The sequence below is a fragment of the Cibotium barometz genome, chromosome 19, assembly GCF_041138505.1.
Source record: "Cibotium barometz isolate CiBa-2024 chromosome 19, ASM4113850v1, whole genome shotgun sequence".
Lineage (NCBI taxonomy): Eukaryota > Viridiplantae > Streptophyta > Polypodiopsida > Cyatheales > Cibotiaceae > Cibotium > Cibotium barometz.
Genome location: NC_141064.1, coordinates 30,333,729 through 30,405,817, shown reverse-complemented (window position 1 = coordinate 30,405,817; position 72,089 = coordinate 30,333,729). Strand labels below are relative to the sequence as shown.

At 38.9% G+C, this 72,089-nt stretch overlaps 2 protein-coding genes across 5 annotated transcripts; one reads left to right on the top strand and one right to left on the bottom strand.

Moving 5' to 3' along the window:
- The first annotated feature begins 17,585 nt into the window (after positions 1–17,585).
- Positions 17,586–23,051, top strand: FSD1 (Fe superoxide dismutase 1). Of its 4 annotated transcripts, XM_086813582.1 has the most exons (8): positions 17,586–17,740; positions 17,808–17,879; positions 18,372–18,560; positions 20,957–21,128; positions 21,240–21,334; positions 22,229–22,255; positions 22,362–22,385; positions 22,632–23,051. In XM_086813582.1, the coding sequence occupies exons 1-8, from the start codon at positions 17,657–17,659 to the stop codon at positions 22,755–22,757; spliced, it is 789 nt and encodes a 262-aa protein (XP_086669708.1). In that variant the 5' UTR covers positions 17,586–17,656; the 3' UTR covers positions 22,758–23,051. The 4 variants fall into 4 exon arrangements, with proteins under 4 accessions (XP_086669708.1, XP_086669710.1, XP_086669709.1 ...); XM_086813584.1 differs by lacking the exon at positions 17,808–17,879; XM_086813583.1 differs by lacking the exon at positions 22,362–22,385 and having other exon boundaries at positions 22,229–22,305.
- A 5,097-nt stretch (positions 23,052–28,148) lies between these two features.
- LOC147628436 (uncharacterized protein At4g15545-like) lies at positions 28,149–52,916 on the bottom strand. Its single transcript, XM_086813050.1, has 8 exons — positions 52,635–52,916; positions 52,344–52,412; positions 46,809–46,868; positions 44,411–44,474; positions 32,420–32,560; positions 32,078–32,261; positions 31,394–31,472; positions 28,149–28,282 (listed from the first exon to the last, which is right to left on the bottom strand). Exons 1-8 carry the CDS (start codon positions 52,914–52,916, stop codon positions 28,190–28,192), a joined length of 972 nt encoding a protein of 323 aa, XP_086669176.1. The 3' UTR covers positions 28,149–28,189.
- Between the last annotated feature and the right edge of the window lie 19,173 nt (positions 52,917–72,089).

The following is a 72,089-nucleotide window of genomic DNA, read 5'->3' as shown; positions in this document are numbered from 1 at the left end:
GTAGAGAAGCTATTTGACTTTCTACAAGCAGCAGGTGCACATGATATGTCTGTGTCCTATAGAGAATGCTTCAATATAGGTTTTGACTTGTGTTCAGTCATTGATCATTTCAAGGAGTACTATGAAGAAGAAATGGAAGCTTTCCTTGGCTTGATAGATGATGATGCTTTAGATATTGAAGGTATAAATTTGATCATCTCAGTAGTTTGGTAAAGACTTCTTTAGAAAAGGGCAGGTTGCAAAAGAAGTATGATGTTCAAGTTCCATATTAAAACATATGGAGTCTACCTCTTGTATAGCTTTAACCATATGGAGTCTACCTCTTGTATAGCTTTAACCATATAAGCATAATGATGGGCTATATACACATCATCTCTCAACTTGTTCATTGGATATCTACCTATAATAGTAGACATGCCAAATATTAATGTCTGTAATTAGACATACCATGTACAAACACTGCAGCCTTCACTTTATGTATTTTTACATCTAATATAAACATTCTACCAACATTTTGCCAACTCTATTTCCCTTTGAGACATTGATTATTGAAATCTTTCACATAACATCCATGAAGGTCAAGACTCACTTGTAGACACTACTCAACCATTTTTTCCATCAGAAACTAGGTTCTTGGTTATGTCATCACATGAAGCACATTAGGTAAGATACTTCATTTTTCCATCCTGCATAGACAAAGGGAATTTTTCCAACATTTGTAATAGGGTGCATTTTGTATTATCACATGTTTTTACATAACCTAGCTTTTTGAAATTCATTAGTTTTATGAACCACTCATCATGGCTCGTCATGTGGCTAGAGGCACCCGAATCAACATATCATACATCTCCCGAATTGAGTCTATGAGTTGTGGAACTAAGCATATGCTACATCACAAAAAGTTTCTCACTTCTATCTTCAGCCTGCTTACTTGATGATGCATAGTTTAGCAAAATGGTATTTTCTTTTTTCCCAACACAAGATGTGTACTCCACTACACCTTAATCTAGGGTCACTGATGACCACTCTAGTACCACTTGTGAGGCTCCCAATAACTAAACTAAGAATATTGTGAGACTCTCAGTAACTAGACTAAGAATATAACATACTTAACATAGTGAAACTAGAATACACCCATAAAAGTTCATTCAACGCATTAAAAAATTATATTATCATTCTTAAAGCCTCATTACATCAGTTTATGCTTATGTGCAACATTCATATATAAGATAAAACATAATGCTTCAAAATTCCATATAAGATAAAATAATTAATCTCGCAAAGACGTTCCCAAACCATAATCACTTTATTTACATCATGTAAGTTTAAAAAATACACTCTTATGCCACCCAACCACCTCCAAGCTCCAGTAGGATCCATAGGCTCCTACCTGTCTCTTACCATAGTGATAACCTATCTCATGATCTTACAAGATTTTGTTGTTACACCAACCCCCCTTTAGGACCTTGAAAGTTGAGTTAGTCAAGGGCCTAATTAGCGGATTACTTTTCCCACATACTTTTACAGGATGCTTATAAGTTTTTTTATACCAGGATTTAGTTGACATCAAGCAAGATTCCTGTCAATACCAAAGAAGAGAATGCAAATACTCAGGTTCTTGATAACCTTGTTAAACATCTAACACTGTTCCCACCTGACCTAAGGGTAAAACCATGGTTTTTCCTACCCAACCTAAAGTAAGGCTGCTTTGCCATCTTACTCGCACCTACCTTTTATTATGGAATTAGAGCAACCTTACCATGTTAAATAGGAAAAGTCTACTGACTTAGTGTATATAGTTGCCTTGATTGGTAATAAATTCCGGACCATTTTAAGTTTGGTCTTCCTAGTGTGAAAACTAGACATTTATATATGTCATTTTTGATAGTAAGTAATGGAGAATCGATCCGTTGCAAAATAGTTTGCTTGTGACCTCTCCTCTTCACTCTTCTTGGTTGTTTGTATACCATTGAATCTTACTTGCATGATGGATGGCATGTTAGATAGGTTTGATTGGAGGTTTTCTTCTTATATTAGCTTCTTTTTCTTTCCTTGCCTTTTATGAGAGAGAACCACCATGAAGATAGATCTATTATTACTGCCTCCATCAAGGCATAGAGAGCTCTCCCTTCACCCCATTAGCACAAAGGAGCATTCAAGTGTGACAACAGAGTGAGATCGTGATGGATGAGCTAGCACACCTACACAAGGAAGTTGTATTTGTAACTCTAAGATAAGCTCTTGATTTGAACACATTTGGTGCCACTGTGGAGGATTGCTTCTACCAACTACCTAATTTTGAAGGGTTCACACCACTTCCACAACCAAATGAGACATGGCATGAAGAACCTTTACATTTCTTTATGATTGTTTATACCTCCTTGATTAGTTACCTCCCATCAAGGCTACCCAAAGTATCCGGTTGCAGATTAGTCTTGAGCTATATCACTTCACCTCGGCCACTAACTCGTATCTTGGACCATACACACCTTTCTACCCTGCTAGCTAATGTATCACACTTGTGACATGAAGACATGGTTATTATTAGGAAGGGGATATGTTAACCACTTTGTTGGTTAACATGGTTTCACCTGTGACCTACATAAGGCACTTTGCCATCTTACTCGCATGAACAGGTACTTAAATTTTGTATTTAATAGAGTTGGAAGATATAAAGTAGCCTTACCTATAAGATTCCTCCCTCCAACTTTTGAGGTGTAAAGGTGTAAGAACCTTTCCTTCTGTTCTTGTAGTTATCCCCCTCTCTGAAGTAGAAGAAAGATCTTGTTTTACCCTGTTTTGGCCTAGAGAGAGAAAATATCTAGAGAGAGATAATCCAAAATTGAAATATCTTTGGATATAAAAATCCTCATAGTATCTAAAATGGATTCCCCTAAAACAAAAGTTCAAAATGAACTTTCCAATGTGCATTAGGAATTAATTGAAAATGGTATAAAGGACCTTAGCCTAAGGGTCTACATTTTCAAAAAAAATTAGATTATTGTCCAATTAAGGTTCCAATGGGCCAATTGGATTAATCCAAGTGTTGGGATGAGATAAATCCAAGAGAATAAAAGAAAATACCCAAAAATGAGTAAATGCTCACATAAGATGAAGAGTTGATTGAGTAGAAGGTTTATTAGTTAAAAATTATGAGATAATATTACTAAAAAAATGAGATATTTTAGAATAATGATGCATTTTTGACACCTTGGTAAGGAAAGGGGGACTCTTGAGGTAGGTGCCTCTTTCACATGTGTGGAAGGGTTTTTAATTCAAAAAAAATATGATATTTTTATCTCTCCTCTCTTTTGGATCAAACCAAATAAAAAAGGGAGCTAAATTGGTCCAAATCTTGTCCAAATTGAGTCAAACTGAACTTGGAAAATTCTAAAGCCTAGTTGGACTTGGTTAGTGGCCTCCTCACCTATAAATAGACCCTCAATCATTTGTAATAAAATATTGGAGCTATACCATGCCAGTATTATATTAAAATAAGCATATTTTTTATTATCCTTTAAATTTTCCTCTCTTTTGGGAGCTTGGAGCTCTCTCTCTCTACAACAACTCTTGGAGTTTCTCTTCTCTTCTTGGTGGACCAATTGATTGGTCGGGGGCTTTATTGCAATTAGAGAATCAAGCCAAACTTGGAGGTAAAATCAAATTTTATTATTTTTTCTAATTTTCTCAATAACTTTCTTCTTCTCAATCTCTCTCAAGCTTGAGAAGCTTTCTAAATGATTGTTTTAATTCAAATCAAGCTTTTCCTTAAAGTCTTAATGCTTAATTAAGAGAAAGTTAATCTTTATGCTTATTTGTAATGCTTTTTTGATTAAATCTCTCTCTAAAAGAATAGCCATCTTTATGGCTAAATCCCTTGAAAAAGAATGCTTCTCAATGATAGTCTCTTAATTCAAAGCTAAACTCTAGGCTTGATAAGCTAGAGATTAAGAAAATAACATTTGCATGATTTTGTGCTATTAAAATAATGGTAAATTCTTTTAGATTATTTATGAGTAGTTAAAAACTACTCTAATTCATTCTAAATGAGAAATGGATTATCCTAACAAATTGGAAAAAAAGGAATGTTAAAATTTGATCAATCTAGTGGGATAATCATAGTTATGTTTAATTTTATGGTTGAAATTAGATCAATCTAGTGGAATAATCATAGTTATGTTTAATTTTATGGTTAAAATTATGATTTAAATTCATAGTTTGATTTTAAGCATAAAAGAGAAACTACTATCATATTTTCATTACAAGCTTTTATTCTTTTAGAAAAAAATTGAGAATTATCAATAATAGCAGTGAAGCTATGGTAAAATTTTCAAAAAATAATACATATCTTATTTTTATGCATAATGCTAAAAGAGGACTTCCTACCATATTCTAGGATTGGACATCCTATGCAAAAAGAATGATTTTCATCATATTCATGAGAAATAATTTTTTATAATTATGCATAATTAATTGATTATGGTAAAAGAGAAATTTTTGGTAAATTTATTTTTATGCAAAAAGAGGAATTTTCATGATATTTTAGATCCAAGTAATTAAATGGTAAAAGAGAAATTTTTGGCATAATTCAAATTATGAGTATTTATCAAAAGTAAAATTTTGAGCATTATTTATTTTATTGAAAAATATGGGTAGAATTGATTTTTGTAAACCCCATGAATCTTTTACTCGAAAAGAAGAATATTGAATATATTTTACTTGAGAAATTTGAGAAAGAATATGAAAATTTGGATAATTCTTATTTAGAAAAGAGAATCTGGGAGGATCGAAGATCCAGTGAGTAAACGAAAGTTTAGAATTAATTCTCATTAATGAAGCTTAAGGAATGAAAATACAATACTTAAATGATCTTTCTGAATTTTTACTATTCAAATTTGATAAGGTTTATTTTTCCTTTTTAAACCTTCAACAACACTCTGATACGTAGATTCAATGGAATCGAGAAAAAGTACCTTTAACTAGGCCAAGCAATTGACAGAAACTTAGAAAAGTCCTATCAGTATATCGAAAGTAGAAAACGATACTAAAAGTGGATGTGATAAGATGTGATGTGGATCTGAATGAATGTAAATGAATGTGATGGGATGTAAATGGATGTGATGGGATGTAAATGGATGCGATGTGATTAGATGAGATGTGAATGTGATAAGAGGAGATGTGAATGTGATGTGATAAGATGTGAATATGATGTGATGAGATGTGAGTGGATGTGATGAGATGTGGATGAGATGTAAATGGATGTGGATGTGAATGTGAGGAGATGTGGATGTGATATAAATGGATGTGGATGTGAATGTGAGGAGAGGTGGATGAGATGTGAAAGGATGTGATGTGATGAAAATGGATGAGAATGAGATATAATGTGATAAATGTGCATGTGAATGAATGAATGGATGTGGATGAATGTGATGAGCTGTGAATGGATATGGTGTGATATGGATAGATGTGGATGTGATGTAATGTGGATGGAATGAATGTGATGTGATGTGGATGGATGTGAACGAGATGTGATAAGATGAGAATGGATGTAATGAGATGTGGGATGTGAATGGGTGTGATGGATGTGAATGGATGCGATGAGATGTGAATGGATGCGATGAGATGTGAGTTGATGTGGAGAGATGTGAATGTGATGTAATGAGATGTGATGTGGATCTGGTTAGATATGAATTGATGAGATATGATGTGAATAGATGAGATGTGATGTGGATAGATGAGATGTGATGTGGATAGATGAGATGTGATGTGATGTGGACTTGGGTAGATGTAAATGGATGTGAAGTGATGTAAATAGATGTGAACATGATGTGATGATATGTGGATGTGATATGGATTTGAATGAATGTAGATGGATGTGATATGATATGAATGGATGAGATGTGATGTGGATATGTTGTGACGTGATGTGATGAGGATAGATATGATGAGATGTAATATGATGTGATTGGATGAGAATGGATGAAGAACGATGGGAATACATATGACTGGATGTGGAATAAGCAATGTGAATTGATGTAGAAGAATGTGGAATAATGAGAAATGATGTGGAATAATGAGAAAAAATGAGAGTTCGTTTAGAAACTGTATTTATGACCTGTTTTTAAATGACTGTTTTATGTCAAGAATACTGGGGAAGCATTTTGACCATCTTGTGAATGAGGTCGTAGAGACCTCATTCACAAGCATTTTGACCATCTTGTGAATGAGGTCGTGGAGACCTAAGTGATAAAGTTGCAACACCTAACGGAGAGTCAACGGAGGACGTCTCGCGTAGCAAGGGCAATGGAGAGTCATTTTCTTGTAATATTTTACTTGTGAGATCTCCTCTTCCCTCTTCTTGAGATCTCCTCTTCCCTCTTCTTACTTATTTGTATGCCATTGAATCTTGCTTGCTGAATGCTAGATAGGTTTGATTGTAGGTTTTCTTCTTCAATTAGCTTCTTCTTATCCCCCCAATTAGCTTCTTCTTATCCCCCCCCCATCTTTTCTGAGAGAGAACCACCATGAAGATGGATCTCTTATTGCCTCAATCAAGGCATAGAGAGCTCTCCCTTCACCCCATTACCAAAGGAGAATTTCGATATGACAACATAGTGAGGACGTAACGGACAAGCTAGTGAGGATGCGTGATTGAATGAGCTAGTGTACCCACATAGGGAAGTTGCATCTCTAAGACAAGACCAAAAGACACATGCTTTGGCAAAGCTAAGGTGAGCTCTTGACTTAAACAAACACACTTCTCAAGCATTTAGTTCCCTTTCCACTTAAAACGAGGCTCTCCAGTTAGGTTCATGAACCCAACTAATCTAATCAAGATTAACAAAACGAATACTTATCCACATCTAAGAGAGGGTCCTTGTGCCTGATTTCTTTTTGGCCATAGCATATTCATTTGGAGACCACGACACCAATTGAGAAGTTGTTTAGATTAAATGGATGCTCGTATACATAGGCACATTACTCAAAAAGAAGAAGAAGAAGCCAAATTTCATTTGCATAAGCTACTTTATTCTTCTAGCCATGGGTATTTATTATGTATGTCAATTATTTGGTACCTTACATATAACTAACGCAAATATTATAGTAAAGATCAATGTAAGGCTTTTAAAAACTCTTATATTTTCCCCCCTCTTAGATTATAGATGCCCAAAAAAATAAATCTAGGGAAATACTCTCAACATAAGATAGTAATTATATAAAAATATCAAATATAAAACAATTTTAGATTGTTTTATATTTAATATAACTAAAGCTCAACAAGTACAAGTTTGAGATCAATAAGGAGACTATATGAATGCTATATGGGTCTCAATAGTGAAGTGGAAAGTTAATATAACTAAAGCTCAACAAGTACAAGTTTGAGATCAATTAGGAGACTATATGAATGCTATATGGGGTCTCAATAGTGAAGTGGAAAGTTACCTTTATAGCCTTCTGGAAAGCTCCAAGATCCAAGGTTCTACATTGTGGGTATGGCTCGCTATGTAAAGCCATGCAAAAAACAAGCTCATAGATTCAATTCCAAGAATTGTGGTATGCCTCACTATGTTAAGCCATGAAAAAAACAAGCCCATAGATTGTTTTTTTTTTCCATTAATAAGTAGTGTGATGACTCGCTATGTAAAGCTATGCAAAAAACATAGCTTTACATAGCTCATACCCATAATGCTTAATGTAAAGCCTTGTATCTCGGGGCTAATATGTGTTGTCCATAAAGCTATAAGGTAACTTTCCACTTCACTATTGAGACTCCATATAACATTCATAAAGTTTCCTAATTGGTTCCGTAACTTCTACTTGTTGAGCTTTAGGTTCTGTTTGGCGACAAAATGCACTTATACTTACCTCCCATTACATGTATAAGATACATTTACCAATGGATCATAACAATTTTGTAAGGGACACATTGTACATATTCACTTCTAATCATATTACATCCTTAAGAAACTTAAGTTGGTTCGTTGTCTTTTTAAAGACATTATATACTCATATGTGCTATTGAACATCTAATGCCATTCCTTGACTAGATTTTAACACAATGTACGTATACAAATGCGAGCATCATACAATGATTGAAGTTGGTGAGATGATTTGTAGCTAAATTCAATTATTAAGAAGGATTTTGCTTCATCTAGTTGGAAAAATTCATACCAATAGAGCTTTGGGTACATCATATGTTCATATGTGTGTGGATGTGGGGTAAGGTTGTGTACGTGTTCTTTCTCTCTCTCTCTCTCTCTCTCTCGTGCGTGCATGCGTGTACACACACACACACACACACACACACACACACACACACACACAAACAAACACGCCCTACTGCTGCTAAGTTAATTTAGTTGTGAGGGTTGAAACAAAGGGCTCAAGTATGAGCACCCTATAATTGTTGTTGAGGACATGTTCATAAGCTTCCAATTAGAAACTTATACCTATGCCACATTGGACCCATTAGCTTTCAAGCAAGAAAGCCCTAAATACATGACTAGTGCTAAAGCTCAACAAGTAGAAGTTTGAGATTGATTTGATATGAATGCTATATGGGGTCTCAGTAAGCGAAGTGGAAAGTTACCTTTATAGCCTTATGGAAAGCTCCAAGATCCAAGGTTCTACATTGTGGGTATGACTCGCTATGTAAAGCTATGCAAAAAACAAGCCCATAGATTCAATTCCAAGAATTGTGGTATGCCTCGCTATGTTAAGCCATGCAAAAAACAAGCCCATAGATTGTTTTTTTTGCTTAATGTAAACCCTTGTATCTTGGGGCTAATATGAGCTATCCATAAGGCTATAAAGGTAACTTTCCACTTCACTATTGAGACTCCATATAACATTTATAAAGACTCCTAATTGGTTCCGTAACTTCTACTTGATGAGCTTTAGGTTCTATTTGGCGACAAAATGCACTTATACTTACCTCCCATTACATGTATAAGATACATTTACCAATGGATCATAACAATTTTGTAAGGGACACATTGTACACATTCACTTATGATCATATTACATCCTTAAGATACTTAAGTTGGTTCATTGTCTTTTTTGTAAGATTCCTCCCCCAGCCCCTCAAGATGTCCAGTTTCTCCCCCTGTAATCAATCCCCTTTTCAGAATAATAATAGATCTTGTTTCTATCTGTTTTGGTCTAGAGAGAGAAAATTTTCTAGAGAGAGATAATTCATTTTCTAGATATCTTTGGATGGAAAAATATCCCTTCTTATTAAAATGATTTTCCCTGAAATAGAAATTCAAAAAAAAACTTTCCAGTGTGCAATTGGAATAAATTGAAAATAGGTAAAAAGAACCTTAGCCTGAGGGTCCAGATTTTCTAAAAAGTTTGGATTAAGGTTCCTATGGACCAATAAGATTAATCCAAATGTAGAGAGGAGATAAATTGAAGAATAAAAGAAAATCCCCCAAAAATGAGTAAATACTCACATAAGATGAAGAGTTGACTAAGGAGGGTTTATTAGTTAAAAAAGAAGAGATATTAGAGGAAATGATACATTTTTCACACCTCAGTGTGGGGAATTCCCCTCATGAAGGAGGCGCCTATTTCACATGTGTGGATGAGTTTTAAACTCACAAATAATGAGATATTTTCATCTCTCCTCTCTCCTGTTTCAACTAGATCTAGAAAGTAAGCTAAACTGACCTAAAAATGGTCAAAAAGTGACCAAACTGATCTTGAAAATTCTAGAATCAGTTTGCTTGGTTAGAGGCTCACTTTTTTCTGTAAATAAAAGCCTCCCCCCTTGTAAAAGGTTAATAGTGTTTATGCACTGTTACTCTACTCCTCCCCAGAGTTAAATACATTGAATTCACTTGATAATTCAATTGTTTTTGACTAAATCCTCTCCAAAAGAACTGGTGGCCACTCTTGCTGCAAACAAGAGTAGAACCCTCAATCCCTCAAGCCAAAGGAAAGCTTACAAACTCCATGTAAGCTTAATTCTTACTTATTGTGAATTTTAAATCTATGGTTTTCTTAAAATTTATGCTTTGTAAATGTTTGAATTAAAATCTGATGCTATGCCTTGATGGAAAGGCCACCCCCTTCTCTTCTTTACAATTCAGTCCTTCTTAATCCTTGAAAGTTTAATTAAAAGATTGATTAAACTCTTTTCATTGTTTACTCTCTTGATTTTTAGAAAATGGAGTAGATTAGAGATATTAGAATTCAAATTGGATTAATTCAAGTCATAAATTGAATGTTAAAATTGAGAAATGGTCAGCCATACAAAGGAGGTTATGGTAAAATTTTCTAGAATTTTGTGAAAAATAAAGTTTATTTTTATGCATAGAAATATGCATAAAGAAATTTATTTTTAATTCAAAAGAGTTATTCTCATTAATTTTGATTTATGCATAGAAAGATGCATAAAGGAATTTATTTTTATTTCAAAAGAGTTATTCTCATTAATTTTGATTTTATGCATAGAAAGATGTATAAAGGAATTTATTTTTATTTCAAAAGAGTTATTCTAATTTAAATTGAATTTATGCATAGAAAGATGCATAAAGGATTTAATTTTATTTCAAAAGTGTTATTTTTCTTAAATCTGAATTATGCATAAATAGATGTGTAAAGAATCTTTATATCAAAAATTAGGATCCTCTTAAATTCTATGTTTAAATTCTGTGAATAGAGGTGATGAGATGTGAGATGAATAGATATGATGAGATAAGATGTGAATCAGATAGATGATTGGATAGATGTGATGTGAATAGAAGTGATGAGAATATGAGATGAATAGATGTGATGAGATGTGATGCGAATCAGATAGATGATTGGATAGATGTGATGTGAATAGAAGTGATGAGAATATGAGATGAATAGATGTGATGCGAATTAGATAAATGTGAATGAATGGATGAGATGTGATGTCATGTGAATCAGAATGTAAATGAATGATATGAGATGTGAGTGAATGTATGTGATGATAATGGATGTGAATGTGTATGCGAAGAATGGATGTGAATGTGTATGTGAAGAATGGATGTGAATGAGTATGTGAAAGAATAGATTAGGATGTGTATGTGAAGAATGGATGTGAATGCGTATGCGAAGAATGGATGTGAATGAGTATGTGAAAGAATGGATGTGGATGTATGTGAAAGAATGTGATGTGGATGTGGATGTATGTGAAAGAATGTGATGTGGATGTGGATGTATGTGAAAGAATGGATATAGATGTGTATGTGAAAGAATGTGATGTGATGTAAAGAGATGAGATGTGACATAAATATATGTGGATGTGAAGTGATAGATATGAATGTATGGATAGATGCGAGTAGTCGTACATGTGAACGATTGGATGGATGTGGATGAATGAGATGAGATGTGTATGAATGAGATATGATGTGGATAGAAGTGATGTGATATAATGGTGATGAGAATGAATGTGATGGATATGAATGAATGTGAATGTGATGGATATGAATGAATGTGATGTGATGGGATGTGAATCGGGATAGATGTGAATGAATGAGATGTGAGGTAAAATGAATGAGATGTGATATGGTCTGAATGGATGAGATGTGAGTGAATGTGATGTGGTCTGAATGGGTGAGATTTGAATGAATGTGATGTGATGTGGTCTGAATGGATGAGATTTGAATGAATGTGATGTGATGAGATGTGGATATGGGTAGATGCGAGTGGATGAGATCTGATGAGGATAAATGGAGGAAAGGTGTGGATATGGGTGATGAGATCTGATGAGGATAAATTAAGGAAAGATGTGATGAGATGAAAAATGATGTGATTGAATGAGAATAGGAATACTTATGAAATGGTTGTGGAATTAAATAATGTGGGTTGATGTGGACCAATGTGGAAAGACGAGAGTTCATTATAGAAACTGTATTTTTGAACTGTTTTTAAATGAGAATAGGAATACTTATGAAATGGTTGTGGAATTAAATAATGTGGGTTGATGTGGAGCAATGTGGAAAGACGAGAGTTCGTTATAGAAACTGTATTTTTAAACTATTTTTAAATGACTATTTTATGTCAAGGATGCTAGAGAAGCATTTTGACCGTCTTGTGAACGAGGTCGTGGAGACCTAATCTGATAAAGTTGCAACAGGTGATGGAGAGTCAATGGAGGACGTCTCGCGTAGCAAGGTCGGCTGAGGTCTTGACTAACCTCGATTCGATTAAAATGGTGAGCTTCCGGTACGGTGGATGAGGGACCAAGGAAGCGGCCTATGAAAGCGCTAGGTCACTTGTGAAGGATCCCAGAGGGTGCTGACCATACGGTGCTCAGGCTGTGGGTCGCTGACGATACCCACACATGCATCGTGGAAGATATTGGAACAAGGAGTAAGAGTTGTTTTTTGAATTCGGGCATGGATATGGTTGATTGACCTTGTTGGTCCTCAAAAACGGATGAGTTCATGGCCCTTTTATATGGATCCGTTGGTTGATCTTGCTGATCTTCAACGGAGATTCCATTTTGATATGTGAATATATTACCGGTTACTATGAGCTAGGAACTATCGAAAAGGCCCTTGAGTGGATAGGTGGTGAGCGTTCTGCTGGCCAATGATGCCATAGGTACACCGATGAAGGAATGATTGGAAATAAGGATTTAACTAGAGATTTTGAGGATTATGATCAGTGACACAATGGTTTCATTAAATGATTGTTTTTAAAGATAGCTGATTCTGTGAAAAAGGCAATTTCATATTGGGTGTGTAAGTGGTGTGACTAGTTTTAAGTTTGCATGAATATCCGGCTAAGGGGCCTAGGAACTCTTTTCCCTAGTACCCGGGACAAAACCTAACCAAATTCCTAATTGGATCCCATCACTACAGTGGTTGGGCAGTTGGCTAACCCATGGGACTGGATGGGGTTGGGCTGGACTGATGGATCCCTAAAATGAGACTCAATTCTGTTATGGTACGATAGATGAAGTAAATCCCGGATAAAAATTGTTATATGGAAAAGAATCAACGGCTGTGCCTCTCAATGAGGAAAAAAGCGTTGGTCTCTATGATCTAAGTGTAATCTTTTCCTTGATCTGACTTTGATACTACGAGTTCGGTCAGATCAGTTCAGTTAGTTAAGGCTTTTGACTACGTTAGAGAAAAAATTATCCTGGAGGAATCGCTCGTGCTTTCTAGGAGCAAGGGAAGTTTTTTCCGGGATCGGATTTGGAAGAACCAATGGATTAGTCTCTTATCCGGATATCCATGGTGGGCGAGGCCCCGAGTGTGGGACCCTGGCCCACGCAAGAAGTGCTATTCTTGCTGCTAGCACCCCTGAATTCGTTGCGCGGTGGGGACATGGATCTCACATTTTTAAAGACATTATATACTCATATGTGTTATTGAACATCTAATGCCATTCCTTGACTAGATTTTAACACAATGTAAGTATACAAATGCGAGCATTATAGGATGATTGAAGCTGGTGAAATGATCTTGTAGCTAAATTCAATTATTACGAAGGATTTTGCTTCATCTAGTTGGAAAAATTCATACCAATATTGGCTATAGAGCCTTGGGTACATCATATGTTCATTTGTGTGTGGATGTAGGGTAAGGTTATGCACGTGCTCTCTCTCTCTCTCTCTCTCTCTCTCTCGTGCGTGCACACACACACACACACACACACACACACACAAACAAACATGCCCCTCTACTGATGCTAAGTCCACAAGTGTATAATCTAGTTGTTGTGAGGGTTGAAACAAAGGCTCAAGTATGAGCACCCTATAATTGTTGTTGAGGACATGTTCATAAGCTTCCAATTAGAAACTTATACCTATGCCACATTGAACCCATTAGCTTTCAAGAAAGAAAGGTTTTAGACTTCCTAGATTAGACATGTGCACACACCACACAAAAGCCCAAGAAAAAAAATGTATGTTAGGAAAAAATTGAAGGCTTGCACGGCTAGAAAAGGTGCCAACATAGCACTATGCCGCTCATGCTTGCAAGGCTAGAAAAGGTGCCGATGTACCTCTATGCCACTTGTTTGTTCAAGTAGAATGTCATAGCTTATTATATCCAAATTTTAACTTTGGGGGTGGAAGTTTGGTGCTACTTGTAAATATTGCGGTGGATGACCGGTGCAATACTACATGATATCAACGGGTCTAAGAAACTAGGATATGTGAAAGACATAGTGCTGGGCTGTCCATTTAAATAGCATTAGCTTTCATCTCCTTTATGAGCTTAAGCTTTGGGAATAAAGCCTTCTTTGTGCACTGGAATGCCATATTGCACCTTTAGCATAATCTTAATCTTTGAGCTCTTTCAAAAGATCTCCAAATTTGCTCATCTTTTCCTTGACTCTACCTCTTTCTTGGAACATGGCCTTCCTTTCCATATAGATCATGCCATAAACTAATTTTGGGAATAAAGCATTCTTTGTGCACTGAATGTCATATTACGCATTTAGCATAATCTTAATCTTTGAGCTCTTTCAAAAGAACTATGAATCTGCCCATATTTTTTCCTTGACTCTATCTCTTTCTTGGAACCTTCCCTTCCTTTCCATACAGATCATTCCATAAACTAATTTTTGTGTTTCCTCACTATTGCTTTAATGGGCTTTCCCCAATGTGACACTAAAGGTCTACCTCCTTTCGTGTGTCCTTCGTCTCTCCTCCATAAGAATAATTAGCCATATTCATAGCAACCTCTCAAATAATGGGGCATCTATATAACCACTAGCTTTGCCCTACTCCTTTCGTGTGTCCTTCGCCTCTCCTCCATAAGAATAATTAGCCAGATTCATAGCAACCTCTCAAATAATGGGGCATCTACATAACCACTAGCTTTGCCCTACTTCATGCCCCCTCAATTGTTGATTACGGCTATAAAAATTGCCTTGTCTATTCCCCTGTGTCTAATCCAACTCTTGTTCTTACTCACACCCCCAGTTGATTCTTTTTCCTAATTTTTTTGTTGCACCTTGTGCATCTTTTCAAAATTTATGGCCTTCCTTAACACATCATGGAAATGGTGCTTCCTATCACACATAGAATAAAATATATTCTTCAAGTCAACAAAATTACAAAATTATATTATCATTCTTCAAGAAACATTGCATCACTTCATCCTTATGTGCAACATCCATATTCAAGATAAAACGTAATGCTTCAAAATTCCACATAGGATAGAACAACACAATCTTGCAAAGACAAGTGCCCAAAAATCACAATCAATTTATTTACATCATGTGGGTTTCGGAAATACACCTCCCATGCCATTCGATCACCCCCACCCAAGCTCCAGTAGGATCCACATATTCCTACCCATGTCTCCCACCATAGTGATAACCTGTCTCATGATCCCACATGATCTTGTTTTTACATCAACCCCACTTTGGGGCCTTAAAAGGTGAGTTAGTCAAGGGGTTGGTTAGCTAGTTACTACTCCAACACACTTTTGCAGAAAGTTCACTAATTTTTATAACATGATTTCCTTGACATCAACCAAGATTCCTCCCGATTTCCAAAGAAGAGAACCCAAATACTCAGGTTCTTGTTGACCTTGTTAGACATCCAACACACTCGCCAAGCATTTAGTTCCCTCACCACTTCAAATGGAGGCTCTTCAATTAGATTCATGCACCTAACTAATCCCTTTCTAATCAAGATTAATTAGAGCAATGCTTATCCACATATAAGAGAGGGTTATCATGCCTAATTTCTTTTTTTGCCATAGCTTATTCATCTAGATGACAACACCACTTGAGGGGCTGATTGGATTGAATGGATGCTAGCATACATGAGCACATTTCCAAGACATAAATACTCAAAAAAGGAAGAAGCCAAATTTCATTTACATAAGCTATTTTTTTTCTTCGAGCCTTGAGGTTTGACAAGGAAATGCACTTATACTTACCTCGCATTGCATGTATAAGATACATTTACTAATGGATCATAAGAATTTATGCAAAGGGAACATTGTAAACATTCATTATGATTATATTCGATCCTTAAGATACTTAAGTTGCTTCTTTGTCTTTCAAAGCATTTGAGTTAAAACTATGTATACTCATATATGTTATGGAACATCAACCTTTTGCTTGACTAGATTTTAATACAATGTGAGCATACGAATGTGAGCATCATACGTCGATTGAAGTTGGTGAAATGCTCTTATAGCTAAATTCAGTTATTAAGAAGGTTTTTGCTTCATCTAATTAGGAATCTTGATAATACCAATATTGGATGTAGAGCCTTGGGTATATAAGGTGTTTATATGTGTGTGGATGTGGGGGGAGGTTGTGCACGTGTTCTCTCTCTCTCTCTCTCACACGTGCACATGTATGCACACGCGTGCGCGCAGACACACACACACACACACACACACACACACACACACACACACACACAGACACCCCTCTGATGCTGAGTCCACATGTGCATAACCTAACTATGAGGGTTGAAACAAAGGGCTCAAGTATGAGCACCCTATAATCACTAAGGACATGTTCATAAGCTTCCAATTAGAAACTTATACCTGTGCCACATTGGACCCACTAGCTTTCAAGCAAGAAATGTTTCAGACTTCTTAGATTAGATATGTGCACAAACCACACAAAGCCCAAGAAAACAAATAATGATTGTTAGAAAAAACCAGGTGCCAAAATACCTCTATGCCATCGCTTGTTTGTTCAAGTATGAGCACCTTGTAATAGCTAAGGACATGTTCATAAGCTTCCAATTAGAAACTTATACCTGTGCACATTGGATCCACTAGCTTTCAAGCAAGAAAGGTTTCAGACTTCATTGATTAGACATGTGCACACACCACACAAAAGCCCAAGAAAACAAATATTAGAAAAAGCCAAGGTTTGCGGCTAGAAAAGGTGCCAACATACCATTTATTGCCTTTTTGTCTCTTCCTTCTACCCAATAGTCAATGACTACCATTTATTGCCTTTTTGTCTCTTCCTTCTACCATTTATTGCCTTTTTGTCTCTTCCTTCTACCCAATAGTCAATGACTATTCCAACTTACTGCCCAGCCGCTCTCCACGGGTGTGACTGTTACTATGCCATCGCTCGTTTGTTCAAGAAAAATGTGGTAGCTTATTATATTATATCCAAATTCTAACTTTGGGAGTGGATGTTTGGTGCTACTTGTAAATATGGCGGTGGATGACTGGTGCAATACTACTAGATTTCGACCTAAAATATCTGAACTAATCTAAGAAACTAGGCTATGTGAAGGACATATAGTGCATCATGTACTATTAACTAGTGTAAGCCTAATGGGCACTAGCCTGGACCTAGCACTCATGCCTTCGAAGTGGAGGTGTTGGGGTTAGAATCTACCGAAAGGGCAGGTGTTGGGGTTAGAATCTACCGAAAGGGCATGTGTTGTGAGCCAGTATATATATATATATCTTCTTGCAGACACAGAATCTACCAAAAGGGCATCTGTCACATTCACATCAAAAAAATAAAAACAAATATTTAACTTGTGTAATACATGCATAAATAAGGCCATCTAGCACACTCTCACATCAAAAAATAAAAACAAATATTTAACCTGTGTAATACATGCATAAATAAGGTTACTTCTTAAAAATTTAATCATTTTAAGCTGAACATTGGGAAGAAGAAAAACCTCTCTAAAGTCTCTGGGCTTTACACAACAGGAACTCACAACATGGCTTTGGCTCAGTGCATGCCTGCATTTCGAACGTTGGCAACTCCATGGCCCTCTCCTTCCTTCTCGTCATCTTCATCTCGTGTAAGAATTCTGTTGCCCCCCGCAAACTGTGCCATTCTTTACATAATTATCTTATTCTTCTCTGCAGAGAAGGAAGGCCGTCTCATCACAAAGAAATATTGTCATGGAATTCCAACTGAAACCATTGCCTTTTGACATGGTGAGCTCTCTCTTCTGTATTGTTAACCTTTTATCACAATGGTGTTGTGATTTTGAAAGGCAATCTGGCTATGCATAGAGTGCGCTCACTTCTGCTTTCTTTCTGCAAATTATGGCAGTAATTGAACCAGTTGTCCATGGCTATGTCTAAGCCTATGTCTTTGGCAACATGGTTAGCCATGGCTATGTGTATGCATGGCCTTGGAAGTCATGGATTCATGGCTATGGCTATGCCTTCATGGCTATGGCCTTGTCCATGTCTATGTCTATGTTTATGACCATATGGCTTTGGCAACATGGCTTTAGACACATGGCCGTGGCTTCATGACAATGGCGACAGTGTGAAAAATTTCCTCTCTTTTAAACCTCGTCTCGCCCGACCTCCCACCCACCCTTTCTTCCCCCTTCCTCTGTTTTTTTTTTTTTTTTTTGGCAGAATTGGATAATTTTAATCTTGTGAGGTAATGTGGCTATTGCTGTGGCTTGCTCACAGGATGCCCTGGAACCTCACATGAGTAAACAAACCTTGGAGTTCCACTGGGGGAAGCACCATCGTGCCTATGTGGACAACCTGAACAAACAAGTTGCAGGCACGGATCTAGAGGGAATGCTGCTTGATGAAGTGGTGAAGTTTGGCTACAACAATGGAAACCCTACTGCCTATTTTAACAATGCAGGCCAGGTGATAAACCCCAATGTTTCACCTTGGCTTCAGTGGTAGAAAATTAAACTACAACTTGATTGAATGAATGTGCATGAAAACGAAACCTTTGACATGTTTTTGACATAATAGCATATTGATTTTGATTATGTTGTACCGATTTGACCACCTTTTTTTTTTCAAAGAAACGCATGTTTTTATTTTTTGGAGCACTTGATTATATAGATACTTCTTGGAATAGGCTTGGCCTTATGGAGACTGTATTAGTCTTATGAATTCGCTCAAGGAAAGAGAACTGAAACACACCTCTTGCGCAGCCCAAGGTGTTGGCATATGCTCTCTGCATAGCCTGTGTGGTAGTCCTTGAATGTCATAATGGGATCACATGTGCGTACAAACAATCATGAACTTTCAACCCCTCCCCTTGATTAGCCCTCCTTGCTGACGTGGTGTTTCCATTTCTGTTTGCTCTCCTCAAAATTTTCATATCCGTATCCGGATCCGTTTCCGTTTCCGTTTCCATTTCCGTTTCCCTGTTTCCCTCAACTATGGAAAATAGATTTGCTCCAGCCACATAACCTCTTCCAGCTCTTCCATTCTAGGAGAATGCTTAATAGTTCTTGTTGCTTAGGTTCCAAGAACTTTCTAAATGGGACTTACAGAAGTATTGTAAATATTCCAATGCGATGGTGGCTCCAACTAGAAAGCTACCACATTATTGCTTTATATTGAAAAATGTGAGAGTTAACCCTACCCTTAGATCCGGCCTCCAATCTCACAAATGTAGATAAGAAGAAGATAAAGATTGCTTCTAAAAAGCATGAAACCTAGCATGATATAGTTTGATTAACCACCCATACATATATACCATTAACCTCCGAGTGCCCAATGTGCACTTGACCAGCCACACCTGACTCGGGTGCTCTTTGTGTTTGTTTGGTCCCCTATGCTACACAGCACTCAGTCCCTAGGCATAAAGGTCGTCACTCAAGAACCTTGTCATAATGGACAAGTGTGTACACTTAACACGCTAAGCGGTGATGTGTTGTCCTATGTTGCCATCATGGGTTCCACACTTTTCAACGCTCCGGGTGTTGGGGTTGTAACATTCTCATCCCCTTTTAGGAATCATCATCCTTGATGACAAACATTGGACATACCAAGCTTTCCAAGTTGCATCTCTGAAGGATAAATGTCACAAAACAAGCATGAACCTTACAGAGTATGATATAAGGATCATTTTACTCTTCGTTCCAAAAGCAAACACAATTGATTAGCTCCATCCAATCGATTTCATGCTCCAATTGTTATCAATTATGTTCAATCACTTCCATGTCTTGAGGGTTTTCTCTGAGCCTCTAAATCATTTGTTTGCTTGCAATGTTTAGAAAAAGCGACCATACTACTCGTGCCTACACCTTATTGTTTGGTGCCCATGAATGAGCCTTATCCTTCCTTACATAGATTACAGGTGAGGTGTTCTTAACTTTAAGGGTCGCTGTACACCAGCTTATTGGTTAACAACTTACATGTACACGAGCTTATTGCCCATCATTTCCGGAGAGTGATAGAAACTCAATTCGCTGGTTTTATAAAGCATGTTCTTTTGGACTAACCTTATACAAACTTGCCTCTACTCTTGGGCACTGATGACGTGAGTAGGGATGTCATAGCTTATTATCCACGCTATGCATGATAGAGTTGATGAACCTACACTTCATGTTCGGACAAACATTGGAGTTAACGGTTGCACTTTTGAGTCGAAGTCTTTTTTAAAGTTTAGCTTAATGTTTGGTTCTAGCTCTTAGTGCTTTAGGTCTAGAGTTTACAGTTTTGTGTTTTGCTTTTTTGTGTTTTGTTTTTTGTTTTTTTTGTTTTGTTTTGTTTGTTTGTTTTTGTTTGTGTTTTTTTTTTTGGGTTTTTTTTTTGGTTAATGTCTTAATTAAAAGTCTTCGTTTGATATTATCTTTTGATTTCCTCTCCTTAGTAGCTAGGTTTGTTAGTTTATTTATTTTTGATCTTTCAAATGCTTTGTTTTTGTCTTTGTCCTTTTTCACTATTATTTCTTTCTCAAATCTCTCAATTCGTAAGTTCAGATTTTTCTGACCTTATGAAGGTATATATTACATGTAATCCATTAGTACCAAGTGCTCCGTACTCAAGCTGCTAATTAACTTTAGTCGAATCTCATTTGTAATGCCTTTTTATTTATTTTTAACTAGGTTGTAATGTGACATGAACCCAAAGATTTACATAATTTATAGTTCTAGGCGCATAATGCTATTAATAATATTTGTGCTATACACCCTGCAGATTTTCAAATGAAAACCCCAGAAGTTGGATTTCAGCAAATACATAATACACTGACAGAGACAAGGACAACCTTTATGAAACTCTTTTGGGACTTTGCCTTGCAGGTCTGGAATCACGATTTCTTCTGGCAATCCATTAAACCGGGAGGTGGCAAGAAACCAGAAGGAGAACTGCTTCAGTTGATTGAAAGAGATTTGGGATCATTCGAAGCCTTTGCAGACGAGTTCAAACAGGCTGCTGCCACACAGTTTGGTTCTGGCTGGGTGTGGCTTGTGGGCAAGTGTCTTTACAAACTTTGATCATTTGTTGGGAAATATGCAAAAACTTTTTATTTGATGGACCTTAGATATTCTTGTTGTGTCCTCATAGTGCCCTTTTTGTTTGCAGCCAAGGCCACGGATCCCCTTGTTGAAAACAAATTTGCCAAACTTGTGATTGAGAAGACTCCCAATGCATTAAACCCTCTCATCTTAGGCCACATTGTAAGCATTTTCTACACTCATAGCTCATTATGTAGTGTTTGCTACGAGCCATTAGGCAACTAATGGACATTCAAAGTTTGTAACTATTGGTTACCACTATAATAGCATAGAACTCTTGGGCCTTCACACCACATGCTTCGTGTGTCCCTGTGACCTGTGTGCCACCATCCGTCAGGTGTTCTTGGTAGTCCGCATAGGTCTGTAGTAATGGACCCGGCCCTCAAATTCTGATAGTTTGTTAAATAATCGAATAAAGCATGTTCATTTATTTGCACCTTGTGTATGTTACATACCATGCATATCCCGACTTGTCTGCACTCCCTTGTCAAATTCACACCTGTCTGTCTCTACATGCAGCCTCTGTGAGTAGATGTGTAGAATGGGTTGAGAGGGGCTTATAGATTCTAGCAAGTAAGCCAATTTGCATCTATCTGTGTTTTATGTGCAGCATGATCTGCATCATGCACACTTGTGCTAGTTGGCTAGGCAGCCTAGTATTTGCTCATTATGGGCACTTCGCTTCATTCTAATAGTCTTTCTCTTGAGATAAGGGCTTTCAGCATGGATTGATTCCTTTACTAAACCCTTATACCTTATCCATATACCTAAACCTGCAGTTGCTCTTGGGTGCAGGCAATGGGAATAGGAATGCCTTCGCATAAAGTCTATACTAGGCATAAACTAGCTGAAGCTTTGTGAATAGAGTCTCATGAGTCAAGGTTGCACTCTCCTTATTGAAATATACTTGCTAGTGGATGTTTATGCTTGCAACTTGACCTTCAAAGTGGAAGCGTTATTGCTGTACGCGTGTTTTCTCGCAGCTGATTGGAATGTGTTACAAGTGTGGTTGAGTTTCAACTTCTTCTGATACTTTCATGGTGTTGTTGTGTACAGCCACTTCTTACCATCGATGTCTGGGAGGTAATGGCGGGATCAATCCTATGCTTTTTTTACAAGCACATCAAGCCTGTGTAATTGTTATTTGCCTAACTTTGTCACTACTGAGTTTATTGTTTGTCACTTGCAGCATGCATACTACCTTGATTTCCAAGTAAGTAGATCCCAAACACCACACAACCACAACACACCCCACACAACACCAACACCCTCCCCCCCCCCCCCCCCCCCCCCCCCACACACACACACACACACACGCACACCCTCAAAAAAATGTTCTTCCCTTCTTCTCTGCTTGCATCCTTGTCCTCCTTTTGCTTTTAAACAGCTAAACAAAAAGTATGTACTCCATGGTTGTAATGTCTTTATATGTGGAGCTTAATTACTATGTCCCCTGCAGAACCGACGGCCCGATTACATCTCAACTTTCGTCAACGAGCTCATATCATGGGAGATGGTTGCTGCAAGGCTTGAGCGGGCTAAAGCATTTTTGAATTTCTATGACCCTGTTATTCCTGAGGCCTAACTAACTAGATTGCGATCCTTTAAGGCTCTGTCTCAAAAGTTGTGCAGAAAACTTAAAGGGCTTAGTTTGAGTGGTTTAAGCAATGGCAGATGAGTGAATGATAAAGCAACTAAATGTTGCAAGGCCCGACAATGGCAGGAATGGCTCAGTTTTGAAGGGTTCAATTTTGTGTAAATCTTTAGTTGTTGGTGGTCCAGCTGTAAAGACTGATCTCTTGATAGCAGGATGTACAAATGCAAAGATGAATGTTATAGCCCAATGCAAGTAACAACTTACAAGGACTATCATTAACAATTCAATTTGTAGATTGTGTGATGTATAATATGCATGTAATGACAAAAGTGCATACTGCATGAAATTTAATGCCTAGTGTGGCAGTAGTGCCTGTGCACACTCACAAGGTGTGCTTGGATTCATCTGTGCATGTGCGTGGTTGTCAGATGCATAATATCCATAAGCATGAACGTATTTGATGGTTCATCACACCGAAATCTCCTGCACTTGCCAACAGGTCTGTGAGTGTTAGATGCATAATATCCATGGTATGAATGTATTTAATGCTTCATTACACCAAAATTTACTGCATATGCCAAGAAGTCTGTGGGGCCAACAAGTGCTTGTGGTTTCAGATGCATGATATCCATAAGCATGAATGTATTCGATGCTTCATCACACCAAACTTTACTGCACATGCCAATAAGTGTGTATGGCCAGCAAGTGTGTGGGTTTCAGATGCATAATAAGCATAAGCATGAATGTATTTGATGCTTAATCACACAAATTTACTGCACATGTCAATCTACATGGGAAAATGCTTAGGAGTGTGCAAGGAGTTTGGTAATGTATGAGTTGCAATGATACTTTCTAGTGAGATTGATGTTTTGGATTTCCAAGTAAATTGAAGGGTTGGCAGGGCTATGTTATTCTAAAGTAGATGCACGGTGACCTAAATCCTTTTGTTGTTCGGGTTCCAAATAAGTGGAAGGGTGGGGGATGGCCATATTGTGAAAGAAAGAGTTTATGCATAGTGATGATACTGTGCATGTGATATCAGAAACGAGGTGAGCAGAGGACAATGAAGAATCATCACATTGCTTGTTTGATCTGTGGCAGCCACTCTGCATGTAATTTGTTGGTCTTGCATTGACCTATTCGCACCCACATTGAGGGGTATTAAGGCCTTTGCCCAACAATATGGCTACTTTTTGATTGGGTTTAATGGTATTGAAACCCAAGGAAAGCAACATGACCTCCATGTGTAAAAACATTTAATAAAGTAGATGGTAATGAATTGAATTTTTTGAAAGACAGTTGCATTTGCACTTTGTTATAGCTCCTCACGCCATTGAGAATCTGAATAAAAATGATGAATATTGTCATTCAGAATTCAAAATGAAGAAATCAATAACTTGAAATGAGTTATTTTGTGCATAAAATAAAAAATTAAGAAACACTATAATTTCTCACCTTGTAGTGTTATCAAAGAGATGTTTACTTGCTTTGGCTTCACGTTTTGGCATATCAATAGTCCCTCGGAAATTGAATTCACTTAATCTCGGCCCTTCAATTGATATTAAAATTAGAGAATCAATGTTTCTTGCATTCAATTGATTTTGCAACTTGTTTTTTATTAGGTAGTGTCTTAGACAAGAGATCTACTAGTGGCTTTACATTCTCTCTTTTTTAGGAGCATTGTTTATGATCTAGAGAATCAAGAAGCAACCAATGGTTGCATTGTTGAGTATAGAGGCCAAGTTCAAGGGTGTTGTTATAGTGACATGTTAGGTAGCTTGGTTGTACAAGCTACTTATAGATATGGATGAGCCATGAGGGAGAAGGTTATAGCATGTGATGTGGATTTGGTTTATGTCAACAAAGAGGATTAGGTGGCTGCCATCTTCACGAAGGCATTGGATACATAAAAGTTTCACGAGTTTAGAAGACTGCTTAGAGTGCAAGGTATAGAGTTGACTTCAAGGAGAGGTGTTGAGATATCAAGCTCAACTAGCATATGTATGGATGGCACACCGGGATGACACCTTTGCACTTATCATGGTCGGTGAGATTATGTAAAATGTCACTAGTGGTTTACAGGATGATACCTTCTCACTTATGCCACTATCATGGTTGGTGAGATTATTGGTGAAATGTCGCGTGAAATGTAGCTAGTGGTTTACATGCTTATGATAACCACTTTGGCGTACTTATAGCGCTAGTTCATATAGTCAAGTTTACACTATGGACTATGTATGACATAGTTCTAGCGTTAGCTCATATAGTCGGATTCACACTGGATCGTGTATGTTTGAGTAGTTGAGGACTTTCCCATATAGTATGCACTGTTATCTTTTATGTTATGGTTATAGAGAAGTAAAGAAGAAAGAAGAAAATTCAGCCATTTATCTCTCGTGTGCTTGTCTACTCTTATGTGTGTGTGTGAAGAAGATTGCTTTGTAAAAGGAGCTCAAGCTCACTCTCTTTCTCGAATTCTTCTCAATAAGATAGTTCCTCATCTTGATGGAGTTTTACTTTTTTATGATCAAAGTGCAAAAGGGAACCCTTGTGGATCTTATGTCAAGAATTCTAAATAGGGAGCCAACCACATGCATTGATGATGGTCTTTCGAATGCTTTCCTGATAGCTGTTGCGCCAGAATGGAGTGATGAGATTTCATAGTATCTTGTATATGTTTTTCTTGAGGATCATCCATTGTGAAAAGATAAGACATGTCAATTTATTAAGTTTGCAACACCCTATACAAGCTTGTAAAGGATGGTGTTCTAAGCAGATGTGTGCAAGAAGATGAGTTTCTAAAAGAATCTCACTCATTGGAATTGCAAGAAGATACTTTGCAAGCAAAGCTAGTGCAATGTTCTTCAAGCAAGTTTATTGTGACCCCCTATGTTTAATGATGTCATTAAATTTGTCAATGATCGTCGATGTGGCATAAGCTACATGTACTTATTGATGAATTCTCTCACCTTCCTATTTACTTGTTTGAGATTCCACCAGTCATCCCACACATGAAACACTTCACTTTTTTGGAAAGATATTCCATTTATTTCAACAAACATTCATTTGTATTACCCTTCGAGCAAGCTTGTGCTTGGCAGATATATGCAGTCAAGAAATCACGTGGCCAAGAAATTGATGATTGCATGAACTCTATAGTATCACTCTACTCAAAGAGAGTCATTAGAAAGATCCATGCTAGAAATCCTATAAGAGGAATTATGTGCAATATTGCACGTGTGCCACATTCATAAGGTGAGTTATATAAGTAGACAAATGTTTAATAAAAAGTTGTAAAAAAGTGGAAGAAAGTCTTCATAGTACAAAGAGGATTTTGGTTGTGCAATACTGCACGAGCCACATTCAGAAGGTAGATTATTTAAGTAGATAAATGGTTAATAAAAAGGCATAAAAAACATAATAGTGGAAGCAAAATCTTCATAACCCAAAGCATTAAATTGCAGAAAGAAGTGGAGAGTAAATAGTATTATTGCTTTCAAAATTTGATTGCAAACTAATGGCTCCGCCCAACCGTGTGCTTTAGGGTAAGGAGCTTTAATAGTGATCTAGATAGACTCTGGACGGATAATGCCTTGCTTACAAGAGCGTTTAATGAGCTCGATGAGATGAAAACAAAGATTGCCAAACTAGTCTATATAGTGAGTAAGTATTTTGAAGGTGATGGCATGAATGTTACCATTTGAACCAAATTGGATGGCATGACCATAACTATGATCCTAGACGGGGGAGCATGAGTGAGCATCACCACCAAAATACATGTGGTGAAGATGGGGGAGGAAGCCCTTGAACCTTCAAACATTGTCCTTAAATTAGGAACACCCATAGGAATTTTGAAAGAGGCAAACGTAATATCGTGTAGCTTGACCTATGAACATGTTGGAGATGTGCCATTGTCTATGCAGGATGGCAAAGTGAAGTACCTTGTTTCCACAAAACCTGGTCTTTCAAGGTTCTTCATCTCCATGAACATACATTTTTAAATTAGCCGATGGCAACTTAGGGACACTCATAGGAATTTTGCAAAAGGTTGAAGTAATGTCGTGTGCCCCGACCTATGAACATACTTTTTTTGGTATGGGGCTCTTGAATAAAGTAAAGAATTCTAGTTTCTCAAATGAAGGGTTGAATATAAAAAATAGACCAAAGTTTTAAAGATGAGAAGGAGAATATTTGGAAAATCTTACCTTATGGTTAACCCTTGTGTAGGATTAATATTAGATTATAAAGACTATGGACTTTGTGGATGAGCCTCATCCCCAAGGGAAGGATTGTCTTGTCCAAATCCTAACCCTTGGGTTAAGGATTAATGTTAGATAGTAAAGACTATGGACTTTATGGTGGAGCCTCATCCCAAGGGAAGGATTGTCTTGTCTAAATTACAGTGGTTTACTTGCCAAAGTTGTTGATACTTGCTTACTAGATTATGTTTGAACATGAAGCAATATTTTCCAAATTACTCAATGTGATATGGTACTATGTGGCATAGTGATTGCCTGTGAAGGTACCTCATAGGTTGGACATTTACCATGTGGTTGTCACATTCGTTAGGTACTTCACACAATGGCATTCTTTTGATGACCTAACGTATCTTGGACGAATATGGGTCCCTTCCTTGTGTGTGCCTTGATGAGGCATGTGTGTCGAGGATTCGAGATGATGATGGAGCATGTTGTTGTTGGATGAATCTTACTCGAGTATATCTCTGCACACAATTGTGTGTATGTGCGGAGAGAGAGAGAGAGAGAGAGAGAGAGAGAGAGAGAGAGAGAGAGATTTGACACTAGTAGCAGTGACAAATATTTGTATGGATTTTTTTTGGTGATAGCATAGGGATTGGGCTGACGAGGGTTCTCTAATTTAGATTTTAAAAACCTCTATTATTTTCATTGCTATGCAAGTCAATGTATTTTTAGGTTTTATTTCTTTCAAAAGGCAAGCCACCACACTAGCCATTTGGGGAATAACTAGAATCCACCTAAGTAGGGTTCTCAAGCCTAATATTTCACAGTAACACCAAGAAAGTGGGAGCAACAAAAATCCGCATTCAATGAGGTTAGCAAATATACATAGTATATGTATTAATACTTGTAACATGCAAATGTAACTGAATGTTCAAGTGAAACTTGTAATAACATCATGAAGCCCTTCTTTGTATTTTTATTCTACCCTTTATTAAACTCTATGAGGATTAGTTAAACTTTTCTTGAAAGATTTTATCACTACATAGTTTGAATTATGTGAAACATACTGTAAAAACTTAAAATAGGCTCTCAAGCACCTAAGAGCTATAAAAAAAGAAAATTCTCGTAACACCAACCATTTAAAAAGATTTTTCTCTTTTTGAAATCTAAAGTCCATGTTGACACCAAATATTTATTACTTATGTTACATTTCGCTAATCAGGAAGTATGACGTGTGATTAACCCATCAAAAGAATAATATAGATCTTGATTATCAGGCCCAAAAATTTGTTCAGCCTTTGTCAATGTCTCCTGCAAAATGAACCAAGAAAAAGATATGTGATTTGTAAATACAATGTAGAGATTCACTTCAATGATTTAAAAGAGTGGCTCTCTCTCTCTCTCTCTCTCTCTCATTTGTAAAAACTATGTAAATCACTTCAATGATTTAAAAGGGTGGCCTTCTCTCTCTCTCTCTCTCTCTCTCTCTCTCTCTCTCTCTCCTCGCACTCGCTAATTCCAAAAGTTGGCCATTAACACCTCTCTTTCACCACAGATTCTCTCAACAACAAGATTAATACTATTACTTGTCTACCCGATTGGCCCTAATTAGAATCAACTGAAAGTTGAGACCTAGGGTAGTAAATATTTAATGCCATGTTCAAAAAAGATGACATTCTAATTGCATAAAATTAGACACTAATTATAAAAAGTTTAACCTAATTATAAAATCCTAATTATAAATGAGCTTGAGGTTATCTCAATTTATAGGCTCAGAAAGTATCTAGATTGTAAAAAATGGCACTAATTATAAAATCCTGATTGTAAATGAGCTTGAGTTTACCTTAATTTATAGGCTCATAGAGATCATCTAGATTGTAAAAAGTGGGCATACACTAAGCTCTAGTTGAATTAAACAAATAAATGAAACACACTCAATGAACAAGCAACAAGATACTAATCATAAAGAGAGAACTTAATCTAGGTATTACTTACTCTAATCAAGCTTAATCATAATATAAATAAGCTTAATACAAGTATTCTATTGGAGACAACAAATGTTATCCCGCCATTTATCATTGTATGGGTTCCAAAGCCAAGGAGTAAGCATATAGTTGAAGTGTATAACTGTGTGTGAACACTCACTATGAGTGTACTAGTGTGTGTGTGTGTGAACAGCCTCTAAGGTAGATATTATGCAAGTGTGTATAAGCAATGATGAAATAGCCCATGCCATGTGTCATTGTATGTATGTGTAAGTAATGATGACATAGCCCATGCCATGTGTCATTGTATGTATGTGTGTGTGAGAGACTTAGTCAAAAGATAAGGCTGTATGAATACAAAAAGCATGTACTTGGTGGAGATTTTATATCAATCTATCTATCAATTGGGTTGTGCAATCTAATCTCTCTTTGAGCTTGGTTCTCTATCTCTCTGTCTCTCCACACTCAACTGATAGTCAAGGTGATCTTTGATCCCCCATAGCTTGTCCACCTCCTCTGTAGCTCTACCATGAAAACTTACATGGCATTAGAACCTACCATAAGCCTCTCCCTAACTTCTTTAACTACTACACATCCACATCGATGCTTGCTTATGGTTATGCATCTACACACATCACTGTAACCTACACCCTCACGCCCATCTTCCAGTAGTTCACTTGTGCATAGCAACTCCTAAATACTATCCACAGTAGCATCTGCTTGCACACCTGCATCAAAGCAGCATAGCACATAGAAACACACGCCATCAACAGGCGACTACCACACGTGATGCTCCATCCGTGGGGGAGGGGGGGTCACTCATAAATATGTAAGCGTAGCACATGGGTTCCATAGAAGAGATTTCTAAAATCCCCCTTTTTTACACATTTTTTACATACAGAAGGGTACCATTTAAAGGGGATATTTACAGATTGAATAGAAAAAGGGTGTGTTTTAGTTTTAAAAATTTACATATAAGGGGTTTTTAAATTAGGCCTTGAACAGACATGACACAGAGAGTTTATATATAATGAACCCCCCCCCCCCAGATCATTGTATGGGTTCTAAAGTCAAAGGGTATACATGTAGCCGAAGTGTGTAACTATGTGAAAGCACTCATACTAGTGTGTGTTTTTATGTGAACATCATCTAAGGTAGATATTATGTGAGTGTGTGTATAAGAAATGATGTCATAGCCCATGCCATGTGTCATTGTATGTATGTGTGTGTGACTTAGTCAAAAGATAAGGCTTTATGCCTACAAAAAGCATGTATGTGGTGGAGGTTTCATATAAATCTATCATTAGGCTGTGCAATCTAGTCCCTCTTTGAGCTTGGCTCTCTCTCTCTCTCTCTCTCTCTCTCTCTCCCCACACACACATTGACAGTCATGGTGATCCTTGATCACCCATCTCTTGAGAGCTCTACCATAAAAACTTACATATTCCACAAAGCTTATTCACACTAAGGTCTCATTATCAAACAATAGAAACTACACGTTTATATAAGCTCACCAAGAGCTCTTACATGACCTAAGCAATGATATCAAAGGCTATTGCCACTTAGCCCTTCTAGATCCATGCTAGGTAGATTCCCTTGGTAATTGCCACTTTTACTTTAGGGAGCTAAAACCTTAAACTTAATGTCTGCGATCATTTGATCTCACATCATTGAGCATTGCTCATCAAGGATTTTCCCCATGATGATGCTTATAGGGTGTGGCTTGGTGGTATGGGAGGCCAAGTCTTACTTTGCACGGGGGGACGAGCAAAGCTTCCCCAAGGATGTAGTTATGACCTGTACCTCAGGGGTGAGTTTGGAGGACTCTGTGATGACTGGGAGGTGAGCCTTAAGCCTCGCTCCTTTGAGATTCTATGTCTAGCTCCAGACTCACCCTCGAGCCTTGCTCCTATGTGGTTCCATGTGGAATAGTTCCAAGGTGGAGTTCTAGGGTGCCCATATACTATGAGGCCTCTTTTTGAGAGGGATTTAATCCATTACTCAAACTCATTGATTTCTTGTTGGGACTTGGGAGGAGCATTGAACAAGGGTGCTTCAAAATCAAGAAAGGTTCCAATCAGACTGAATTATATAATTAGGGCATTGAAATGTTTTTTTAAAGGGTGTAGTAATCAATTATTAATTTTTATTTAGAAGTTTGTGAAATGAGTTCGTAGGGTTAATGCTTCCTTTCACAGATTTTTGAATCTAGTTTTAGAAGTGAATCTACCTATTTTTTGGAAAGAAGATGCCATGCTATGCAAATGGCACTATGGGAAGGAGGGGCCATGGGTTAGCGACCTTGGAACGTATTAATTAGTGCTTGGAAACGGACCTTACGTATTAATTAATTAGTGCTTGCGTTAACTAAAAACCATATGTTTTGATTTGGCAGCACTTGCTTTGTTTTCAAACACTAACGATTTGAGTTGTCTACCTCTCTGGATTGTCGATGTGAATTTAACTCCTTGATGTTAGACAAGAAAGCGCTGAATTGCTGGTAAGACAGACGGTTCCTGAGGACTCAATTTGGCAGGTAAAAGGATTGTTAGGTGTTAATTTGAGTATGCATGCAAAGTGGAGAGAAAACACACACACACACACACACACACACACACACACACACACACGTTTTGAGTATGCATGCAAAGCATAGAACACACACACTGAATACATTTGAGTATGCATGGAAAGTAGAGAAAACACAGACACACACAGACACACTTGAGTATGCATGCAAAGTAGAGAAAAAACACACACACACACACACACACACACACACACGTTTTGAGTATGCATGCAAAGTACAGAACACACACACATATACATTTGAGTATGCATGCAAAGTAGAGAAAACACACACACACACAAACACAAACACACACACACACACTTGAGTATGCATGCAAAGTAGAGAAAACACACACACACACACACACACACACACACACACACACACACGTTTTGAGTATGCATGCAAAGTACAGAACACACACACACACATATACATTTGAGTATGCATGCGAAGTAGAGAAAACACACACACACACACACACATACTTGAGTATGCATGCAAAGTAGAGAAAACACACACACACACACATTTGATTCATCTGAGTACCTGGCTTGCCGGAAGAATTCTTTCCCATCCACCCTCGGAGTTTGTCCGGAAATGGAGGGCATGCTATGGTGGGCTGTTCTGTGTGTAGGTGACCGAGAAGCTCTTGCCTCTGTGCCTGCTGCTGCAGAACGTCTGAAAGTAGTTGATCCACTACCTCTGCTCGCCGAGGGCGTCATAGGCAAACCTATATATATATATATATATTTGCCAAAAAAATACAAAGGCAAAAAAATCTCATGTAATAATAAAGTAACGTAACTGAAACTCAGAAAAATAATAATAATGTAAGGTTGAATCGCGGAGAACTTCAATAAATTGTGTTAATATATGGTGGCTTACCACTTGCCATGGAAGTACTGCGCTGATCATCATCATCTAGATGTGGCGCTGAAAGGTCTGAAGCCGCTGTAGACAGCATTGACCCATACGCATCTCCATGATCACTTACAGGCCTTGGGATGATTGAGCCACCTCTATCATCAACTACAAGAAAATATTGCACCCCTCTATTTATATTAGAAGCTTAATACTTGGCTTGTAAAACAACAGGTCTCTACATTAGCTTTGCCCAAACACACACACACACACACACACACACACCAAGTTCTAAAGAACATTAAGTAATTATTGCGGAATATACTTTTTTAAACCTAAAAATCACTAGAAATCATACAAATGCTGGATTTATTACTAAACTATACAAATTTTATCCCTTAAAAATTAAAGGCAACATCGAATTCCAATCGACATCTCTGAATTTCAAACGAGAAAATTACACTACAAACCGGGTTATGTGAGCGCTCCTATGGTGGGACTCCAGGGCCACAACCTCAGCCCCACACCCAATTGCATTAGCCACTCTCCTCTCTTAAAATATTTGTACTAAAACAAATTATAATGTTGTCTTTCTTGGGGCCCATCAAAAAGTGCACAATTGAGAGAGGGGGCCCATGCTCTCCGCCACATTTGAATAGTATCCCAAAGCCTCTTTTGCAACACATAGGTTAGAGTGAGGCTTTACATGTGAGATTTGCTCGCACACCTCATTTGAGGAGAAGGGTCATCAACATGCTTAAGTGGGAGAGGAAAAACTAGCATTCTCGAGGCGGATGCAACAAAAGGAAGGGGTGGGCTCACTAGCATTATGAGGCATAGGTACAATATGGCATGAGGGTTGGTGTTGTGTGAGCAGACGAGGAGGGCTATAGTGGGTATGACAGATGAGTGATATAACTACATTAATTTTGAAAAAAACATGATAGAAAACTTGAACCATGCATAAAAAGAAACTCTCGATTTTATTAAAAGTCCATAGGTTGATTCTATAAAAGTAAGGTCTTCTTGGATCAATGAAATCTGTCCTACTTTAATATAGAGTCTTTGTGACATAAGGAGTTGTTGTATGAAGGTACCTAGGTGAAAAAAAAAATAGTAGCTCAAAGTTCTAAGGCTCTCTCTCTCTCTCTCTCTCTCTCTCTCTCTCTCTCTCTCTCTCTCTCTCTCTCTCGCGGAGGCTTCCATGTGTAGGAAAAGGAGGAGGGACGTTGAAGATTGCAATGGGATATGGTTTCTAGGTAGGATAGAGCCGGCTCAAGAGTACCCATAGTTAGAATTTGTGGGTCTTTGTTTTATGTTTGAGTAGAGTCGAGTTGTTTTATTCACATTTGATGATTTAGGGGAGGCAAGGGTTCTCCCCATATGCCTATCTTTGGTCAAAGGTTAAATTGTAAATATAAGTCGACAAAAGTCAATGGGTGAAAAGCTGAATCCAAATATGTAAGCAATGATGAAGGTTTTCACATTGGTGGTTGGAGGGTGAATCTTGAAGATGGAGTTTTCTTGGAAGTTGGAAGCGACCTTGAAGGTGGAAGATGAAAAGGTTTTTTGTACCTTAGAGCTAATAAAAGCCCTCATGGTTAAGGTTGCTTTTTGATGGGCGTCATGCCCATTATTGGAAATTTCGGTCATAAAATATAGCCACGTAGTTTTAGAGACCATAAAAAATTAAGATAAATTGTAAAAAATGGGTGTTATTTTTGCTAAACCCAATATAGCCAAGTATTTTGAGTGATTTGTAAAAAATTAAGGTAAATTGCAAAAAAGGTTATTATCTCTACTAAACCCATCATTCTAAAGGGTGACCCAGTTGTCAAAAATCATCCTTGCTCATGGTAATAGAAAAAGGGTGTGTAAAGTTTGCAATGGATTTAGTACTATAATTGAGTCTCCTTAAGTAGAATTAAGTATACTATTTAATAAACATGAATTTGACGTACAATATTGATTCTAAGTTTGTTATTATCTTTTCTAATGAATGTGAATTTGAAGTATAATTTTGATCCAATTTCTAAGTTGTTGTCACAGCATTGTTAGGAGGTTATTGGAGGAAGATTAAGAATCTACTTAGGGTTTCCTAACTTCTTGCATTAGGGTTGAGAGAGAGAGAGAGAGAGAGAGATAGCATTTAGAAAGAGAGGAGTTTTATTAATAGTAAAGATATTGATTGTGGCAATTGTATCAAGCATATAATTTTAAGGCTCTCTTCAAATGGTAGCACATTATGATCATGTCCACAACGGCTTCCTCCTCCAATTTTCTCTTGTACATTTTCCATAAACAGCTACCATCCAGCATAGCATCAAACAAACAGTCCATAGTTTGTTGGCTGCAGGCAACTCCCAAAGCATCCCTCCACCTTCAATTGTAAGCAACCGAGAAAGCAACATTTGTAGCGAAATCGGCACAATTCCTTAGTCCCTTACACCTGTGGTTGGCCGATAGCCATCAACACACTAAGGTTTGAAGGAATCCCATTGCTCTAGTTCCTCCACTCATCTGACTCTCCACTAAAGGGTTAGAGCTACATCTTGGTTGACCTTTCACTGATGGGTCGGATCTATCTACCAGTGCCTTGCTTCCTTCAGGAACTTTCAGAAATATTTCGGTTCCTTCTTTTCTTTATCAAGCTTTCTAAGCTCATGCTTTGTGCTACTTTGAAAATGGTCTTGTTGATTGATGCATACACATTTGATATTTCTAAAATAGATAGTATCTTTTCATATGCCCTTGCTCATAACATCTCTCAAACCTGTGGTATTGGTAGTCTTTCTTGCAGTGGCCATTTTCACCACACTATTGACAACTCCTTTTCCTCATTATTATTTAAAATTGACAATTATACAAGCCAATTCATCATTCTATATAGCTACTTTGCTGTCTTTAGTGCCAAGAATACTACCTACTACTCATCCCCCTCCTAGTTAAGGTATATGAGCCTTGTATAGGTTTGTACAATGTTAAATTTGAGGCAGGTGGTGCTAGCCTATTTGTGAGGAGTTGGCATAGAATTCCATTCATCTAATCTCTTGTTATGATTAATTCCTTGGCATGGTAGGTAGTTTCCCATAGTAGCTCTACACTTGTAGGTGTGGGGTGTAGGCTGCTCCTCCTTTAGCCTTAGACTTGTGGAACTCTCACCAGCTACCTAAACTGTAGAGATAGTGGTAGATTCTAGTGAGTCATAACATGTCACGGTGCTCCACTAGGGTGATCTCATTGTATCATTCGAGCATTTTGTTGTGGAGAATGGTGATGGTATGAGTAAGCTACTATGTGGTCACCATGGCTATAGCATCATGGTAGAGCTGGATGGGCTCCATCCCTTTTACTATCCAACATTATAAATCAGGGAATTGACTCTTTTTATTTTGTTTTTGGAAGAAGAAAGTGTGGAGTAGCTTTTTATCCACAAAAAATATTTCTCTTTAGAGTCATACCGACACTACCTTTAAATTTCTTGAAGGCCATAGGGGCTATAGACATACAGACGAATGGTCAACCCCATAGCATAGCACAACAACCAAGGCTCTAGCTAATTTTGTGTGGCAGAAGGAAGAGAACCTATTGCAAGATTGGTATTTTATTTTTCCAGTTGTAGAAGCCAAAGCGTCATTTGCAGATGGCGGGCACCACACGAGGTAGGTGGAGAAATTCAAATTACATTTTTTTTTCTAAAAAAATTATCGAGCAGGTTATTCATCGTGGGTGGCCATTCAAACCAGGTATAAATTTTACTCTATGGGGTTATAAATTCCAAGTGGGAAGAGGGCCTCCTCACATCCTCGTTGGGAAGAGGATGCTAGGAAGAAGGGGGGCACCCACCCGGTGCTAGAAAAAAAATGTATTTTTCAACCAATTAAAATAAGGACAACTCTTAAATATATCTCGTTTTTGTTCCCAAGATCTCTACTATATGCTGGTTTTATAACTAAAATATATGAAAAAACATTCCTTAAAATAAGGGGTACTTAAAATCTCAACCAAATTTTCTCAAATCTCAGCAGGTACAAATACACTAAAATGTCTAGGATTCATAAATAGTATTAAAAAAGGCACCGCTCTCAAAAAGGTACCCCTTTAGCAAAACTAGGGAACCTAACAAACAGTGGGAAGAAAATTCTAAAAAAGGTAAGTGCAATGTGATGTAAATGGAGATCCACATTAGTAACCTCCCACAATGAGATAAAGGAGAAAAATGTTGCCTTTGTTTTGGAGGGAGATAAATTGACCTGATTAACAAGCATTTTGCACCATCCCCCCGGGGTCCACTAAAGAATATGTAAGATAGCACGTGCGTTCAATAGAAGGAGATTTTTCTCGGATGGACTTACAAAAATATTTACATATATAAGGGGTTTTAAAATTGAAAAAGTGAAAATTTTCATACATGAGGGGTTAGTTTTGTTACCAAAATCCATACATAAGGGGTATATTTAATATACCAAAATTTATTAATAAGGGTATTTTTAAATACCCTTTGAACGCACATGCTATAGGTAGTGTTTACATAGTTGACCCCCTAGGGCACCATCATGGACAAAGAATTTACCATCTCAACATATAAAAACCAATTTCTAGGAATGCCCTAGTTTGAAACGAATGTTTTGAACATTTCTGGGTATTTTGGAAATAAAAAACTTGCAAAAATATTCCTCAACCGCTATCACAAATTACATGTAAATGGTGAAATACTTGTAAGTCTCATCCTTTTCTCTTCAAATTTGATGAGAAAAGGTGCCCATTAAAAGGCAACCCTGAATGTGACCCTATGCATGTCTTTATAGTCATACGACTATGCATGTACACATGTGACATGACAATAGTAGGCAGCTTGATATTTCTCAAGGCTTGATGGATGATGGCACATCCATGTATAGCATGAAGAAAAAAATTCATGCCAGTCAAAAGTTGACTAATACGTAATAAAGTGCTAAAGGCCTATGGTCAAGGCCCAATGTGGAGCCTAAGGTATTAATAGGTGTGAAAAGAGACCAAGGGTATATAAGACAATTATAAGGCCAAGTTATAAATAATCACTTTTATCATCTTTACTCAATATCAATCAAACCTTACTTATGCAAGCTTTTATGGGTGGTCATGTAATGGAATCCATGTAAACGATGTCACATGTTCTTGACTCCATGCTAACAAGGCATCTCCTTCCTCCCTTATTTCATTGGTATCAGAGCCTTGCTCTTGATCCATCATCTTCTTCATTTCAATTCACTTTTGATAAAAAATAATAAAAATAAAAGTGTGATTCTTGAAGTTCTTGATTTTCTTGATCTTCTTGATGTGGTGGTCGGATTAGGAGATGAAGCTAAACGTGAAATGATAACTGTAGAAGGTAGAGCTGAGCGCGAAACGACAACTATAGGAGACCAAGCTAAGTGCGAAATGGAGCCATCTACATCATTCCGCCGACATTTTGGTCGCCTCTACAGCAGCTAATGTGGAGATTCCTTCTTCTTTAGCCCAATGGTGATTTTCTTGTGGCTCGATGGTGATCTTGGAGAGGGACAAAAGAGCATTTCAAAATATGAAAACAGAGCATCAAATTTCCATTAATTGGTGATTGGTAAGTTGCTAAGCCTCATTTGTTATCATCAATGCTTAATTTCTTGCAAGATTGGGCCAATATTCAAGCTATGGTGAAAGAATTAGGGTTTTTCACCAAAAAACCCTAATTTCTCACCATTAATACATGCCATTAGGAGCGCATAAATATCATTAGAATCATTAATGATGTCAATAAGCAAACCATTCCATCACATTGTACAATGAATCAATCTTACCTGCTGTCAAGATTGGAAATTTTTTTTCCAAGAATCAATCATTTTCGCCAAGAATTAGTCATTCCTACTTTCTTGAGGAATATTGTGGCTGATTTCATGCATTTGGAAGCCCTATTTACTTTGTCACTTGTTAATGGATGCTTCATATGCTGATTTGCATACAAATAGCATGCCCAATGTGCTAAATATTTGCAAAGCCCCATGCTATGACAAGCATTGAAGGGCATTATTGGTGCTAAGTAAGGCAAGGGTATTAAAAAATTGACTCTAATTGCTTTTGGATGCTATTTTGGTTGTATTGAGATCATTGGGAGATTCATGGATGAGCATGAGTACATGATTGAGTATATCAACATTTGTAAGAGTATGAGTCATGCTTAAAATCAGTTGATAAGTGATCTCAACCATCTATTTGAGATTTAATCACTCTCCACATCACATTCTACTACACTCTTCATTTTTAGTCACTAGTGATGTGCGAGGGTACCCAGTATGTGGAGGAGAAACCGAGGGGAGCATTGCTTGAACTCACCATGTCATGTGAGTACTGTGGTAAAGCGGTATAGTGAGAGATTCGGTACTTGGTGGGAAAGACATGGTCCAAACCCTTGCTCTTGGATTTAAAACTTCAGTGACGGGGTTGGAAGAGCTTGGCCCCTGGAGATCAGCAAGCTTCAACGTGCTTCTCCGATGATAATTTGATTCAAGTACATTGGCAATGACACTATGGGAAATGTATGGGTAATGCAATGATGAATGCATTGATATAAGCAAGTTAATTGTACACAAATTAAAGTGATTTAGAATCACTTGCATTATGGCAAAGGTTATGCAAAGTTTCCTATGCATTGAGGCATCGCCGGTATGTGTTGGATCATTATTGATTGATATTCGATTGCACATATCTAAAGGTCATACAATTTTTTTGTCAAAATTCAATATCAAATGCTATTCTTGGGCTAATAGATGCTTATGGACGTTGAGAATATCATTGGTGATCTAGCTTTGCACACTTGAGACTTGCGGGTCAATTTTAGCTATCTACAAGCAATGCACTAGGGTCAAATTCAGTCATTATTAGTGTGACTTGATTTGAAGCCCTATGGAGTGTTGGATAGTCTCCTTTGAGAGCTTTCTAACAAGCTATCAAGATTTCATATCGCATAGTTTTTTGGGACTATGTGCACAAAAGTGTGGCCCAGTAATAAATTCTCCGTGTTGAGCAAAAAGTGATTGCACATCATGAAAGTATGTATCAAGAGCTTTCCAACAATAAGCCCAAGCATGTCCGGTTCGGAGACCATTTGATCGATCAACTCAAAGTGGTTGTCTTTTTCACTGGTCAACAAGGAAAGTTAACTTTTCAAATCTATTTTCACACATCCTTGATCTACTCATCAAGATAATTCCAATGACCCAAAGATCATGCAAATCAGGGTTCGTTTGAGTGGTTTACTAGAAAACAGGTGTGCAACAAATCTCAAAACAGAGAGGTATAGGACATGTCCAAAGTGGAATCTAGGGTGGCACATGCACATTCCTTTACACACACGGCAAACTAAAGATTATCAAATTTGGAAGTCGTTTGAGAAAATACGGCCTATTTGATTTTTTGGTAGCTTTTGACCGCATAGAGCAGCGTACTAAACCCTAATTCACTTAAGAGGGTTTAGGGTTGATCAAAAAGCAATCATTGGGCTTCAATCCTCACTCCATAAGCTTCACAACAAGATTTAAACCTTGTCGATCGAGCTTCGGACACAGTAGTTGGATCAAATTTTGTACTAGGGACATAGTTAAGCAATTTTGGATCTGATACACTATTCAGGAGTCATGGGTGACTATGATCGTGAGGATGATGAAAACTTCTATAAGAATGAAGATGGTTATAGTATTGATGATAATACTTGCAATGGAAGTTGTACCATGAATGAGGAAGATTGCATTGAAGAGGATACTTTCGATGAGGATAGTGACAATCATGAACATGCATGGATAATGAACAATGTGATGAAGACTATGAGTATGATCTTCAAGGGCATACTAAAGGTATGGATTTTGATGCTTATATCTACAAGATTAAAGCTTGCTACTATGATTCTTCCTATGAAGTCACTCATAGAAATGATGATTGGATCCATGAAAGTGAAGTTGAATCTCAACTCAATCAAGGTGGCTACAATTCTTCCTATGAGGTCACTCATAGAGCAATAAGAAAGCGGAGTTGAATCTCAACTGAACACCCTTGAGAGTGATCTTATAGACTCAATTGATGAGGATAATGATGAAAAGGATTTTGATGCTATGTTTATATTAAGAAACCTTCTTCAAGCATGTATAGTACACAAGGACGAGGCTTCTCTCAAGCGCAAGACCAACTGGAGACTTTTCATCTTCAAGAGCAATTGGTAGAAATGCCTATCAAAGGCCTAAATTATCAATTGGAGAATAAAGACAAAGGATAATATGCTTTCGGAAGACATAAGGAGTATAGAACATTTTGGTGGCAATGTTCAAAATCAAAAGGTTGTGGATGCAAAAGCAAGATTTAGGTTTTCCATGATGTATGGACTTATGCATACAAGGTTGTCGAAACCAATGAAAGTGCAATCTTTTCTTGAGTATATGATGTCTACTCAACTGGTAGTTTGTGGTTCAAAAGAAGAGAGCCATTTTCAAAAACATTTTTTGCATTTGATGGTGAGAAAATCACTTGCATGGGACTGAAGGATTGTATTTGTAATTGGGATGCCTATTCTCATGCCTTTCCTTGTGGGGCGAGCTTGATAAAGTGAAGAAAATGACTTCTCATTTCAAGGGAAGAGCTAGATCTTAGTGGATGAAGGAAATACACAAATATGATTGGGATTGGTTAAATTTGGCATATGATGTTGTGCAACAATATGTGACCACCCAAGAGCAAAAGTGCTTTAGAGAACGATGTATGGTATTCTCACATGAGGACTCTCTATCTAGCTATATGGAGAGATATTAGTACTTTTCCTTTTACGTCTCCAACAACAAAGAGAAGAAAATTATAAAGGGCTTTGTACAAAGATTAGACAAAGATTTCATGCAAGTATCTCAAAGTATTGTGCAAATTGATGAGGACATTAGTCTTGATGAGATCATGGTGTTGGTGGGACTTTTCCACATGCATACCCAAAGGATCAATCACAAGGGCAAGTTTGTTGAACTAAGCAAGATAATAATGAATGAGTTGGTGGTACCCTGTCAGGACTATGGTCCTACGGAAGTCGAACCCTAGCATAAGTTAATAGCTTTCGGAGTCTCGAGAGTATTATTAGTGCTAGCGGGGTTCAGGGGTTAATGGGCGTTAGGGTTTGGTCCATGTGTGTACACATTTAAGTTAGCCCGGCCGCTAAGAGCCGTGCTAACTTAAATGTGTACACACATGGACCAAACCCTAACGCCCATTAACCCCTGAACCCCGCTAGCACTAATAATACTCTCGAGACTCCGAAAGCTATTAACTTATGCTAGGGTTCGACTTCCGTAGGACCATAGTCCTGACATACCCATTCTTGGCTACACTTCACAGTTGAGAGGGGATGGAATTCTTCAACTAATGTTGAAAGCTTTGGGTATCAAAAAGGATAAAAGAGGTTACCCGCTCACTCAAACTTTTGGTCATTGCATGGACTATGATTATGTGGGCCTTTGCGAGTTCATTGGGTTTTCTTAGGGGACAACACACTTGCTAAAATTTCTGAAAAGCAAGTGATTGTGAAGCCATACACTCAAGTGCAAGAAGTTTTGGACACTATCTCATGTCTCGATTGTGTTTCGGCATGCATCGATCTTTTTTCTATGTTGGAAACATCCATATGTGTTGGTGTAGCGGTCCACTGTGAGCCAACGATGAGATTTATGATGGCTAGAAAATTTCAGCCCATTGATAGTTGTGTGGACGAGCCTCCTTCACCTTTCTCAAGGACTCTTCACACTTGGCTTTATGATGCATTGATTGATGATTGTTGTGGTGGTGGCAACAAGCATATGTAGACTGGCATGACTCATCTTTTCTTGGGGTTGACTTAGAGTTGTCTTCAAGAGATATTGATGTGCATGAGATGATGGAGTCCATATGTGTTATGGAGGTGGCTGGTTTTGCTTTGGGGCACTAGACCTTTTAATGCATGTACCCATGGGTATGATGACTTTGTGGGGTGACTCCCATTAGGAGAAATTTGGACTCATTTTTGGGCCCTCTAAGAAGTTCTAAGTCATCATTCTATTGAAAAAAGGGAGCTTATGGATAACTCTACTCTTCGTACCTCAAAACTATATCATGTAACCTATCATTGGAAAGATCTCAATGAGAGGATTCTAACGCACTGACCTCCGACAAATTTGGACTTCATATGCTCAAGTTATGGCCATCCCACCGAAAAGTAATCTCAAAAGTTCCATAACGGAAGCCTCATCCTCTCATTGGTCCTCATGGAATATTCCCTAGAATCCCCAAGGGCTTAAAAGGCCCAAAATTGAGTCCAAGTTTCCCCTAATGTGTCCTTAGAGTTGACTTATAGTCGTCTTCAAGAGATATTGGTGTGCATGAGATGATGGAGTCCATATGTGTTATGGAGGTGGATGGTTTTGCTTTGGATACTACACCTTCTATTGATGCATGTACCCATGGGTATGATGACTTTGCAGAAGATATGGATGTCTATGTTCACGAGAGATTGGATAGCTGTGCATCTACTTTATGTGATGCTCATGGTGTGGACATATGTGATGCTCATGGTGTGGACATATGTGATGCTCATGCATCAATTAGTGTTACTCATGCATTGTTTCGTGTGGAAAGTTGTGCCTTGTATTCACTTATAAATAGTGTTAGTCAAGCATTGATAGGTGGTCCGTGGACTTGTGAATCCAACTTATGATGCTTTTCTGAGTTTGGATTGGAAGGTTAATGATTGTGAGCTCTATGAGACCACTTCATGTGTGGATGCCTTATCGGATTCTAGTATTGAGGACGGGGTCATGCCTATGTTAAATTCGAGGATCACACTTGGGACACTAGCGAGGGTTTCACATACGGTGATGATGATGCACACAAGGATTTAGTCTATGTTGATCATAGCTATGTGTATTACATTGATGCCTTATCTACACCTATTGGATATGCTTTATACTTCAGTGATGTGGATGGCGATTCTCCCATGTGGATTTCCATTTGACCCAGGGGGTTACATGGTTGTCTCTATCTCTTGGGAGCATTTGATGGATCAAATTAAGAGATATAATAGTGATTTTGCTTGCTAGAATTTCCTATAAATCAATGTTAGAGAGCTTCATACTACTTGGATATCATGGCACTTGCATTTGGAAGTGTTGATAAGGGAGGTACCATCATGGAGAGCAAGTTTGGGGCTGTTTTGCATGCTTAAGATGCAATTTTTGGCCATTATAAGCAATTTATAGCCATGAATCACTTGGGAATGTTCTCGCATGAGTCATTCTTTTCCACATACTTGGTGGACATGGATTTGAGGACTTTCATGTGGATACCCAACCCATATGGAAGCCTAAATGTTATAAGGTTTCGAGGATGAAACCTATGGGTGGGTATAGTTTGTAATAAAGTGCTAAAGGATTATGGGCCTTGGGCATGGCCCAATGTGGAGGCCAAGGTATTAATAGGTGTGAAAAGGGGCCAAGGGTATATAAGATAACTATAAGGCCAAGTTATAATAAATAATTACTTTTATCGTCTTTATTCAATATCAATCAACCCTTGATTATACAAGCTTCATGGTGACCTTCACCCATGTATTGAACTCCATGTAAATGATGTCCCATGTTCCGAACTTCACGCTAATGATTCATCTCCTTCCTCCTTTCTTTCATAATAAGTGATACCAATGACCATCATGAGAGGAGGCACTTTTGTTAAACTTTAATATTAAAAATTATCTCTATATGCAAACAAGAGAAACAAGGGGTTTGCCCTTGTTTTGGGGAGGGAGAGAGAGAGAGAGAGAGAGAGAGAGAGAGAGCTCCTACATTTCTTTTTTCTGAACAACAAAAGATATTTTTTAGTTGATAATCCAATTTTGGGTTTCCCAGATGTTTTTTTTGAATAACAAGAGATATTTTATTAGTTGATAATCAAATTTTGGGTTTCCTAGATATTTGACAATGTAAATCATAGAAAAGCAATGATCACCTTTAGTTACAGTTGTAGAATTTACGTATGTTGGTTGTGATAGTATCTCGATATCCTCAATTTGCTGTATTTCATCGATGAATTACAAAACTTCAATAAAATCACCTATTAAAACTATTAATGTTGAGATGATACCACCAAAATGAGTAAAAAATCTAAAGATTTGAGTTTTTCAGTCTTTATGCATGTAATGAGGTGTGCTACTTGACTAGTCTTTTAAAAGAGAGTATGAAAGCTTTCAAGAACAATATCTGAAAATATGGCTATATATCTTATGTTTGAGGGAAGCTTTGTTATTCAATAGCATGCAACTCTTCATACTTAAAAATCAATTGAGGGAAGCTCTGCGATTCAATAACAAAAGCATGTAACTCTTCATACTTAAAAATCACTTGCAATGTGACAACAAGGCCAGTAGAGTAATAGAGTTCAAACAAAGTGAGCGTGGGGTTCAATTAGCACCTGGTAAAATATATAAGTATCTCTTGTTGGGAAGGTGGATATATACCATTAGCTCAAGCTATCGTCGTGTAGTCCCTAGTCATCGAACTCGGGTCCCCATTGTTGAACTTGACTATTCTACTAGCTGAACTACTCGTCCGTCTCGACAGTAACCAAGCATATACAAGTATCACAGCACCAACCAAGCATATGATACTAGAACATACATTTTAGTTTTCCCATAAAGGAGCCTAGAGGAGGCCCAGAGTATGCATACTCTAGGGCATGGATAGAGTGCCGACACATGGAGGGCAGGATTCGTGCCCATCTAGCACGGCAAAAGGGCACAGTCTAGCGGCGTCCCAAGTCAACCTAGCAGATCAGTTTTGTTTCTGGGTATTCTAGATTTCTCTATAGAGATGGAGGTTGGCAAGTATTAGGACAGGACTAGAAGGTGGAAATATTGTGGAACGCAAGGAAGAAAGTGGGGGCTGGGGGGGGGGGGGGGGGGGGATAAAGGCAGCCAATTAAGGGTAAGCAAGGGTCTGGGGTGGGCAACTAGGAGGAGATCAAGGCACCAATTTACGGTAAGAAAGAAGAGGAAGGGAGAGGGGTTTCCTTGTCATACCTACCTTGGAGAGGAGAGCAAGATCGTGACCGGCGTGGTTGTTAATAAAGTGCCATATTATTCTTCCCTCCAAGACTTAGGACACTCCCCCGAGGGGATGGTAGGTTCTTCCAAGGACAATTGTGTAGATTCGTTGTGTTGGGGCATTGAGAGAGATGAGTAGAGCCTGTGGTGGTTGGGTGCTTGTTGCCCTTATTCAAGAGAGGTTTGAGGACTCGAACCCTCAACTCCAGCCTTGGCAAGGCTAGAAAACAGGGAGAAAAGAAACAAATCGCGTCATTAAAGAAACGAGAGAAAAAGTAAAAAATGGAAGAGAAATCGGAAAGCAGTAAAAAAGCAAACGAAGATTATCGTATATAACGAACAGTGGTGAAATGACGAGCTGGAAAAGGAGTGAAATGATGACATCCCCTAGACCTACTAAAGGAGTGAAATGATGACATCCCCTAGACCTACTGCCTCATAGTGCTATGAGAGTTGGTGGAGGCGCTTGGTACCTCTGTGATGTCCACCATGTAGGATGTCAGGCCTTCCACTCGTTCTGACATGGGGAGGCGCAAGGCTTTCTTCAGAAATGGGCCAAGACGTGGTCGACTGAGGGGTGGCAGACAAAGTGGCCACGTCCTTGGGGTCCATGAGTTGCTCCCCCACACAGCCCTCCCTCTCCCCATTGTGCAGCAGGAGAGGCTAACAAGCTTCTGGGTTGGTACTCACCTCATTGGCTCTGCCGTTCCTCCGGATTGGGGCACTCTAATAGTCTTGCGTCCCGAATTGGTGTGGGTTGCCCCCCCCCTCCCTCTCTCTCTCTCTCTCTCCCCCCCCACAACATCCCTCTGGCAATCTTCCGCATGCAGGAGGATCTGGGTCAGTCTTTGGACTCAGAAGATTGGCTGCTTGCACATTGCCGTCTTGCTCTGGGCACGTGGATGGGCCATGCAGGTGGGTGCTCTCCTTTCCGAGGAGGATGGCCATTCGTCTCAGGCACTTTCGAATCTCGGTCATCCCCGCTTCCTCAGTACTGGTTCTCCCTTGCCACAGAGGCAGTTGAACCAAGCTTGATTGAGCTACAACCTTAACTTCAAAGGTTCCTAGGATGCTCCTGTTATCTGTACAGGATTTTTGATTTTCTCGACAGGCATGTGCAGGCTTGCCACTGCCAACCAAAAGCAGGTAACCTATATATTTAGAGTCATGTAAAAAACTGAAAACCGATCATTTCACATGGAATTTTTGTGTTGACTCATACTACTGAAAAACAAGCATTGTTTAGGACACCAGGGAAAAACTTCAGTGTAATCACATCTGATGTAATGGTTTTGAATAACTCACTGAGGCGGTGTCCTCATCTTCTTGCAATGTTTGCAACAGGTTTTTCTTGAACATTTCCAGCTGCATACCCCAAAAAAACAAAAAATACAAAAGAAATAAAAACAAGAAGCCAGGAGCTACCATCAGTTTAATAATAAACCAAAGTTATATGCACGTCTATCAAAAAAGAAGCCAGGAGCTACCATCAGTTTAATAATAAACCAAAGTTATATGCAAGTCTATCAAAAACTGATATGATCCATTCAAACATAAATGTACATTGTGCTTTAGCCCTTGAGCAATTATGATCAAATGAGTAGAGGCCTTCACAGGGCCGGAAATGCCAAAAGGGATAGCCCCATTCACTCCTTTTGGGCCTAGGAAACTTATCAAGAGGGATTGCATGCATCCAAGCTATGAGGTAAAGGTGGCTAAAATGACAAGAGGAAACTTCCCTCAGCATGGCCAACAACAAGGGGTAGACTAAACAAGTGGAAGAAGTAGCTGAAGAGGTGGTCAAAGAAGCAAAGACAAAATGGAGTAATGTGGTGCAGAGAGAAAGGAAGTGACTAGAAATATTGTGCCCATGAGCAAGAAGCAAATCAGGAAGATCTTCTGGTAACAAACTAACGCATCTTAGAGTATCTTCTGTGCCAACCCTGTGTTCTCCTAGAGCACCTTTTGCACCAACCCTGTGTTCTCCTAGAGTACATCCTTTCTTTCAGAGACATGGCTTGTAATCACATTTCATCCCTTGTGTTCATATGCCTTTAGCTACTATGATATGTAATTTTCATTTTCTTTCTTTTGGGATGCAACTTATAATATGCAGGATACGCAGGCATGGTAGTACTCATGGCTCAAGGTTTTCCTCCTCATAAGGAGTCACCATCTATCAATATAGAGATTAAAGAGGATGCATCCCATGTCTCTCACAACAGAAAAAGGTAACCCTGCCTGGAAACTACAATGCAAAGACTCAGCAAACTAGTAGGTGAAGCTGGATGATTATCATTAGGATGTGGTGAGCTACAGGCTGAGGCTGGCTCTAAGGAAGTTAGAATACCAAAAATTCCAGAAAACAAGGGAAATATTTTCCCCTTATGGCCATCATCTAGTAGAACAAGATTGCTGGCTGATTATTTACAATGGGCTATCTTGGGTGGCAAGTCAAGAGGCCATACATATTTTTTCCTATCATTAAGTTATGGTGGGAAAAGACCAAGGTATGAGAAAATGTGACCTAAAATGATGCCAATTGGCTTCCACCCCTAAAACAAGAAGATGATCTTGTAAGAGGATATAGCGTGTAGGTAATACTCACAAGAAGTAGGATTTTTCACAACACAAAACTTTGAACTCGAATTACACACAATAACAGAGATAGATAATAATATTGTATTACTGAAGTGGTAAATAGATGGCAAAACCTACTTTTTAAAAGAGAGCTTCGATGGCTAGTCTAGAATTTTTGAGACAAAGGTTGTATGCTAATAGAAGTTAGGAAGTAAACTCAGAGTGTGTGGAGAAGAGGTTGGTCGTGTATCTGTATAGCCTTGTATGTGCGGGGTGGTGCATAGGTCCGCAATCATACACGATGTCACTGTTTGCGGTAGTCATATGCAATGGAGTGCATATTAGTATCTCACCTCCCAATGTCCGGGCTCTCTTAAGCACCTTTGGGTTCCACAATGTCAGGACAAGGTGTCTGAGAGTAAAGGCTACCCAGACCATGTGTGGACTAATGTTATGGGACACCGATCCACCGTAGCGTCGGTGTAGCCTATTTGGCAATGTGCCAAATTTAATCTTAACCATATGCCTCCTAGGCTACCATCTTGTGTGAATACAAGGATGTCAGGCGTTGCTCATGGCTACTCCTCATAATGGGGGCCATGCAAGCATGAGCTAGCCGACACTTGGACAACATAATATGAGGATGGAGCATTGATATCCAACACCCCCCCCCTCAATATCCACCCAAAGATAAAAGTTATATATGTGGTTTGATGCTGAGTCGATGAAGATGCTGCTCCATTTGGTCCCTACTAAGAGCATTTGTGAAGATATTTGCATAACTCTCTATCGGTGGATGATAGACCATCTCGACCTCCCTACACATAGAGAACAATGACCACATACATTTTGTGCTTACAAAAGGCATACAAATTTGCATCTCGAGGGTTGCATGAGAGGTATTCACAAAATAAAGAATGTGCACAGTCGCATTAACTCTCTCAACCCAAAAGGATTTAGAAAGATCTTTGCAATTGTCATCTTGACAATATCGTGATTCTTTCACTACAACACCATTTTGTTGCGGAGTGTAGCTACCAATTTATGCCGTTTTTCTTGAAAAACCTAAGAACTCATTAGATATGAATTCTCCTCATTAATTTGTCTTGAAATCAATTCAATCTGGTTCCTATCTCAATTTCAATCAATGCTAGCCATTCCTTAAACCTTCCAAAAGCCTAACACTTTTTTCTAAAAGAAAATATACCCAAATCTTCCTACTATAATCAAATTAACATGGAAAAATAAGAAGAATCTCGAAGTGTAAACGTCTTACAAAGATCAACATATATGAGCTTAAGCCTTGGCGCTAAAATTGGTCTCTTTGCCTGAGGGTTTTTCACACACTTTGCAAGCTTCGCCGAACCTCTAAGTCAGAGTCTATGATGGTCGAGACAAAAAAAGGTTCCTCTTCATATCTAGAACGTAAAGAACATTTTTGAAAGACTTTTTGCAGAACCTTCTTCAAACATGAATAAAATAGTACTTAAACCTTTGATTGGGCACTTTGCATCGTTACCCAAGATCACCATGACATCATCTCCCACCATAGGCTTTAGAGAGAGGAATACCAATCTTAGTGATTGGTCATGTGTTTAAAAGGCCCTTATCGGTGATCCAAGAATCATCATGCATTGCAACATTAGTTGTTTCCCTTGTACATTTCTTTGGTCTTGAGAGTGTCATTCTTAATAACTATCTGCTTTTTTTCTACATTCTTTGGCTATGTACTCCTTCTTGTTGTAGGAAAAATATTTAACCTTTTTCTTCTGATTTTTAAGTGTTGGGATCCTTACTCTCTTCTTTTTCTTAACTCAGAGAAATCTTGGTTGCTTACCATTGCCACTTTGCATCTGCATCTCCTCATCCTAAAGTATTGAGTCAAACTCAAGTGAGAGAAGTCGGCCTGACACCAGTATTTAAAGACGTAACAAAACTATCATATTTATGCATCAATAATCTTAGCAAGATCCAAGGAGAGAACACTCATGTCAATTCTCCCCATATGGTCATGGGGAAGAGCTTTGACTTTGGTGAGGAATGCCTCCATTGCTTCAGCTTCATTCATCTTCTCTTGTTGAGTTAATTTTTTAGATTTTGAATCCTTGAGGGATTCATGGTCTTATTTTGACTCTATAACAAAGCCCATGCACTCGGAGCTATGGAGACATGTTGAACCAAAATGAAGCACATTATCTTCCATGCTAGTTTTAATGGATGTCTGCATCCCTTTGTCTTCAAGCTTGGATAAGATCGAGTAAAGGGTTTCCTTTTAGATTCCTTGTTGGTAGGGAGTGAACATTAATACTAGTAAGTGTCTCAAAGCTCATAGGAGGATAGGATAGCCTTGAGAGATTGAACTTCCAAAGAGGATAACTAGTTTCGTCAAGCTTTCCATTAGCATCGAATGGTGATGGGGTGGGTCTTGTGGAAGATGGCACTTCTTCTAAGGGATTGTGATAACAACTAGCAACAAGAAGTTTCATACAGAGCCGGAGCTTTGTGAAAGAAAGTAACATCTAGGTTAGTCTGGATTAGGGAAAGCTTGAGAGATTAGCACTAAGGAATATGGAAAGTAAAGTGTAATGATAGTCCAAGGTTCAAAAAGGTTTCAAAAGATATAATAGTCCTAGAGTACATGCATTTTATAGTCCCCAAGGCCCATGTGTCCTAATCCCATATGTAAATGATCCTAAGCCCAAGTGCCTAGGCCCATCCCATGTGTATGTGCATCCTAAAACACTTTGTTACACTCTAGCACCATGTAAGAGGATACAATGTGCGGTGTGGTGTGTATGCAGGCAGTGCATGCGGACAATAGTAGGATCTTTTATAGTGGAAAACTTTAACCTTAAATTATATATAACAAAGATGGATAATTACTTACTATTTTACTGAATTTTACTGAAGTGATACAATACATGGCAAAGCCCCATGCTCCTTTGAAAGGGATCTTCAATAGTAGATCTAGGAGTTCTTAGACAAAGACTATATGCTAGTAGAAGGTAGTGCGAGTAAACTCAGTAATGGTTGATAAACTCTATGGAGAAGGGGCTGGTCATGTATCTATATAGGCCTACATACATGAGGTGGCCCATGATATGACTATGTAGGTCCACGGTCATAGTCAGTGCCATTGTCTATAATGTACACTTGACTCATAAAGATGTACTAGTAATTACATAGCAGTGTTCCACATCCTATGGCCATTCAGGCTCATCATGGGTCTCATTTAGGCCTTGTAAGGCCTTGTAATGTCAGAGTAAACTTTACCTATTGTGCATGTATGGACCATTTATGGGAAAATGATTCACTGTAGCATGTAGCCCATTTGGCAACGTGTCAAACCTAATCTAAGACGTCTCTAAACCATCTTACCTCCTAGGCTACTATCCCATATGAATAAGGGGATGCTGCGCCTAGACTACTAAACTATGGCTGCTACTCCTTAAATGGAGGTTGTATAAACATGAGCTAATCGGTGCCTAAAAAATAAAACGTTAGGCTAGAGCATTGATATCTAACAAATTATTATGGCCTTAGTCAAGAGACCTTATGTATTTTTCCTTCTTGGTGGTGGAGAATCGAGCATCTACTTATTTAGAACAAGATTGTGGGTGATTATTTATAATGGGTTATCTAGCTGGCCTAAGTCAAGAGGCCTTACATGTTTTTTCTTCTAGGTGGAGGATCTATCACCATTAGAGAATTGCCTTCTTTGGTTGCAGGTGGCAGATAACTGCCCTCATTTTACTTCAAAATTTTCTCATACTTGGTCTTTTTCCGCTATCAAAATTTTTCTACCCCCACGAGTGGAGATCCAGAGTGGGTGGTAACATTGTGGCAACTATGTAATGTACACAAGGTATAGACCTTTGTCATTGTGTGGAAGATCACAATGGTCTTATACACATTGATACATAAATACATTTATGCTTGAGTGCTACATACTATGTACGACACATACATGCATACATATACACAAACATTCATGCATAGATATACACATCCATACATATGCCCCAACCACCGGCTTCTTCTTTACAGATTTAGTCCAACAACTAAAGAAGATTTTTACCAATGTGTTAGACTAAGTAGATTCAAGGCTTTCTGCCCAAGATAGAAGATGGCGCCACGTCATTATTATCTCTATCATTCTTAAAGGAGGCACCGCTAACTTCTAAGCATTAGTTTAGGTGTTAACATTCTAAAAACCATCTCTAACCATGCTTATCAGCATGCGAGTAGATGCTTAGATACCTTTGAAATCTCACGCTTTAATTTTTGAACCATTGTTGCCAAAACGTTTTTCTCATTGGTTACTTTTTCCTGGACAAGGGCATTTAAAAAACAATCATGAGAAATATAATGGCATTTTATGATGGGTTCATGTGTGGTGCTTTTTCTGCACAAATGTCAACGTGTTGGAACTGGCAGAAGTTTGTTGCTAGCAAAATGATATAATGGAGGGAGGGGTGTGGGTGTGGGTGTGGGTGTGGGTGGGTGTGTGTGTGTGTGTGTGTGAGAGAGAGAGAGAGAGAGGGGGAGGACCTGGTCATCGAGGGCTTGAGACAAGCGGAAGGAAGTGTCTTGGAGGGTGCGCTCAAGGTCGTTGATGCGCTGCTGCATGGAGTGAATGGTGCCTTCCTTCTCGCCCAGCCTCTGGCGGAGCCGCCCCGTCTCGGCCTCCAACTTGTTCACCCCGGCCACCACAGCCATGGACGTTATCTTCTGCGCCACCTCCAGCTGCTCGAACGGGTCGGCGGGCAGCGCCGCCAGCAGCTTCTGCGAGAACTCATAGTTCCCCGCCGCGCCAACCCCATCATTAACCATATGCTCACCCTGAACCCCTCCTATTAAGGGCCTAATCCCACTCTTAATGGGCTGATCTCTCTTTGGCTTCAATGTTTTGGTTGTGGCTGCTTCAATGTTCGCCTTCTCACGTGTTTTGCTGTATGAATGCAGTGTCGAGAGATTTTTGTTTCCCAGGCGTACTCTCAGAAGAGACGGATTCTTGTGACTCGATTGTCAAGCATAGTTTCGTGTAGCTGAGCTGCAGCAGGAATCGCTCGTAGCCGCCCGATTCCCTACCCAACGGCTTAGATCGACTTCCCGCATGCATTTCTCCCGTTACGGTTGGGATTCGTTATTTGCATTCAAGGTGTGAATGTTCCCTTGATACAGTCACTCTTGCAATACACTGTGGAGTTCGAAACAAGAGGTAATAGAGTGTGTGGAGTAGGATGAAATCAATGGTTAGTTCATATTAAGAGGTGGAAATGTGATTTAGTAGACTAAGGTCCAAGGATCTAACTTAGATTTGTAACGTACAAGAAACATCCTTTTGTAAAAGCCATTATCCCTCCAATATGTGCCCACACCGTTTTTTTTCTCCGCTTCACTTAAATAGATCGGAATATGCCATGAAACAAATTTGCACAACCTTCATTGGCTCAATTTAGTAAGAGATCTAATATAATCTTTTTTTAAAGTATATTGGACACATGGTGCACCACGTACTCGAGCACTCGGAGGTTCAAAGACACAAAGACCGGCAAAAGCAAGGGATGAGGTCTGTGCGCAAGGGCAGTGCAGAGCTGATTGCAAGCTCGCCATGGAAACTCTGTCAAAATAACATGCAGAAAGAGACCCTCAAATAGCTTGGAGGAAGAGATAATAAGAATCCATTAACAACATGATAAATTGCAAATGGAGGAGGGGATCACGAAGGATAAACAAGTGTGCACAGTGGGGCAGGAGCTCCAGGTCCCTATCAAAAAATTTTTTTTAGCTGTCTCTTTCTTCTTCTGAGATAGCTCTCTCTCATTTACTTGCTGTTAACATCTAATTAAGTGTGCAGCAATCAAATTTTATCTTAAAAAATAACATTTTAATCATTTCTTTTTCCTAAATATGTGCAGGGATTTTTATTTATTTATTTTTGACAAAATTATGGCTGCTGGCAAGGGCGTGCTAATGAAGAAGCTAGTGGCAGTCACATTGCAGTGGTGTGTTTACTATTTGCGTCTTCATCATCCACATGCGAGAGGATTGAGCGGTGATGATCTTACCTCAATTTATTTGGAAGTGGAGGATCTTTCGATACATGACCAAGAAAAAGTGATGCAGGCGACGAGTAGGGAGCGACGGACGTGCGAGGGGGATTAATTAAATGCCTCAGGTATTAATTAATTGCCACGTTAGTGGCAATTAATTAATACCCCTACTGTAAGATTCCTCCTCAGCCTGAATAATAAATAACCTTTACCTCAATCCCGTGTAATCATTCTCTATTTTTGAATACAAGAAAATATTATTTTTCCTTGTTTTTGCCTAGAGAGATAAAAAATTCTAGAGAGAGGTAATTCAATATTGAGATATTTTTAGATATAAAAATTTTACAAATATCAAAAATATATTTCCCTGAAATAGAAATTCAAAATAAATTCTCCAAGGTGCATTGGGAATCAATAAAAAAATGATTCAAAAGACCTTAGCCTAAGAGTTAAGATTTTTAGAAATTTCTAGATTATGGTCCAATTAAGGTTCCTATAGGCCAATAAGATTAATCCAAGTGTTGAGATGAGATAAATCCAATGAATAAAAGAAAATACCCAAAAATGAGTAAATGCTCACATAAGATGAAGAGTTGACTGATGAGTACAAGATTTATTAGTTAAAAATTAAGAGATATTACTAAAAAAATGAGATATTTTGGAGAAATGATGAATTTTTGACACCTTGGCAAGGAAGGGGAGACCTTTGAGGTAGGCGCCTCCTTCACATGTGTGGGAGGGTTTTTAATTAAAAAATGTTACTCTCCTCTCTCCTAAATCAAAATGGGAGCTAAACTGGTCCAAATCTGTATTCCACTTTAGTTTGATGTACCCAGCCTGAGTCACGTGCTTGATGACGAACAATTGATTTCTTCGACTCAAGGCCAGAGGGTACTCCAACCTGAAGAAATCCTTGACATTCAAGAGAGGATTCTAAGGAGCAGAGTCCTCAGAGAATTCTTAGTAAAGTGGAAGTTCTTCCCTCTAGAAGACGCCACCTCAGAGAAAGAAGAAGAGCTGGTGAAAGATTACTCCCACTTTGCGAGATGAGGACATCTCCCGTTTTTCAACTGGGAGAGGATGTAAGACTCCTCAGCCTAAATAATGAATAACTTTACTTCAATCCCTTGTAATCATTCCCTATTTCTGAATACAAGAAAATATTATTTTTCCTTGTTTTTGCCTAGAGAGATAAAAAATTCTAGAGAGAGATAATTTAATATTGAGATATTTTTGGATATAAAAATTCTACAAATATCAAAAATATATTTCCTTGAAACAAAAATTCAAAACAAATTCTCTAAGAAGAATTTTAGATGAATTTATTTTTATGCTTGAGAAAATTTAAATGATAAAAGAGGATTTTCCATGACATTTGGAATTCAATCATTTAAATGGTAAAAGTAAAATTCTTGGCATAATTTAATTGATGGATATTTTTATTTAAATTTAAAGAATAATGTTAGATGAATTTATTTTTTATGCATGAGAAATTTTAAATGATAAAAGAGGAATTCCCATGACATTTGGAATTCAATCATTTAAATAGTAAAAGTGGAATTCTTGGCATATTTGAATTAATGGATATTTTTATTTAATTTAAAAAGAAATTTTAGATAAATTTATTTTATAACAAAAGAGAAATTCCCATGACATTTGGAATTCAATCATTGAAATGGTAAAAGTGGAATTCTTGGCATATTTGAATTAATGAATATTTTTATTTCAAAAAAGAATTTTAGATAAATTTATTTTATGATAAAAGAGGAATTTCCATGACAATTGGAATCCAACCATTAAATGAGAAAAAGAGGAATTTTAAGCTTATTCAAAAAAATGGATATTTGTATTTAGTTAAAAGAAGATTTTTTATGGTATTTAAGTAGAGAAAGATTTGAATTAATTTTTGGTGACAAAAGAGGAATTTTCACCATAATTCCACCTAGAGAATCAGAGTTGATAAATTAAATTGGTAGAAAGAATCTTTAGATATTTATGTGGATAATTTACCACATTGATATTTTCCCAAAATGGAAGAAGAGTATTTTCATTAAAATCCGATATTGTCATGTAAAACCATTTCTTAATCTATTATGGTTAAGAAGGAATGAAATTCATAAAGTTGGAATTTTCTTACGGTTAGAAGTTCAGTAGATGTTTATCTGAGGAAAATCCTTGTTAGATCGAATGATTTTGGTTAGACCACGACTATGAGAGGGACGGTCAATTCCAGTTCTTAATACAAAGAATAGACTACCGTTGAATTAACCTAGTTTTCCTTGACCGAAAGCACCAAGAATCTATTTGGACAGTCAGTCAAATGATGGGTAGATTACCCTGATGAGAGATCAATGATTCTCATTATGAAAATATGGATTAAGGAAAAAGGGTTTTCTGGAACCAATCTCAAACCTGGAACCAATCTCAAACCTGGAATTTTACTTGCATAGAACCTCTGTTTTCTTTTAAAGGACTGTTTTACGCCAAAATGCTGGAGGACGCATTTGGTATGTGTTTAAACTAAGAAGAGGCTCGTTGCAACAGTTGGCGGGGAGTCGTCGAGGGACGTCGCTCACGCGGCAAAGCCTGCCGAGGTCTTGACCAGCCTTGGTATGGTTAAAATGGTGCACTTTCGGTACAATGGACAAGGACCGACGAAGTGGTCCCTGAATGAAGTGCTAGGACACCTAAGTAGGATCGTAGAGGGTTCTGACCAGGTGATGCACGGGCTCGCGATTGCTAAGACACCCATGCGTGCGTCGAGGAAGATTTGGATGGACAAAAAAAGAATGACTTTTGTGAATCAAATTTTGATATTGGATCTCGTTGGTTGGCCAGCCAGATGACATATTTTGTAATACAATGGACTCAATATTTTGGAGGCTTATGATCAGTAATACTATGATTTTCATTTAAGGATTGTTTTAAAGATAGCCGATTATGTTATAATGGCAATTTCATATTGGGTGTGTACATAGTATGCCTACCTTAATTTTTGCATGAAATGCCGGCTAGGGGGCCTAGGAACTCTTTTCCTCGGTATCCGGGCAAAACATAACCAAAATCTTTATAAAGGAATCCCACCAATACAGTGGTTGGGCGGTTGGCTAACCCATGGGCCGATTGGCATTAGGCTGGATCGGGGGATTCCTGCTGCGATACAAATAAGTTGCGATTAGTTACGTTAGCTAGATTAAGTCCTAGAAAGACCCTTATTCTGTGCGAGGGAATCAGCGGCTGTGCCTCGTTAAAGGAGGAAAAAAGCAGTGATTCTATGGACCAAGTGCATGTGACTTTAGGTTCGGGGTCGGATCAGTTTGAATAGTTAAGACTTTGACTCGTTAGATTAATTCTCCTGTTAGATGATTTTTCCTGGGGGAATCGCCCGTGCCTTCTGGACGAGGGAAGTTTTTTCGAGTTCGCGAATTGCCGGACTAGTCTCTTGTCCGGACATCCGTGGGTGAGGCCCCGAGTGTAGATCCTTGCCCTGCGCGAGAGGCTCACGTTGCTTCCACCGCCAGCACCCTCGGAGGGGGGAACCGCGGAGGGGGCGGGGGTCTCACAGCTTCTACAATAAAAAGTGTGAATATGCACCTACATCCTTTTGTAAAAGCCATTATCCCTCCATTTTCCTTGTATGAAAAAAATGCGACTACTATTCACCCAATATTTTAATGGATCCTTTGAAAAGTGTGGAGCTGCTATTAGATAGAAAATTGAAGTAGTTTTTTTAAATAAATTACTCAAAACTACTAGTTTTGATTGAGTTATGGAGATATCTTTACCAAAATTATAGTATTTTTGTAGCATAAATAGAAAATTTATGTTCAAGTTCATATAGAAAGTACATTTGCTAGCTATATGTACTATACCCCTATTTTTTTGTTTTCTCTAGTCTCCTACCTTGTATATGCTCAAGTTTATATAGAAACTACATATGCCAACTATATGTATTATGTTGGAATTAGGGTTGCAGGAATGCACACACAACTTCAAGAAGATGAGGAAGCTTGAGCACAACACAGTAGTGTATTATGAGTGCCAAAAATGAAAGATAACAAGCCCTAGAAGATAATGGGCGTATATACAATGCACGGGGGAAAAAACCTCCTAGTGAGGGAAAAAGTGCCCCGGCGGTCCTAAGTGTGTTCACACACATCACTACTATAATATGGTAACAAATCCCCCCTGGAGTGATGCGGTGAACAAGAGCTAGCACTCATGTATAGGGAAGTGTCTAGCTATGTGGACGAATCCACAAAAGGGAGTAAGCCCAAAGCTTTGCGAAAAGCTTCGAACTTCTCACGAGGCAGAGCCTTTGTGAAAAGGTCTGCAAAGTTATCCTGTGTTGGCACATAAGCCAAACTGATCTCTCCTGCAGAGAGTCTCTCCCTGACATAATGGTAGTGCACCTCAATGTGCTTCGTACGAGCATGGAACACTGGGTTCCGCGCAACTGCCAATGCGCTCTGACTGTCAGTGAAGATGGTGGTGGCAGATGGCTGCCCAACACCCAAATCAGCCATAAGGCGTCTGAGCCACACACACTCAACCGTAGCTGTGAAAGCTGCCCTGTACTCAGCTTCACAACTAGAAGTGGCCACAGTAGGCTGCTTCTTGCTCAACCATGATATGCATGAGCTTCCAAGCATGAAGCAAAAACCACTCGTGGACACGCGTGTGTCATAACAACCAGCCCAGTCAGAATCTGAAAAAACATGTAAATCTGGCGGCAATGATCCCCCCTTGGGATAAAACAACCCAAGATGCCGAGTACCACTCAAATAGCGAAAGATACGCTTCACTGCCTGCCAATGCTTAATGCCTGGGCTATGCATAAATCTGCTCACCTGTGAGACTGCAAACTGAATGTCTGGCCTCGTAATGCATACATAAATGAGGCAACCAACAGCTGTCTGATAGAGTGTGACATCAAAGTGATCTCCAGCATCATGAAGACTCAACTTCAAACCTGTCTCCATTGGAGTAGCAATAGGCTTGCAGTCTTCAAGGCCAAATCTCCGCAACAATGTTTCAATATACTTTGTCTGACACAAAGCAATACCTCCATCACACTGCTTAAATTGTATCCCCAAATAATGATGCAAATGCCCCAAATCTGACATCTCAAAAGAGGCATTCAAATCAGCCTTAAAATCAGCAATATGACTCTCATTTGGTCCTGTGAGCAGCATGTCATCGACATAGAGAGCAATGATTAGATGTACACCATCCACACGTTTAACATACAAAGTGCTTTCTGTTGGACTATTCTGAAACCCATGTGCAGTCAAATATGCATGTATTTTTTCATACCAAGCTCGTGGAGCTTGCTTTAAACCATATAAAGCCTTTTTTAACCTGCACACTTTGTTTTCCTGCCCTCTTTGAACAAAACCACGAGGCTGCGATACATACACCTCCTCATGCAAATCTCCATTTAAGAACGCAGTCTTTATGTCCAGCTGATGTACATTCCAACCATTATGAGCTGCTAATGCACAGATGCTACGAACAGTGGTCATACGACATGTGGGAGCAAAAGTCTCATCAAAATCAATGCCCTTTTCTTGAGCATAACCTTTTGCAACAAGCCTAGCCTTATGGCGATCCACTGTGCCATCAGGCTTACGCTTCAATTTGTATACCCACTTAGTGCCAATGGCCTTCTTGCCAGGGGGCAAGTCACATAAAGACCATGTACTATTCTTCATAATAGCATCGTATTCTGCTTGCATAGCAGCCATCCAATTTTCTGAACTTTGTGCCTCATCAAATGAAACAGGCTCACTTTCATCGCACATACTAGAAACAGCCAATGCATAACAATCTGACGCATAAGAGGCACCATGAGAGCCAGAACGAGTGCGACTAGACAAAGGGGCATCCAACTTGCTGTCACGCAAAGTCTGCACCAGCCATCTAGGCATGTTCCTAGAGCCCTCAATCTCTTGTCTCTCATCCTCAAGTGCATCATGCACATCTGCATCAGATATAGGCTGATCTGTGCCATCATTTAAAACCTGCATAGGCTGAAAAACTGCCTCATGAGGTATTGCACTTGACTGTGCACCACTGAAAAGAGGCAACAATGTATCATAGACATCACGTGAGCTGATATCTGTCTCCTTAGTACATGAAACCAAGGGCTGAACTGCATCTTCCACAAATACAACATCACGGCTAACCAAAATGCGCTTTGTCTGTGGATGATACAAACGATAGCCTTTGCTCTCAGCACTATATCCAACAAAAATACATTTGACAGCTTTGTCATCCAATTTTCTGCGATGTTGCACAGGCACTAATGCATATGCCAGGCAACCAAAAACACGTAAATGGCCAACAGATGGCTTGCGGCTATGCCAAGCCTCATATGGAGTGACAACCTGTAATGCTTTGGTGGGACACCTGTTTAGTACATAAGTGGCACACATGACAGCCTCAAGCCAAAAACCATGTGGTAGACTTTGACTCTTAACCATACATCTCGCCATTTCCATGAGAGACCTGTTTTTTCTCTCAGCCACACCATTTTGCTGTGGTGTATACGGCACTGTACATTGGTGTTTTATCCCACGCTCAGCCAGAAATGCATTAAATTCTGAAGACATATACTCCCCCCCTCGATCTGAACGGAGGGTGCCCATCTTACTTTCTGACACATTTTCAGCCATAACCAAAAACTGTTTGAAGCACAAAAACACTTCGGACTTTGCCTTCAAAGGATATACCCATGCATGCCTGGTAAAATCATCAATGAAAGTCACGAAGTAAAGGTAGTTTCCAAATGATGGAGTTTGCATGGGACCACAAACATCACTGTGAACAAGCTGCAATCTGCGTTCAGCTCTCACTGATCCATCTTTGGGAAAGGAAGCACGCTGCATTTTACCCAATATGCAGCCCTCACAAACATGCTTGACAGGTGCCTCAAGCTTAGGCAAAGAAGACACCATTTCAGATTTCTGCAGGCGCAGCAAACTTGCAAAATTCAGATGACCAAAACGTGCATGCCACAGTTTTGCATTTGAAATAGCCTGCGTATCCATAATAGCACATGCTGAATCCTCTACACATTTGCCATCCATATTGAGCTTATACAGCCCTCGACATAGTGAACCAGATGCTACAATGATGTCACCACAAGAGAGATCATGAACAGTACATCTGTCATCCACAAATTTTACAACCAAACCTGTTTTGGCAAATGCGGAGACTGACAGCAGATTCTTTTTGATCCCTGGCACATACAATGCATCAAAAAGTGTAAAGGTGTTGCAATTTGCAACATTCAGCACAATCTGTCCAACTCCTTTAACGGGATAAGAGGAGTTATTGGCACAAGTGACAGTATTCCCTGTGGGAGCAGACTTAAGGAAAGTGAATAAACTGCGCTGCGAGGTGATATGCTTAGTGGCACCACTATCAAAGTACCATACATCTGAATCTACTGCAGACATACATGTGTCATGCAAAGATGGGTCATAACTGCACTGCGCATTGAATGCCCATTCTGTATCTTGAACAACATTAGCAGATTCATTGTTAGAAGGAGAGGCATCTGCAAACAGCCATACCAGCCTCTTTCTTCTTAGCCTCTTTCGCAGCCAGCTTAGGACACGCTTTGATGACATGATCATTTCCCTTACAGTACTTGCAAAATGTCTTCTGTTTGTCACCCTTCTTCTCATCTTTGTCTTCCTTCTTTGGTTGCGCAGCATTTGCAGATTTCTGCTTACTAGAAGAAAAGCCAGCTTTACCTTTCCCGCTTCTCTGACTAGCAACGAAAGCTTGATCTGCGACACGCATAATATTCCTGTTTTGCCTTGACTGGTCTTCTTGCAGCAAAACAGAAACTAACTCCTCAAATGATAAGGCATTGGGATTGCCTTTCATCATCAAGCGAAGAGTGGAAGCAAAACCCTGATAAGAATCTGGTAGACCATTCAAAACAGTCTGCACAAGTGAACTGTCTGACAGGATTTCATCTGCAGAAATGAGCTGCTCTTTGAAATCCTTGATCTTTGTCAAAAAGCTATCCATAGAATCACCTTCGTTCATATGCTCACTCTCCAACTGTTTTCGGAGGTAAGCAACACGAGCCTCATTTCTTGCCTGATACAATGTGGCAAGTACATCCCAAGCATCCTTAGAAGTCCTGCAGGAGCGAATATGTGGGATAATGGTACGTTTGACAGACAGCGCAATCAAGGCATGAGCCTGCGCATCTCTACCATCCCAACGAATCTGCTCTGCTGAAAGTGGTGGTTCTCGAACAGCTGCTACAGCACTTGTGCCTGCACCATCATCAACAGTACCTGTTTCTGATGTGTTTGCAGCATTCCCAGCCACAATAGGACGTGCATCAATACCCTGCACAATGTTCCATAACCCCTTTGCTACCAATACATGTCGCATCATATATGCCCACAATGGATAGTTGGTGCCATCCAACTTATCCTCAGCAGCCAACATGCGGAATACATCATTGTTGTCAGCCATGGCCAATGACTGTACTACTAGATGTAAATGCTGTCTGTAAGAGGTAAACCTGTATAAAATCGACCTGTGCTATGTAGCACAGCCCAAAACAGACGAATGGGCACCTGTCCTGCAGATTTTAATCTTGACAGAAAATCTGCACAGTAGGACGATTTTGCCTGCGCAGTACTTGGAATGCAAAAACGGAGGGCGAAATGACTTCAGATCAAAAATCTGAAACGAACTAGCCCTACGGGCTTTCCCACGGCATATACTAACCTGCAGACGCTCGTGAAACCTCGTCGCAATCAGAGGAGATGAAGCGGCAGGTGCCGGTGATGCTGCCCGGGAGGAGGAAGCCTGCTCTGATACCAATTGTTGGAATTAGGGTTGCAGGAATGCACACACAACTTCAAGAAGATGAGGAAGCTTGAGCACAACACAGTAGTGTATTATGAGTGCCAAAAATGAAAGATAACAAGCCCTAGAAGATAATGGGCGTATATACAATGCACGGGGGAAAAAACCTCCTAGTGAGGGAAAAAGTGCCCCGGCGGTCCTAAGTGTGTTCACACACATCACTACTATAATATGGTAACATATTATACCCTGATTTTGCGATTTTCTATACTCTCCTACCTTCTTATGAATGATATTGGGAATGCGTAGAAATCTCTCTCTCTCTCTCTCTCTCTCTCTCTCTCTCTCTCTCTCTCTCTCTTGTAATAAAATATATATTACCAAAAATTACTTTACAAATGGCCACATGGCTGCCAAGTGATGTACTAGCTTTCCCCTCACTAATTACTCTGAATCACATGTGTAGCTCGGAGTACCCTCATCCAATCTCTCTCTCTCTCTCTCTGAGTCTCTCTCTCTCTCTCTCTCTCTATCACACACACACAAACACAGTGCCTTGCCTTGCGGCATTGTTGTGCAACCTCCAAATTTTGAAATGGTTGAAGCCGCTTCTCATCCAAGGTCTCAAGTTGGACTAGGCATTGGGCATGAGTTTCTTCTTCATTACTCAAGCGTGCAAAAGATGTGTGAAGACTTATGATTTCCAACTCCATTGGTAGAATTATAGCCTCCACTCAAAAAACTAGCTAAAAAGGTAAACCCAAGAGAGAGTGTGCGAGTGGTCCTATAAGCTCATAGGATCTTTGGCAAATGTACATCCCATTTTCTCTTTGTAGCATCCACTTACATACCTTAGACAAAGATCCACAAAGCAAACCATTAGTCATTGAGAATAATAGGGAGTTGACATGGCATGGTTTATTTTGTACCAAGGATTCAATCAAGTCATTCTTAAAAGGTCTCCCTCCATCTATAAGGATCTCTAATGGACACCTAAATCGGGCACATATGTACTCCCTGAGAAAAGATGCCATAGTCATTACACTGCCTTATTATTGACCGTGGCCTTGGTTTTGGCCCACCTTGTTGTATAATATGTGGCCACCAATATGTAATACTTCCCATGTAAGGAGTAGAGAAGTATTATATAAGCCCATATGTGAGGACACTCAAATTGGGCACATATGTACTACCGTGGAAAATGTTGAAATGTGTAATGTAAAATGTGTGAGAATGAATCTTGGGCTTGAGTGTGTGAACACACCCTAGAGGTGCTAGATATTATCTTGAGTGTGGATGAATAAGAGTGCCATATAGGTGGACACATGTATGGATATTTGGGCTTAAGGCTATCTATATTAGAAGCCTCTCATTTGTATGGTATATACAACATATGCAATAGAGTATTATTGCATTAGGAAAAAAGGGAGCTCATTTTGGGGCCTTTTATGGTTTGGAAAAATAAGCTCTCAACCAATCAACAGAGGGCCAACGTAACGTTAGAAATTCACAAAAATAAGAGAAAATAGATAAAAGAAACAATACACAAGCGTGCTACATTAATGTGGAGATTGGTTTTTTATTCTCACAAGATCTTTGGACATGAAGATAGAATCTAGTCTGACATTTTCTCTGACAAGGGCCTTCCCACTTCCTCCTTCCTTTGAACTTTGAAATGTTGTGCTGTCTTTCCTTCGAAAGGTCTACCATTCTACACCACTGCCTCATTGTGCAGCAGCCTCTTCTTTTCCAAAACTGCTCCCTTGATCCTATTTGGCTTAGAGTAAGATGTTTCTTGTCAATTGTCTGTCTGCCCACTTTCTCTTTCTTGAAACTTCACTTTGTTATCTTGTTTACATTACTTTGCTGTTGTTACAGATTCACAAGGTCTCCATGGTGAATAAAAACTATTGCCGTTCTTGTGGAAGACGCTCTGTGGTGGATGATAATGCTATGAAGGCAGAATTATACCACACATCCTTACCCCGTCGACCTGCTTCTTCTATTTCTTCGATAGAGAATTCAAGTACAGTCAAAACGGAAGGAACTTGGGAAAGGTTTAGTGTTTTGAAAGGAGCATGGGTGCTCATGCAACCTAGCAAAAGAAAGAGACCCCAGACAAAAAACATTTTCTTGGCGTCATGGAAGGGAAGAGTACGAGATTTTAAAATCACCAGAGGGAAGATATCGGTGAAAGAAGTTTTGATTTAGCATGTCTACATGCATAAAGAACTTGTCTTGCGAGACTATCCAAATGATCTTTCGTAACACAGGCCTAATTGTATATTTTTCTATTGTGGTTTTGTTCTTTATGAGGTGTATGGATTTTTAAGATGAAGCTTTCTTTCTTTGCTTATTTCTTGTGTTATTTTATTTCAGATTTATACCCTTCATCGTATGAGACATGGCAAAACATCGATTGTATTCTGGGATTTATAGATGTTTTGCATGAATCGATAGGAGAACAACAATACCAAGGTCGATGTGTAACAGAGCTAGCTTAATCGGGTATAACTTTTTACTGATCATTTTTATCAGTTGTTGCTGGACAATGCTAACACACATGGTGTGTTAAGAAAACAAGACCTTCCGGCATGGAATTTAGTGGATTGGCCTCTTCCACATTTTAGTGTTACAGAGGCATATAGGGCCAAGCTTTTCAAAGAAGTGCAGAAAGCTCTGAGGCCCAATATTGCCACAAGGATAATAAAAATTTCTTTATGCATGCCTCTCACAGTTTTTGTAGACTTGTTTAATACCTTTTCAGTGAAGGTTTCAAAAACAATGTTCACAGTTAAAGCAACAAGTCTGGCATGCATGCCACAATTTTTGGATAAAGGTTGGGATAAGAAGACATGTAGTTCAGTGTTTTGTGAGGTTGTCCAACCTTCTATGCAACTGAAGTACATGGTTGCATCACAAAATTTTATTTTTTCTTTTTATTATAAGCGCAGTCGAATGCTAGGCACAAAACTAGTCCCAATGGATCAAGATGAAGATTCTTTTGGTGCAGAAAATAAACTTCTTGATATTGATGTTGTTGAGAATGGTGACGTGCTAGTCAATATCTCATTAAGATAATGTTGCTCCCTAGCTCAATTGCGCAATGACATTCTGTTTGAGACAGAAGGTTCTATTTCAAAGGACTTTTTATTTATCTACAACAATAAGAAGCTACACCATTTGACTTATCCTAGTCTCATTAAGCACTGCTATTAGTTTACTTTACCCTATTGTTTCATATTGCTTTTTTGCAGGTGCTCAAAAGAAGAGAGAGTTCAATAAAATGCAAAGACATTGAAAATTTAAAAATTGAGATAACATAGACTCCATAAACAAAGGTATTATATTCAATAAAGTAAAATTTTGTACAGAAGTGTTTAATTGTATATGTAGAACATATTCTTGACAACCATTTTCTATTTATCTATAGCCTGATCCAGAGGCTACTCTACATGGTCCAAGCTCACCGTATCATCTTTTTTTTGGAGAATTTATTTTCTGCTGCTCCATCCTGTCGTGTACAATCTCTTGGTGCTGCTCCATTGTCTCCTCTACTACTGCCCCTGGAGCATCTGTTTATTGCTGCTCCATCTTCTCCTCAATAACATCAGCAGGCAGGTCCTTGTTCCTGTGGCTTCTCCTCATCATCAGCACTAGGTCCTTGTTCCTGTGGCACCACATCAGTATCATCTGTGTCATCAAGGTGTATGACACCTTCTCGGACTTTAGAGCTCTCACCCAACTCGACAGTAGCTGGTACAATAGGTTTGGGGGAGGCATACTTCAAAAACTTTCAAATTGTATCAGCTCTGAAACTATATACATAGTTCGAGCTGAAGCTATCTTCTCTCATCTGCAATGGCATATGATGATTTAGAACACTTTGTACCAATATCAATTATTTTGAAGCTAAATGAAAATTATTTTTTCTTACAAGGTCTGGCTGTCCTATCTCAAAATAGCTCGAAAGTATATATTTGGCACTGATCAGCACTCTCCAGCCCCGTAGCTACTTGAATCATCTTGTTGTGGTGTCTGTACAGTTGGAAAGATATATTAGAAACTGTTAATATCTGAACAAAACAAAATTATTCAATAAGTTCAAAGGCATAGCATGAAATAGACATCAGTAGAGGGAACGACTTTCTACCTCTAAATCTATTAGCTCTATTGAATCCAAAAGATTATTAGGAGGACAGCGATCCAATGCATCTAGAAGCCTTCTAATACAACTGCAATACATATAATTCAGTTAGTGTGCATTAAATCAAAATAATGAAGTTTAAAGTTAAAAATAGCACACACACCACTTACAATTTCAGCTCTCTGTGTGTGTTTTTAAGAGAGTTGAATAAAAAGCATTGCTTCTACTGGATGTCAATAGAAGCAAAGCTCCAGTAGTCACTGCGTAAGGAAAAAAGCATTAAGAAATCAATGGCTACAAGAGTTCTCAATCTTAAAGAAGAATCCCAAAAGAAGAAGTCACCCACATACTTGTTATGGTATGGAAGTAGCAAAACATCGACAACATCAAAATCGCAGTGTCTGAACCAATTGGAAATATCCATGGGAGTTTCCTTTGCATCTCTTAACTTGAAGGAAATGGCAGGATCAATAATATGAACTGTATGCTGTACAGCGTGGTTAAGCCAGCTTCTCATCATGCTGCATTGGACCAAACAATAATTAGGGTAGGGTGTAAAGGAGGTACAAGAAGGATTGTTTTGCAAACAAATGTAAAATAAAACACACTTACTAGAGCATTGCAAGAATGATAGTATCTATGAGTAATACTCATTCTTATGAGCCAATGCTGCCAAGCATGGTTTTTTCAAGTCAAAATTATTCACTGAAGTTTCATCCTCAATATGGACAACTATGTTGGGGCCCAGCTCCTGCAACCTTCTCTGTATCTGCAGCTCCATCTATATAGTCTCCACATCTATAACAGATTTAGATTCTTTTATTTGCTGCTTTAGTGACTCCTCATAAGCAGCTTTCCCTCTGGTGTTCTTTGAGTGCGTTACTTCGACAACCTTAACCTCATCTACCTTCAACTTTCTTGTAGGTGGAATTAATAATATGTCTCTCATTTTGATGTCCTGCCATTCCACAGGATGGACCAGCTTGTCATACCTCCATCTCACTCTGGACAAAGTGTTGAAGTCTTTGGCCATCAGAGTTACCCTGTGAGCATGGACTGCTACCAGTATTGCATCTTCAAAATATTTCTCCAAGTAATCCTCTGCCATTTCCTATAAGGAAAGAATGGCAGTCCTGTTCCACCTAAAACCAAGGTGCCAACTATCACATATGTCTTTCACTAGTCTCTGAAAAGGTGCCTTGGGGATTGCAAAGCCTATAGCTTTCTGTTGCTTCCTGATCTCCTTTAGCACACCTGCACCATGTTTCAATCTCTTGGCCTTTTGCTGGAGCAGGCTCATTGGCTTCCCCTTCCTGCCATGTGCAACTCTTCCCTTTGGAGGCACACTAAATTCCTTGATACTTGCCCCAACTGCTGCTGCTGCAAGCCCTAGCCCCTTGCCAGCACTCCTTGCAGCAGTTGACTTGGTTCTTGCCATCACTCTGACAAGCTGCATACAAAGCAATGGAAAGAGATTACAGCCATGGAGAACATGGAATGATACAAGAAGGCAATGACAGGGGTGGATGAAGCAACATTTATAAATTTGCAACAAAACGCGATTTCGACACAGTTTGAAATTCCTAACAGCTCACTCTCACGTTTTCCTGCAAATACCTGAAGTAACATGCTATTACATTCCTACAGTGATTTCTCTGTCTTTACAACTAAATACAATATGGATTGAGTTTATGCAAGGAGTGTACAGCCATAGATAACTTGGAAAGACACAAAACCACAATGATAGGGGTGGATGAAGCAACAGCTTTATATTTGCAACAAAACGCGATTTCGACTGTTTAAAGCCTTCTCCTCGCGTTTTCCTGCAGGCAGCATACTGGAACATGCCTTCAATCATTTCACTGTGTTTGCAACTTGGTGCAAGATGGATTGAGTCTATGGAAGGCAAGAAGTGATCAATCTCTCACCAAACCAGCCCAATTCAAAAGTCTTCTTGCTTGTGGTTGCAGTGGAAAAAGCTAAGGAATGCATATAATATTTATCCTAATATCTAAGCTACATTACATCCCAAAAGTATGTGTGTTATACTATTAAACAAGAAGATAAGGATATAGAGAGTCTTACTGACCTAGAAGCTATCTGTGTGGCTGTGCTGTGCTGGTGATGAGTACCCTGTGCGCTAGGGATGAACTTGTGCTGCTGGTCAGGATGCTGATGGTGCAGAGTAGGGAGGTAGAGAGGCAAGAGAGTTGAGAGGGGAGGGCCAAGACAGGAGAGATTAAACAGGAGGGAAAAGATTAGTGCAAAATACAAACAAAGCAACTACTAAATACCACACGTGTGAAATGGAGTCATTTTTTCACACGTGTGGATGGGACCCAGATCTCTTGGAGTTTGAAACTTGGCACGTGTGAATGGGACACTTTTTGCCGCCTTGAAACTTGTGCCAATCATGATTTCATAATCAGATCCATAACCACTCTTCCCTCCCCGTCTTTCATTCCTGCCAGCACCCTCCCATCATCATTTTCCTTCCCCCTCTGATCCCTTCCTACCGAACAAACTCCATCCAGACTGTAACCTGCCTGAAGACTACTACCACTGCCAGATCTCCAGGTTACCTAGGCTGCAGCTCAAGTTTGGAAGAGAGCAGAAGATTCACCAGTGCAACTCCAAACAGCATGGAAAAGGAAAAGAAAGGTCAGAGGTCTATATTCTTTTCAATGTTTTTTGATATATATTTCTTCCATCCATAGAATTCTTGAATCTTACTGCCCAGGAATCTGGTACATCACCCTAGGATTTGATTGGAGATGGATATCAATGAACCTAGAAGTTTGCAACAAAATGCGAGGAGAGTGCTTAACATTTTCCAAATGGCCCTATATCGCGTTTTCCTGCAAATTCTTATATTCCTTTTGGTTTTTATTTCTTTCTCATTGTTTTGCTTTCTTTGGCCCTGGGGAATTCTTCCTAGTATCATCTACTGTCTAGGAATCTGTGAGATGATCCTAGAATTTGATTGGAGATGAATATCAATAGAAATGAAAAATTTGCAACTAAATGCGAGGAGAGTACTTGACATTTTCCAAATGGCCCTACATCGTGTTTTCTTGCAAATTCCTGTGTCCCTTTTGGTTTTCACTTCTTCCTCATTGTTTTGCTTTCTTTGGCCCTGGGGATTTCTTCCTTGATGATGAGAAAAGTTTTTGCTTTGGAACAGTTGATTCTCAGGCCCCTCCTTTCAAGAGGAAGCTGGACTTTTCTGCTGCTATACTTAGACCACAACAATCACCAGGTGAGTCATGTGTGCTCATGAAGGGAGTTGTTTGGTGATATCCTATACATTCCCTGATTGCATATGTCAGCATATAGAATTCATGATATATAAATTTTTGTTCAGGCAAAAGGAAGAGACTGGAGCAGAAAGCTGAGTCTTCCCTTTCAAAACAAAAGGAACCAGAAGAGGACAAATCTCCAGATTTGCTCCTATTTGACTTTCTTCACAAATGCAAGGCTTAGAGGAACTTCCACATATACCACAGTATTTTCAACAGGGAGTTCACTATGAGCTCTGTACTAGAGCATCGCAGAGATTTTCTTTCAGACCATTGGGATACCTTCAAATAACTGACAAAGGTAGGAAGAATTGTGGAAGGTGAAAAGGTTTTTGTGCATATAAATCATATTGCCTCCATTGACAAGCTGAGGTACCATGTGAATAGAAGATTTGACAGCCTGCCTGAGGAATATAAATTCAACTGTAACTTGCACACCAAAAAGTGTAGAGTGCTTGAGGAAACCATGGCTATTAACCTATGACGGACATTGAGACGTACTATGTTTTACGTCATTAATTTAAATATTCTGAGTCATGGGTCGGGCTTGTCGGCACCATATGTTAAGGATAAAGGGATTGGGTGATCGCCGATGAGAGGCGCACCTTGAATATCAGCAGGGTAGGGGTTAGGATCGGCCGGCCATGTATGGACGCCCATGTGTGAATGGCCAAGTCACCTATAAGAGCCAAATGTAACCCTAAAACTCTCATTCTCATGTGTTGAATGCAAGAGTGCTCTTGCCTTATCTCCTTGGTTTCCTTCTCCTGCGTGAGAGAGAGAGAGAGAGAGAGTGAGAGAGCAATCGAGCACTGTGTAGCGGCACGGCGGCGGTGAGGCAGTAGAGCGGCGACGGCGGCTCCTCCTTCACTGCTGCGATGCCGGAATCCTTCACGGCGGCGGTTAGAACGGTGAGTGACACACCTTTGCATTCTGTTTGAGCTTGCTTTCATGGTTGTATGCTTGCAGCCATTCGTGGCTCGCATCCTCATCAGCTCCTTGTCCGTACGGACGATCAGTACCCTTTTGCATTTGTCCAATCACCGTACGACACTTCAGTACTCTTCCCACACTCAGTAGCTTCTCAAAGCGTTTGACACTCAATACCTTATTGGTAAGGATCAATAGTGTGTCTAGCATAATTAAGTAGTACTGATTGAATTTTTTGTGTGTAGCTCATGGATGTATTGATGCTTTTAACATAGATCACATATTTCACAAAAGAAATACTTTTGATGGAGTCTCAAAACATATAGGCATAACACCAAGAGTCACTTGTTCCACAAAATAAAAATCTATTGATTGAGTTTGAAAACATGTGGATATAACACCAATAAGTTACAAACTGCTATTCATGTTTACTTGTCCATTTATGGTTTCTAAATATCTTCGAATCCCTCCATTGTCTATGTCTCTCTACTGCCATTGAATTGTCCAAAGTTTGTCTTCGTCTTTGCTTTTGGGCTAGAATAAAAGCAAGCTTGACTTTGGAACTAGCAACTTTTCTTTTAGCATGCAGCCTCTGTAGAATGCCTCGGTAAAACCATTGGAAGACTTCCTTCGGACTATTTGCCTTTTGACTCCCTCCGTAGTGTTGTGTGTGTCTGAAAAATGCATTACGTGCCATATAGTGAGACTTCTCCATGCCTTGGGTAGACCA

Excerpts from the sequence above, each read along its gene's own strand:
- FSD1 (XM_086813582.1), top strand. The coding sequence starts at position 17,657 with ATGGCTTTGGCTCAGTGCATGCCTGCATTTCGAACGTTGGCAACTCCA. Across the intron at positions 18,561-20,956 it reads ATTTTAACAATGCAGGCCAG|GTCTGGAATCACGATTTCTT; the intron begins GTGATAAACCCC and ends TTTGCCTTGCAG. Across the intron at positions 21,335-22,228 it reads CTCTCATCTTAGGCCACATT|CCACTTCTTACCATCGATGT; the intron begins GTAAGCATTTTC and ends TGTTGTGTACAG.
- LOC147628436 (XM_086813050.1), bottom strand. The coding sequence starts at position 52,916 with ATGGTTAATGATGGGGTTGGCGCGGCGGGGAACTATGAGTTCTCGCAG. Across the intron at positions 44,475-46,808 it reads AAGATGAGGACACCGCCTCA|CAAATTGAGGATATCGAGAT; the intron begins GTGAGTTATTCA and ends GATGAAATACAG. Across the intron at positions 32,262-32,419 it reads GCGCAGTACTTCCATGGCAA|GTTTGCCTATGACGCCCTCG; the intron begins GTGGTAAGCCAC and ends ATATATATATAG.